This window comes from Hibiscus syriacus, unplaced genomic scaffold, assembly GCF_006381635.1.
Source record: "Hibiscus syriacus cultivar Baekdansim isolate YM2019G1 unplaced genomic scaffold, ASM638163v2 tig00110328_pilon, whole genome shotgun sequence".
In the NCBI taxonomy this organism is placed as follows: Eukaryota; Viridiplantae; Streptophyta; class Magnoliopsida; order Malvales; family Malvaceae; genus Hibiscus; species Hibiscus syriacus.
The window spans coordinates 4003102-4075190 of record NW_024062685.1 but is presented as its reverse complement, the minus strand read 5'-3'; the positions used below and the strand labels follow the sequence as shown (position 1 = coordinate 4075190).

General features: G+C 34.8%; 2 protein-coding genes and 1 pseudogene across 6 annotated transcripts; 1 reads left to right on the top strand and 2 right to left on the bottom strand.

Annotated features, from left to right (window-relative positions):
- The first annotated feature begins 16766 nt into the window (after positions 1 to 16766).
- On the top strand, positions 16767 to 22563 carry LOC120118505 (annotated as a pseudogene).
- A 1882-nt stretch (positions 22564 to 24445) lies between these two features.
- LOC120118502 (putative transcription elongation factor SPT5 homolog 1) lies at positions 24446 to 39206 on the bottom strand. Of its 4 annotated transcripts, none has more exons than XM_039138532.1 (22): positions 39202 to 39206; positions 31153 to 31522; positions 29451 to 29689; positions 29188 to 29334; positions 28946 to 29104; positions 28781 to 28864; positions 28605 to 28675; positions 28133 to 28490; positions 27867 to 28022; positions 27682 to 27779; positions 27552 to 27600; positions 27320 to 27472; positions 27086 to 27229; positions 26906 to 26999; positions 26614 to 26775; positions 26484 to 26532; positions 26289 to 26383; positions 26102 to 26201; positions 25950 to 26004; positions 25515 to 25845; positions 25165 to 25262; positions 24446 to 24689 (listed from the first exon to the last, which is right to left on the bottom strand). In XM_039138532.1, exons 2-22 carry the CDS (start codon positions 31487 to 31489, stop codon positions 24450 to 24452), a joined length of 3219 nt encoding a protein of 1072 aa, XP_038994463.1. In that variant the 5' UTR covers positions 31490 to 31522; positions 39202 to 39206; the 3' UTR covers positions 24446 to 24449. The 4 variants fall into 4 exon arrangements, with proteins under 4 accessions (XP_038994463.1, XP_038994465.1, XP_038994466.1 ...); XM_039138534.1 differs by lacking the exon at positions 39202 to 39206 and having other exon boundaries at positions 25515 to 25655; positions 25728 to 25845; positions 31153 to 31572; XM_039138535.1 differs by lacking the exon at positions 39202 to 39206 and having other exon boundaries at positions 25515 to 25655; positions 25728 to 25845; positions 26102 to 26180; positions 31153 to 31489.
- A 16383-nt stretch (positions 39207 to 55589) lies between these two features.
- LOC120118501 (SWI/SNF complex subunit SWI3C-like) lies at positions 55590 to 65741 on the bottom strand. 2 transcript variants are annotated; one of them, XM_039138531.1, is made up of 9 exons: positions 65575 to 65741; positions 64957 to 65472; positions 63015 to 63547; positions 61289 to 61649; positions 61118 to 61191; positions 60344 to 60456; positions 57081 to 57142; positions 56792 to 56964; positions 55590 to 56065 (listed from the first exon to the last, which is right to left on the bottom strand). In XM_039138531.1, exons 1-9 carry the CDS (start codon positions 65594 to 65596, stop codon positions 55601 to 55603), a joined length of 2319 nt encoding a protein of 772 aa, XP_038994462.1. In that variant the 5' UTR covers positions 65597 to 65741; the 3' UTR covers positions 55590 to 55600. The 2 variants fall into 2 exon arrangements, with proteins under 2 accessions (XP_038994462.1, XP_038994461.1); XM_039138530.1 differs by having other exon boundaries at positions 56792 to 56973; positions 65575 to 65740.
- Between the last annotated feature and the right edge of the window lie 6348 nt (positions 65742 to 72089).

The window sequence follows — 72089 nt, the reverse complement described above, 5'->3', positions numbered from 1 at the left end:
TTATTTAAAATTGGCCTAATCATTACTCGATTTACAATATAACAAGCGGTATTTGTGGCTTCCGCCCAAAAATATTTTGGCAAATTATTTTCACAAAATATGGTTCTAGCCATTTCTCCTAAAGTTTGATTTTTCCTCTCAACAACTCCATTTTGTTGAGGGGTTCTAGGTGCTGAAAAATTATGGCTAATACCATTAGAATTACAAAATTCAATAAATCCAAGATTTTCAAATTCAGTGCCATGATCACTCCTAACACTAGTTATAGAGTAACCTTTTTCATTTTGGATTATTTTTGAAAATGTGATGAAATGTTCTAATGCTTCATCTTTAGTGCTTAAAAATAGAACCCAAGTATATCTAGAATAGTCATCTACCAAGACAAATGCATATTGTTTTCCACCCAAGCTAGTGTCCTAGTGGCCCAAAAAGATCTATATGGATCAATTGTAATACTCTACTAGTTGATACATCATTAATGGATTTAAAAGAAACTCGCTTTTGTTTTCCTTTAGCACAAGCATCACAGATTTTATCACTATCAAATTTTAGTTTAGGCAGCCCTCGAACCAATTCTCCTTGAACTAATTGCTGCAAAACACTCATGCTAGAATATCCTAGTCTCCTATGCCATAACCAACTATCATGCTCATCCTTTGCAACTAGGCATAAATTAGTCATTTCTATAGAGTTTAAATGCATCATGTATATGTTTCCTATTCTATGACCAACAAACATAATCCTATTAGATGCAATGTCAATGACTTTACAACCATTAGTTTCAAATATGACATTAAATCCCTTATCACATAATTGACTAATACTCAAGAGATTATATTTAATCCATTCACATATAAAACATTCTTAATTTGTATGGAAGAGGTATTACCAATAGTACCAATACCTTCAATGTGACCTTTTGAATCATCACCAAAAGTCACTTCTCCTCCATTTTTGGCGTTAAGCTCAATGAACCGGCTTTTGTCTCCGGTCATATGTCTTGAGCATCCACTATCAAGGTACCATGAATTTGGATTTGTTTCTCGTGCCTTGTAGCAATGCTCCTTTTCCTACAAACATAGATTAATTTCTAATTTTTGGTACCCAGATTCTTTTGGGTCCATATCCATATCCAGACTTTCACAACCAAAGTCTACATCCACTACCTTAGCTATCCACACTAAGGATTTTCCAAAAATTCACTAATTTGTCTTTCTTTTGAGGAAAAAGAGTAACCTTACAAACCCTCAAGAATTATAACCCAAATTCTTGAGAACACTCTCTCCCAAAGAGAACAATACAAATTTACAAACTTACAAGGAAATCCTCACAAGGTAGATTGTTAGCACAATTCTAGAACAAAGAAAAAAACACTCAAGAATGAATACAATTGATCACAATAAGTTTTTTTGAAAGCAAAATGAATATTGAATGAAAAATAGGCTTGAAATGCTCAAACTTGAGGTTTGATGCTTTCTCTTTGATTCTCTCTTGATTCTAGTTGCTTGATGTTTCTTGTTGTTCATCAATGGCTTCTAAGCTTGCTTAAATACACCTTGAATCACTTCTGAACGTTGGGGATCATTAATGAAGTTTTTGGAGTCGTTTAAGTGTGAAAACAATTAATATTTCTGCTTGGAGCGTGGGGGGAATCGGTACCCCTAATGGCGAATCGGTTCCCTAGGTGTAAAATTCAAATATTTTGACCGTTGAACAGTGGGGGGAATCGGTTCCCTCCGAGCATACTGGAATTCTCGGAGCCAAACCATTCAGGGGGGAATCGGTACCCCCTTGGGGGGAATCGGTTCCCTCTGAGCAATCTGGAATTTTTGGCTTTGAAATGATTCAAAATATTTTGTAAAATCGTTTTGAAATTATTTTAAGATTAAAACTTAATTTTACACTTGAGTAAGGATTAAAATGAACTTTGAAATACTTTGAGTAATATTTTGATATTCGATTTAATATATCGAATATGCTTAGAAAAATTATTTTCAAAATTAAAATTCTTTTAATTTAATTTGTTATATCGAAACATCAAAATGTTTTTAACAATTTCCTATAGCTTATACTTTCTTTTCTTATATTCACCTAAATCATGTAACCTATGTTATACTTATAAACACATATCACTTATGTTATTCCTCTTATATATTAATATAATCTCTTTACTTAGTTCAGTTCTACATAGCTCCTATAATTTTTCTCATATGCCTTCATAAATATTTACCATCTACCTCATACCTTAGTTTCATTTAGCCCATGAAATTTTTACCATATAACTTATTTTACTTATTCATATAATCACTTATGTCTATGCATCCTAACTTAATTATTATTCTCATAGAGTTTTATAACCTTTCTCATGTACTCACTTATACCATATAGTATAATTTATACTTGGTCCTCTTATGCTCACATATTCATTTCCTTCCTTATGTCTTTCTCGCATAACATATCATATATGCAAGTCTTCTAATAAATTATCATCAAAAGTTCCTAATATATATTATTCTCGTATTGTTCTATAGGTAAATGTTATTTAAATTATCCCACTTTTCCTTTCATCCCTTAAGTTGATTATACCAATTCTCTTATATCTAAATCAAGTAATGTATATCTTGTTTCATGTCTTATGCCACATTCTCTTGTTATCACATAAGGAATTTGTATTTTACATAGTTCATGATCCTATAACTTATATCCATGTTTCATATAGCTCATATAACGTTTTTCCTATAATACCTAAATCATTGCCATATAACACAGATCATATAAATTCATACCACATAACATGTAATACAAACAAAACATATTCACGAAATATCAAGCATAATTATACTTCTAATCATACAGTCATATATTCAACATATTGGAAACAGACTTATCGCAAGTCCAATTTCCATATACAATACGCATATTCTAATAATACTCACTCACCTTGGCCTCACTAAGTTTCAATCCAGTTTTATAATTTCCTCTCTTGCGATCGAATCATAACTTGATAATCGTTCCTGGACTTGTTCGTGCTCAATATCTATACAATCATTCATTGATACATATTAGTATCCAATTGATATACACTAATCTATAATTTCTTAGACCAAAAGAAATGTCTATTTCAATTTCCCCTTGAAGTGCATCGATGCATTCTACAGTGCATCGATGTATTCTTTAACATGTGCATCGATGCATTACCCATACATCGATACACAACTTACCTTCGATGTTTTCATTTTAAAGGGATGCATCGATGCACTCCTTATGCATCGATGCACCAATTTCATTTTAAGCCCGAAAATCCATTTAATTCAACTCAAATGTCTCATATTTCATCCTCTTTCAAATTCCTAACTTATATATACATGTTTAAACTCATTTATATTCATTTACCTCTTCTTGAACCTTAATATCCTCTCCTCTTTATTAACTTCAAGAATCATACCAGATTTTCAACATGTTTTAAAACTCATTTTATCACTTCATATCTCTCAATTTAACCCTTGACAAGTCAAATTCAAATTTAACTTCAAAATCTATTAACTCCTTCTATTTCACTAATTCACTTAAAAACTCTTCATATTTGATCCTTTATAACTCATCCATTTTGATGTTTCAACATACTTTAATCTCTAAATAATCCTTCTTAGAACCCCAAGAATCAAAACTAAGCTTAAAACTTAAGAATTAACCAACTAAAATTAAGCTTACCTTTGCTTGAGCTCTCACGTGGAGGAAGAAGAAGAAGGGAGAAGAGTTTTTCAGATAACTCTCCCCACAAGTTTATCTCTTTATTAAGAGATAAGATAATTATCTTTAGATAACAAAGACCATTTTTCCCTTAATCTCCTTTAATAATTACTAATAACTTTTAGGAAATATCTCCACATAAATCATTGAACTATTCAACTTTTCTACTTTTATCCCCAAATTCCTAAATTTTACAATTTAGTCACTAACCCGATATTGAGGATGTTACAAATCTCCCATCCTTTTAAGAAAATTCGTCCTCGAATTTTCATTGTACATACCAATAAGAACATATCTTTTAATGTTCTTATGTTGCTTTCACAACTTTATTCCTTACGCATTGCAACTAATGATTTGCCCTCAATTTCCAAATAACTCAATCCATTTTGATCTTTTCTCTTATTTGGTTATAAACTTACTTTTGACCGTTGAAAATCAATTTCCAACCAATGACTTACTTTTGCCTCCATTCTCATCACTTTATATCATAAATCAATCTATTTCTTCATTAATCTTTAATTATCTTATAATAATAACTCAAACTCTTATTCCATCATCATTTGAACAAAGCACAACCTTAACTCTTCTTCCAATTTGATTAAACATACATTTTACAGAATCAAACAATCTTTTCATATTACCTTGCACACTTTTCTTACTTCTATAACAAACTTATCGTCTAATCCTCCATATAACCTTTATCATATCTGATCCTTTAAACTCAATTCTTTTCATTCTTTATTCCATTATTTCTTTATTCATTCTAAATCAAAATCTCCTTATACACAAATCGTATATTTCCTTTCATTTTCACACATTCTTGCCCTATCACCTATACTCATCTCTGTGTATCAATCTTCATTGCATCCTCGTAAATTTGATAACTCAATTTACGTATACAAAACTTCATTCTTTACCATCTCTTATTCATGTATTTCCTTGTCTACATCATATCTATATGATCAAAACCATATCTAAATCCACATCATAATTGATTAACTCAACTTTATCTTTTCTTGTAATCTTATAACTCTATCACCTTTACTCTTATAGCTAGTCAACAACATCTGTTCAATCTAGAGCACAAGCCCTAATTAACCAATCATATACCTCCAACCTTTCATCATTTCTAAATTCTTATATGTACTTTAAGGCACATGATCTTTTCATATTACTTTATACTTCTCTTTCAATTATTACTTTCCCTCAAACATAAGAATAGTTATTTCCTTCACTATATTACATTCATATGATCAACACATTTTTCATCGTGTAATCTTGTTAGTCAACGCTAACTCTTTCTTCTAGAGTACAAACCCTTATTACTTCCGCACTCTTGCTTATATACAGTACTACCCCTTGGTTTCCTATCCATAACTCTAATTTTATTCATCTTATAAACGTATCACTGATGCACTTATTCTTGAATCCTTTTTCAAATTCTAACCACATCACTTGATCTTTTAACGTTCTTATGGTGACATTTGTTCACCATATTCTATATTATCCACGTAATAACGAACTTCTCAATTTAATTTCTCCACTTTGAAGAAATGAACACCTTCTAGCATTATCTTAATATCATTTATTTAAAGGTCTATAACAACATAACCTTCCTCAAATTCACCCTTGAGCTTGGGTGCTCATAACTCTTTTAACTATTTCGATACATTCATTCTATGAATTAACGAAGTATATAATTGAAAACACATTGGAACATCTTTCAGCATCATGATTCATTCTCTAATCATATGCAGGCATTCCCTGAGGTTTTCTCTCTTCTCCCTACCTGGCCAGGGTAAGTGAATGCTATTACATTCAGGTATATCGCCTTGTGCTTCACTTTGGAAGCTCTCATAGATTCATGTGCTCATATTATTTTTTCTATCATATATCACGTGTGTATATGATCATACAATTCATATCATATAACATATGTCATTTGCATATGTTCATATATTTTCTATCATATCATATAAACACATATATCTCATAAATCATTATTAAGTATTCACTTATCTTATATAACATAACAATTTAACTTATTAACAAAACAACACACTCTTTACCCTATCAGATCAGAAAATTTTCCACTTTGTGTTGGCATGTGTATTTTTTTAAACACTTTTTGACTTCGTTTTTAGCCTAGAATCAGCTAAACCTTAGCTCTGATACCATTAAATATAACACCCCCAACCTGAATCCGACCTTGATCCAAGTCTGAGGTATCACATTGACTTTTTAAAACATTTACTTGTATAAAATAATGAGTAATTTAAAAACTTTTATAACATATAACTTATTCAAAACGTTTACAGAACTATTCAGAGCTTATACAATTCAAATCTTTTAAATACATGCAAACTAGACTTTTATACCATAAAATACATTTAAATCATCTATTTTCTGATCTGAAACATTGTAAGGAAAAATGCTGACCTGACTTGCACCTCAACAATCAATAAGCTTGTAAGAATCTGTGTGTGAAACACTCATACGCTAAGTCTATGACTTAGTGAGGCGAATAAATATATAATGTAAACTCTAACTTGTAATCATGCAAGAACAACTATTATGATCATATCATACACATCATATCAAATCATCTCACTCATATGCTTTTCATATAACAATTATATACATATCATCATTTATATTTTTATTCTTCTCCTATACTATTATACTTCATATCTCTTATTTCTTATTCATATGATCTCTTACATTCATATTCTCTAACTTATAACAAATTCTTATATCATCATATATAAGTCATTTATACTCACTCACATATACATCAACATCTATTCCTGTAACAGATACAATAACCCATATCACACATATATCATATCATGCAATTCATATACATATATCGCATACATTGATTTCACAATGATCTCTTTATTAGCTCATGTACACATGTGAGAACTATAGATATGTGAGTCTATAGAGGTTGTGCACTAATGCTGTCACCACAGCTCATATAAATGCACCGAAGTGCCACGTAGAATTGCACCGTAGTGCCGCGTAGAAATTAACCGAAGTGCCATATAAGGTTGTCCCTAAGGACCTCGTAGAAAATTCCTTAAGAATCATATACATATGCCAAGGATCAAGTATGTGTCTCAAAAGACCTTAAACATGTTCCAAAAAATACATATATGTCCCGAAGGACTGCGTAGACCCTCGACTCTTGGCATGCCAACTATACCCCTAGCTCTCATGACACATAACATGGGCATTATTATCATGTCATTTCATATTCACACATTCATAACACTTATCTCTTATTGTATATCTGATCTCTTATAATCATGTAATCACATAGCTCGTGTCATTTCTTGTGAAATCATACATATCATGTAAGACATATCAGACATGTACACACAAATCACTTCCATATAATTCACATGATTTATTATCTCGTAGATCATATCACATTTTCATAATTTCTATCAACTTTTCATGTTATTTCACATTTCTTGTATCCTATTCTTATGACTTCTCATAGATATATATATTATTTATAAACTTGCATTCCCATGATTTATAATATTCTCTTAATCAAATATCTCATATTTAGTAACATATATCATATAGGTATATACTAACTTGTATCATTTCCTATAGCTTATGCTTTCTTTTCTTATATTCACCTAAATCATGTAACCTATGTTATACTTATAAACACATATAACTTCTATTATTCCTCTTATATATTAATATAATCTCTTTACTTAGTTCAGTTCCATATAACTCCTATAATTTTTCTCATATGCCTTCATAAATATTTACCATCTACCTCATACCTTAGTTTCATTTAGCCCATGAAATTTTTACCATATAACTTATTTTACTTATTCATATAATCACTTATGTCTATACATCTAACTTAATTATTATTCTCATAGAGTTTTATAACCTTTCTCATGTACTCACTTATACCATATAGTATAATTTATACTTGGTCCTCTTATGCTCACATATTCATTTCCTTCCTTATGTCTTTCTCGCATAACTTATCACATATGCAAGTCTTCTAATAAATTATCATAAAAAGTTCCTAATATATATATTATTCTCGTATTGTTCTATAGGTTAATGCTATTTAAATTATCCCACTTTTCCTTTCATCCCTTAAGTTGATTATACCAATTCTCTTATATCTAAATCAAGTAATTTATATCTTGTTTCATGTCTTATGCCACATTCTCTTGTTATCACATAAGTAATTTGTATTTTACGTAGTTCATGATCCTATAACTTATATCCCTGTTTCATATAGCTCGTATAACGTTTTTCCTATAATACCTAAATCATTGCCATATAACACATATCATATAAATTCATACCACATAACATGTAATACAAACAAAACATATTCACGAAATATCAAGCATAATTATACTTCTAATCATACAGTCATATATTCAACATATTAGAAATAGACTTGTCGCAAATCCAATTTCCATATACAATACGCATATTCTAATAATATGCACTCACTTTGGCCTTACTAAGTTTCAATCCAGTTTTATAATTTCCTCTCTTGCGATCGAATCATAACTTGATAATCATTCTGGGACTTGTTCGTGCTCAATATCTATACAATCATTCATTGTTACATATTAGTATCCAATTGATATACACTAATCTATCATTTCTTAGACCAAAGAAATGTCTATTTCAATTTCCCCTTGAAGTGCATCGATGCATTCTACAATGCATCGATGCATTCTTTAACATGTGCATCGATGCACTACCCATGCATCGATACACAACTTACCTTCGATGTTTTCATTTTAAAGGGATGTATCGATGCACCAATTGCATTCGATGTTTCTTTTTTAAAGAGTGTATCGATGCACATTGAATGTGCATAGATACACTTTGCCTAAAATTTGCATTTTAAGCCCGAAAATCCATTTAATTCAACTCAAATGATTCATATTTCATCCCCTTTCAAATTCCTAACTTATATATACATGTTTAAACTCATTTATATTCATTTACCTCTTCTTGAACCTTAATATCCTCTCCTCTTTATTAACTTCAAGAATCATACCAGATTTTCAACATGTTTTAAAACTCATTTTATCACTTCATATCTCTCAATTTAACCCTTGACAAGTCAAATTCAACTTTAAAATCTATTAACTCCTTCTATTTCTCTAATTCACTTAAAAACTCTTCATATTTGATCATTCATAACTCATCTATTTTGAAGTTTCAACATACTTTAATCTCTAAATAATCCTTCTTAGCACCCCAAGAATCAAAACTAAGCTTAAAACTTAAGAATTCACCAACTGAAATTAAGCTTACCTTTGCTTGAGCTCTCACGTGGAGGAGGAAGAAGAAGGGAGAAGAGTTTTCCAGATAACTCTCCTCACAAGGTTATCTCTTTATTAAGAGATAAGATAATTATCTTTAGATAACAAAGACCATTTTTCCCTTAATCTCCTTTAATAATTACTAATAACTTTCAGGAAATATCTCCACATAAATCATTGAACTATTCAACTTTTTTACTTTTATCCCCAAATTCCTAAATTTTACAATTTAGTCACTAACCTGGTATTGAGGATGTTACATAAATTCACAACACGAAAATAAAATTCGCAACGCGAAAATGAAAATCGCAACGCGAAAACGAAAATCGCAACGCGAAAATGAAAAATCGTAACGCGAAAATAAAATCGCGTTGCGATTTTCGTGTTGCGAATTTAAGTTAAAAAATTATTCTTCTGCAAATTAAACTTGAATGAATTGCATTACTTCAACCAAAAGACAAATACTAACTTCACAGGGTTAAAGACTAAACAATTTAGCAGTATTGGCAGCAACCGAATGAATTTATTAAGCAATCTAAGTGAAATGGTTAATCTATATTGAAATTACCAGTAAATTTATCATCAATTTAAATATGAAAAATCTAATAATAATACAAAAATTTCAAAATAAAAATAATTAAAAAAAACTAACCCTCGGTGGTTGATTTTCCATTTATGGCCGTGAATGGTTGTGAGGGTGGCTCTGAGAGATGGAGATAGAGGGGGGTCGCCGGATATGGGGACGGATGTCGTCGTAGAGAGTGAGAGATAGAGATGGGACCGAGTTGTGATTTAGGGTTTTAGGTTATGAGTTGTGATTATATTGTTCACATTTGTGTTGCGAAATTAATATTGTGTTTCGAATTCGAAAATAAAATTCGCGTTGCGAAAATAAACGCGCTTTGCGAATTTGACTTTTGTGTTGTGAATTTGACTTCTGTGTTGCCAATTACAAGTTCGCGTTGCGAATTTGTTGGTCATTTTCGTAAATCCAAAAAAAGTTGGTTAAAATCGTATATTATAAGGCATTTTCAGTCACTGAAGTTATTTTCTCTTATTGAAATCAATAATCAATCAATAAAATAAAAATTTTAATATTTTTTAAATTTTTATAATATATTGTTACATGTAAGTTATAAAACAAACTAAAATTAAGCAAAAAAAACAAGAAGGGTAATTATGTCATTTTACATTACTAAAATCAAATTCATCTGACATGTCTGCGAACCAAACAGAATATGGAATTGGATTTCAATTCAATTTCCTGCCAACCAAACATGTTTCAGATTCAGATTCCAATTCCTTCACATATTCCAAATCCTTAGAAACATTCCAGCGAACCAAACGCCACCTTAATATCCATTTATTGTGTCGGAGATATAATGTATATTAGGAATTTACAGGCCCCAGTGAATTTCTTAAAAAAACACGTTTTTACCCAAAAATCATCTTGACAGAAAATAATTATATGTCAGGTACCGTTTTGTCAAATTTTATTGTTCTAGCACCCTTTCTGACAAGGCATGGATCGTCATTTGTACTTTTGTAGGGTTTCGTCTAAACTGGCGCCACATCATCTGCGCCTTACCCGAGCCAGCGCCACGTAAGGAAAGGTGCGGATGACAAATTTCTTACTTCAACCATCACACCTCCCACATTAATTACCCCATCCGGCCAAACCTCTCCCCTCTCCCTATAAATACCCCATCCGTTCTTCATTCAAACACACACCAAATTCTCAAATTCTTTCACTCTCTCACATAGCCCAAACCCTCTTAAAGCTCAAACCCGATCAAATTATATTTATAAGGTAAAATATTTATTATATTATAATAAATTAATAAATTAATATTTTATTAAATTGTATTATATTAACTTTTTATTATTTTGTTCAGTTATAAAATAGAAGGCGATCTGCTTCGTTTAAATGTACATCATATATTGAAGCATTTTTCTGATACAATAACACTTTTAAATTCTATTTTAATTTTAATTTTAATTATTGTTAATATTTTATTTATTTAAATTTTTTAGTATTAGTTTATATTTTAATTTCTATATTATTTATTAAATTAGGAGATATACCGTATATTAGATCCCTTCATCTGTAATCTTAAGTTAGAGATCTCAACATGTGTATGGTCGTACTTAGTTGAAGTTGTATTCGGTTATGTAGCAAGGTACGAAGGACACTGTAACCTAGAATCCAACCTGATTTCTGCATTGGTCGATGGTGGAGACCGGAGACACACACATTCCATCCTCCGTATGGAGAGTGCACAATTACGCTGGAGGATGTTTTCATTCATTTGGGGCTTTCGATAGATAGATATGTGCTTTCTGGGGTGGCGCACGGTGACTAGCATTCATTGTGCCAAGAGTATCTTGGAGGTGTCCCGCATAATTTCAACGGTGGTCAAATTCCGTTAAATTGGTTTGATGCAACTTTCAAGCGTTTGAATAGCGACGCCTAGCAGGTTAAAATGTATGGATGAGCTTGCATACTACAGTTGATAGGAGGACTCCTAATGTTAGACAAATCGCGCAACCAAGTTCACTATATGTGGTTGCGTCACCTCACCGATTTTCATCAGGCTGGCACACGGAGTTGGGGCTCGACAGTTTTGACATTTCTCTATAGGGAAATGTGTCGAGCTACTGACTATAGAAAAAATCCTATTGGTGAATGTCTTCTTCTGCTGCAGTCTTAGGCGTGGTATCGCATGCCCTTTTTATGTCAGGTGGTGAAAAACTCGTTGGTCTTCCCGCTATTATTGAGGTAATTACAATATTGATTTCGTATATTAATAATTTTATTTAGTATATAATAAAATTTATTTAATTAAATAGGTGATCAACTACAAGGAAAGATCATCAGGATTTACTGATGAATTAGAAGAAATTATGATACTCATGGATCAGAAGGCTTGTACAAATGTATGTATTTAAATAACAAAATCTACTTTTAATTATCGTTATATAATTAGATTATTATTTTGATAAGAATTTTATTTATTTGTTTTAGTTTGAATGGGCTCCTTATTGTACTTAAGAGATGATGATTTTTATCCCACACGACTTAAGGGGTCCATTAGATGTCTGGATGGCGGTGGTCCCTCTGATATGTTATGCGATTGTCGAGTGGCTTCCCACTGATCGCGTGATGTGCCAATTTGGTTTTGTATAATCAATTCCGGAAGCACCTAAAAATCTCGACGATTTGCATAACATTGATCGACGCGACAAAAAAGAAGTGGACTAGCTGCTGAAGCACTATAAGTGGGTAATGATATGAGAGGATCGACATGGGCACATTCCCGATACAAAACCCATTTATGTTAACCATTTGACAGTTGCAGATGGTTATTGCGAGTGGTTCAACAGGAACGAGAAATCGTTCATTCTTTTCGAGGAAGCACGAAGTGGAAGCATTAATCGACGTCGACAAAGACGTCCACCGTCATAATATCATCGTCCCCCGTCATAACATCATCGTCCCCCAACACAACATCATCGTCCCCTGACTCATGGATGGAGAGCAGGCGCTTTCGATTCATCCTCAGCTGCAGCACCAGAACCTTCACAACAGCCACTGTCTATGTCGTTGTACATTCCACAGCCGTTTCAGATGGCTCCACAACCATTTCAGATGGTACCGCAGCCATATCATATGCCATCACTGCCATTTCCATACCAGATGTCGCCACCGCCGCAGAGTTATATGACCTCTCCTGGCAGATATTATAGTTTCATGTTTGTAGATCCAAATTAGGGTTCATATGATGGTTATTTGGCGGGTCCAATTTCACCACTGATGATTGCCGCATAGACACCTCCCGTATAGTTTTCTCACTCATCGATGTCTGTCTTTTCGCAGTTTTCCCAATTTTCTATGAGCGGTGGAATAGTCAATCATATACCTCCAGGGTCCTTATTCTATGGAGGTGCTACATCGTCATTCGTCCCTCATCAACAAAATGTATTTGCTCCTGATGATGATGATGAGTGAGGATTCAGAACAAGTTATATGAATAAATTCTCCTCGATACAGACAATCACCGCCTTGCGGAACACATTCAAGATGCAAGCATAGACATATTCATACATTTCATTATTTTTGTATTTAATTTTTTTATTTACCAGCAATTGTAATTTTTTTAATTATTTACATTTTATTACTTAATTTATTTTGTTTATTTTTTTATTACTTAATTCAAGCGAATGATTTTATTATTTAGTGTTTTTAATCCATTTTCTTGTATCATTTTCTTATTTAATTAATCAGTGATGCTTAAATGATATTAACTTAAAGTAAATGAAATTTAAATATACTAAAAAAATTACCTTACAACAAAAGATCGAAGGAACTGGTGAAGTAAATATAGGAGGAAATAATGTGATGATGTTTACGGTTAAAGGGTGTTATTTATATGCGAGATGAGAGTTTAAATGTCGAGAAATTCGAAATCAATAATGAAAGACGTTGATAGTTATTCGCGTCTTACTGGCGCGTGTCAGATATCCTAAAAAGGTGCGGATGGACGTGACGTCAACTCAGACGAAACCCCGTAAAGGTACAAATAACGATCCGCACTTTGTCAAAAAGAGTTATAGATCGATAAAATTGGACGAAACGATATCTGACAGGTAATTAATTCTTGTCACTGTACTTTTTGAGTAAAAACACCTCTATAAACCCAAAATGTTGTGAGCAAAGCACACATTTTCCCCATGCACATGTTAAAAATGTTTTAAATAAACTTATCACGTGCGACATCCTTAATATACGATTAAAGAAAGACGTTACCGTTTTTGTTATTATTTATTTAAAAAATCGGTAAAAAATATCAAAAACATTATTATTTCTATCAATTTTTTTTATTATTGAGCGCTTTACCGATTTTGTTAACACATACGGTAAAATGTTACTGATTTTATTATTTTTCTACCGGTTTTGTTATAATTGGACACTTTACCGGAAATATTAAAAATATTAATATTTTAGGTAAAATAATAATATTTTAAGTAATTTTTACCGATTTTATTAAAAAAATAATAACAAAATAATAGCGATTTTCCTTAATCGTATATTAAGACTTCCGCAATGTAGTACTTCCCAAATTTCACCATTCTACTCTTGCCCATGGGACGCTGTCGTATTTTCTTTGACCAAAAGTAGACCCCGTCTCTCCCAAATTAGTTGAGTCAAGGATACATGACCTTGAGCCTTGCACCGAACCTGCTGCAGGAGATCTCTTTGCTCCACATCTTTACTCCCTCCGCTTTCTTGGTTCCCAGTTTGGTAAAACCCCATATATCTTTTATCTGACATCGTCCCAAACCTTTGAGGGATGAGTTGATTTGTTCCACCAACCTACAATTGTAACTCGTCTCTTCCGATCAGCTACCACCCACCATCTGTCCGCCAGCTTTGGTGAAAACATTCCACTTACTATTTGCATAACTTTTGTGTAGTCTAAAATAACTCCATCTCTCCAGTTGCTTCCCCAACTCTCTAAGGCAGCTTTTAACTTAGATGCTCTTTTCTTCTTTCTCCTCCTTCCCCGGTTCCTACTTAGCCACTGAGTCAGCTCACCTCGCTTTCCTCCTTTTGTAAATTTGTAACCACCTGTCTCATCCTGCAAAGCCACTAAAAGATGCTGTAAGAATGAAGGAAACACTTACCTATTGGAAGAAACCCGTGGGGAGTTCGATGATGATAACTGCTTTTACGCGAGGATTGATCCCTAAACGAAGACAACTTGACATGAACTAAGAAAAACGACCCTTTTTCCACTTCCTGGCAATCAAACTCATGATGGAAAACCTTTGAGAAGGAGACTGAAACGAAGACCGAAGACCTGATACAAGTTCCCCTGTTCCTATGCTCATCACGCTCTTTGAAACTCCAATATCGACTTAAGGACCTAAGAAAATAACCCTTATCGTGCTTTAGAAGCCCTCTAAAGAACGGAGAACCAGTTAACTTCTGAAAACCATGAGCAAAACCACTATCAAAGACTAGAGAGGTGGAGAAAAAGTCTCTACAACAACAACAACACAAAACCCAATTCTCATATGCAATGGGGTAAGGGGAGGTAGGATAGTAGGCTGCCCCCAACGCCAGGTTGAGAGTAGCTTCCGTGGAAGACCTCCGGCAATCAGAAAATTAAAAATATAGATAAAATGCAATGCATGTATAAATAAATACATAAATACATAGTTGTATAGTATTCATATGCAGTCATTAATATCATTAATATCATATGTGCGTCTGTAATGGGTAGTAATCTATAACCCATTAACCCTTTCAATACAGGTAATTTTATAGTGCGACAGTCTTAATATACGATAAAAAAAGTGTTATAAGTTTTATTATTATTTTTTAGTACGATAGTCTTAATATACGTTAAAAAATGTACTACAGGTTTTATTATTATTTTTTTAACATTTTTGATAAAAAATTATCTAAAACATTATTATTTCTACCTCAAACATTAATGTTTTTTAACATTTCCGATAAAGTGGTCAATAATAACAAAACCGGTAAAAAAATAATGTTTTATGTAGCGTTTTACCATATATGTTAACAAAATCAATAAAGTACACAATAATAATAAAATCGATAGAAATAATAATGTTTTAGATAATTTTTATTAAAAATATTAAAAAAAATAATAAAACCGATAATACCTATCCTTAATCGTACATTAAAATTATATCACGTGAAACCTCCCCTTCAACATAATGCTAAATACATATGTGTTGTTATTGTCTATTTTATACTTATATAATTATTTTATTCTGTTTTAACCCAATTCATATAATATTCTTTTATATTTTTTACTATATTTTTTTACTTTCATTTTAGTTTAGCATGTGTCTGTGTTTGGCAGAAGATACTTCCAACAAAATGATTACAAACGATAATTTTAATATACGAATAAAAAAGATGTTATTGATTTTGTTATTATTTAAATATTAAAATTGATAAAAAAAATTGAAGACATTATTATTTCTGTTAGTTTTATTATTATTAGGCGTTTTACCTACCAATAAATGTTATCGATTTTATTATTTTTTCTACGATTTTATTATTGTTAGTCACTTTACCGGAAATATTAAAAAATATTGATGTTTTAGGTAAAAATAATAATATTTTTAACAATTTTTTTATTAATTTTTTTATTTAAATAATAACAAAATCGATAACAATTTTTTAATTGTATATTAAGATTATCCTACTATAGAACTTCCCACAAGATACGCTTGCAAAATCGTACATAATAAATAAGATGTTATTTTTATATTAATTTTATCTTGATGATATAATAATAAAAAAAAATCTTAAAACTCATTTCTGAATAATTAGGAATAATGTAAGATGAAAACACTTCCGATGAATAATTTACTAAACAAGAATATATTAATTAATCTTATACACTTGTTTAGACATTAATGATTCTTTTCGAATAATTTTATCTTAAAATAACCAATCCAAAAAGCCAGCCACTATTACCAGAAAAATAAATAAATAATAAAAAATAATTATTTTTTTGGATCCTTCTAATAAGTGCGTTGGCTCTCTCATTTCCATTTATCACAGCTTTGGATCATGCAACAAAGAGAAAAACGTGCTCAGTCAAGGGCTATATAAATCTCGGAGTATAAGCAAATGATTATTGTTGCTATTATTTCAGTTTTAGATTATCTCTGAAGATGAGAGGCCCTTCACTGAGCCCCAAAGAGCCCCGCCACCGCGTTGCCGCTTCCCTCGCGTCGGTTACTCTCTTCTCTCATTTCTTCATCAAAGCTTTTAGTTACTGCTATCATCTAAAAAACTCGATTTCTTTTAGTAAGTCTTTGCTTCGATGTGCCGTTTGCTGAGCTCTTAAGAGCTGCTGTTTGTTTGACGGAAAAAAAACTGCAGTAAGTTCTGTTAAATTGAGCTGCCGTTTGTATTTTTTATTTATTTTTTCTTTTGACTTGCACAATTGCCTCCGATTACTGTTATAATTTAAAATACTTGAATTCTTATAGTAAATTATTGCTTTGATTTAATTGTTTACTGAGCTTTTAAGCACTGATGTTTGTTTGACTAGAAAAAAACTGCAGTAAGATCTGTTTGAATTTGGTTGTGATTTGTATTTTTTTCTTAGTTAAAGTGTTCCTTTGATTTGCAGCATAAATATTGTAGTTGTAGATAGCGTAAGTTTCCTAGTACGGTAGGTATTTATGCACTTTATTTTAGCATTTTAGCTGTTGAAAATAAGATCAAATATGAAGTAGATAGAGCTAGGTTTGGGCGGTACTCTTCGACTTTTAACCACTTAAGCTTTCAACTCTTTACATTAATTCTTCGTATTTCAATAATTTTTTTTCTCGTTGTTTATGTGAATTGTTTTTTATAGTCTTTGCAGGAGAGTGAAATTTTCGGCGAAATAAATGTTTTAACAAAAATAAATCTACTATGATCTTTTGGCTTCTCAGCTGAAGAAAGCTTAGGTCCTTATGACTGTTCATCATCTTTTAACTGCTTTTTGAATTAACTAAGATGCTCTAAGATTTGGAATTTTTTTGTTTCGCGTAGCGGATTCTAGAAATTCTAGAGCTATGGGATGTAAATCTCTCTGGTATTAGAATTTGAAATGCATTCTCAATTTGCAATATTTTCTGAGATTGTAGAAGCCAGAGAAAGCATCATGATTAGTATGCTTGTATTATGCAATACTAGCTTTCTGAGCTATGAAATGTTTGGAGTTTGCTTTCACATATTTATAGTTACTTTGCTTCTGCAAATTGGCTTACTGATACTTTTGACTTTATCTCTATCCTGACATTAGATTTGGCTTATATTAGTACACATTAGTGACTTTTTCTGTACTCTGGCGAGTTCCAAATACGGATATGCACTCAAACATGAAAATGTTGAATTATCTTAAAACTTTTCCATTTATTTAGAGGATCATATCCTGTACCCCGTTATTCTATTAAAAAAAAACCCTGTACTCATTTATGAAAAGTTCTAATAACACGGCAAATAAGACTTTTGGCTTTCTAAAACATCACCTCTCTTTTATTTGCTTTATGGGCATGGACTGATGTGATTCATACCGCCTTCTCGCAGTGAAGAAACAAACAGAAGAGGGTTCCAAAGAAACAAGGTTTTTAGAGATGTTGAGAAGGCTTTCCATGTTCCTATTTGGTACAGGAACTGGAATTGCAAGATGTCTACTTTGAAAGTCGTGCTGGTCATACTTTTCGTTGGATCTCTCATCACTCTCCTTCGCTCTCCTGCAGTTTGCATTTCAGATCTTCCATCCAATCTTGCATCTCGGTATATTTCTACCATCAAAATATCTTTCTGTTGATTGTTATAACTAGCCTATAGTTTGCTCTCCCGTACTTTAATTATTTTCTGCTTGAAAACAAACCCTGTGTATGATTGAGCATGTGTGTATGTATGAGAGTATGCATTTGAGTACGTCACGGACTCACTGTATCTAACTAGCAATCCCACTAGCATGGGTAACAACCGCAATATCTTGGATTTTAGAATGACCACCTTAAATTTCCAGTACCGGAAGGCCAGGGAAGTGAATTCAATAGAATATATGTTGGAGATTACTCTTCTTCTCCCAGATATTTCAAGTAGAATTTGTCACATGCAGGCATGGTTTTGTAGACAGATCAATAAAAGACTGTGCTGCCACAGATCTACGTTATGTGTCAACATTGGATGTCAACTGGGATCAAATCTCAAATGTCATTGAGAAACTGACTGACAGGGATGAATATCAGGGAATTGGATTATTGAACTTCAATAATACTGAAACTGATCAATGGAAGCAGCTGTTACCAGATGCTGAGCATGTTGTTCTGCAATTGGACCATGTGGCAGGCAATGTAACTTGGGAGTCCCTCTATCCTGAATGGATAGATGAAGAAGACGAATTTGAGGTTCCTAAATGTCCTTCACTACCCAGTCTTCAGTTTCCTGGAAAACCACGGATTGATCTTATTGCTGTCAACTTCCTTGCAACAAGGCAAGAAAGTGGTCAAGAGACGTTGCACGTCTACACTTCCAGCTAGCAGCTGCTAGGCTTGCTGCATCTGCTAAGGGGTTACACCCAGTGCATGTGCTTTTGTTGACTGACTGCTTCCCGCTTCCAAATCTTTTTACCTGCAAGGACCTTGTTGCGTGTGAAGGGAATGGTTGGCTGTATTTACCCAACCTACGTAGGTTAAGAGAAAAGGCTCCACTGCCAGTCGGATCATGTGAACTTTCGGTTCCTCTTCAGGCTAAAGGTTAGTTTCAAACTAGTTTCTTCAATATATTTGTTCATACATATTCTTCTACTCTTCATTACAACTGGAGCTGGGTGGTGGTAAATTTTATATCACTGTCAACTTTTAGACATTTAGAATCTTTTCACTAAGATAAGAAGCACTGCTAATTTAACTTGAATTTATAGTTGTGGCAATGACGCTTGATTAAATTTTTTTTTAAATTTTACTCTATGCCTTACTTTCTGATCTGGAAATTTTCCATCTCAGTATGATGAATTAAAGTCCGAAGCATCTTAATGGATTACTAAGGCTTGAACTATCTGAAATTTCTTGTTTTACCAAGTCTGAACTGAATATATTTTGACAGTCTTTCCATTCGGATAGAGCACACCGTGAAGCGTATGCAACAATCCTGCACTCTGCTCATGTATATGTTTGTGGGGCCATTACAGCTGCTCAAAGTATCCGCATGTCAGGTTCAACTAGGGACCTTGTGATACTTGTTGATGATTCAATCAGTGATTATCATAGAGGTGGCTTGGAGGCTGCTGGGTGGAAAATTTATAAAATCCAAAGAATCAGGAATCCGAAAGCTGAACCAGAAGCATATAACGAATGGAATTACAGCAAGTTCCGTCTTTGGCAGTTGACGGATTATGACAAGATTATATTCATCGATGCCGACCTTCTTATACTTAGGAATATTGATTTCTTATTTGAGATGCCAGAAATTTCTGCTATTGGAAATAATGTGACACTCTTCAACTCGGGTGTGATGATTGTTGAGCCATCAAATTGTACATTCCAGCTATTAATGGATCACATCAATGAGATTGAATCCTACAATGGCGGTGACTAGGGATATCTAAATGAAATCTCTACTTGGTGGCACCGGATTCCGAAACACGTGAACTTCTTGAAGCATTTCTGGGAAGGCTATGTTGCACTGATACGGATACGGGACGGATACATGGACGAGGACAGGAAATGACAATTTCTAAAATTACAGGATACGGGGATGCAAGGGTACGGTATATAAAATAATTTTAAAATTATAACTAGATGTGCAAAATTATAAATAAAGTCAAATATCAAGACTCAAATTATAATATTAAGTTTAGAACAATAAAATTCATAAATTAATAACAATATTAAAATGTCAAATCTCAAAATTCAAATCACAATATTAACTCTAGAATAATAAAATTCATAATCAAAATATAATATTAAAGTGTCAAATCTTAAGACTTAAATCATAATATCAAAGTCTAGATGGATATAAAGGTAATTTTCATTATCAAACAATAATATGGTTTCGGTGCTCATCTACTCTGCTGCTTCCGGTTTCATTAAAATTAATATATTAATATAACTAGAATTTATTTAATGATTTCAATAGTATAGGAAGAATGTTGATTTTCTTTGAAGATTTAAATTCAAACAAGTATATCTATGCCATATTTATGTATTATCTATGCCATATTTATGTATTATCAATGACTAATGATATTATTTTATAATACCACAAACTATTAAAAAATATACATCTATATCAACCATTATAAACCACAAGGGAAACGAAGTATTATCTCGACTAAAACTTTAAAACTTAAATTTATATTTTTCATTATGTTGCGGTATATTAGATTATTTTCTAGCATAATTAAATTGTTAAATTAATTAAATATTGTTATAATAAACATATGTTTCGGAGATTTCAAAGAAGTGATGATCATCAGAAACAGAGAAGCAAAGTGATGGTCATCCCATTTTGGACTCTATACGCGTAAGACCAAACCCAAACGACTATGGATCGTCCAAGCATATTCTGGTGGAACCACCCCACATGAAACAGACCTTTCTCTTCTATTTATTACAAAACAAACGCCAGATGGCTTAAACCCCATAAAGCAACATTCTTCTTTTGCCAAAAACTGGAAGCGGCGTTTTCAGCTGGCGTTAACAGCTTCCTATTTTCATTAAATACCGTAATTGTTCGAAGTTGACGGTGATGATTGACAGAGAAAGCGGTAACCGGAAGCAGCAGAAAGAGAAAGAAGAGAGAGAACTTAATCATGATCAAAAAAAGGGTTTGAGGTACGTTTTCATGGAGTTTGGTTTTAGTTGTCAAAGACACTACTGGAATCGGATCGTTATGTTTGCGAGATCTACAACCAAGGGTTCCAGAGGGACCAAAACCTACAGATGCAACGGCGGCAACACAAGGTTCCCTGGAAGTTGCTGAAGAGAGAGACGCAGGTGGTGAGAAAAAGGGTGTTTGTTTGCTATGTTGCACGGGGACGGCAGAGGAAGGTCGTCCCCGAAACGTCTCCCGTATCGTTCGGTCATACCCTGCCACCGCGGCACGTCACCGATACGTATCCCGGCCGTCCCCGTACCATCCTTGTGCCAGGGACGTTTCGGTCACTTCAAACGCCCCTCCTCTGCCGTCCCGTGCAACATAGTGAGAAGGTGACGAGGAGGATAAGAAACAGATGAAAACTCGCCTCTTTGGAGCCGATCCTCCAATCCTTTATGTCATCCATTATCTGGGAAACAAACCGTGGCTATGCTTCCGGGACTACGATTGCAACTGGAATGTTGATATTCTACAGGAGTTTGCTAGCCATGTTGCTCACAAAACATGGTGGAAGGTACACGATGCGATGCCACAAAATTTACACAAGTACTGTCTCCTTCGATCGAAGCAGAAGGCGCAGCTGGAGTGGGATCGGAGGCAGGCCGAGAAAGGTAATTACACCGATGGTCATTGGAAAATTAAGATAAAAGACAAGCGTTTAAAAGCATGTTTTGAAGAATTCTGCTTCTGGGAAAGTATGCTGTGGCATTGGGGTGAAAAAAATTGGACAGATAATTCAACTGCTACCCCACCCCCCCTGCCATCAAGAAGGTATCTCTCTTAACCATGATTTTTTCCCCTTACATCTTCTTCCAACATATTTTATGTGCAGATCATATAATTAACAGTTTAAAATGGAAATTATAGTCCAATGGTTATTTGGATATATGCGTGCGTGCGTGTGTGAGTTTTCAGCTTCTTTGAAATTTCAGCAACTTTTGTTAAATGATCGGCTATTTTCATTAGTATTATAGGGATTTTTTATTGGATGTTTGAACCACACCTATTTCATTATTGCAAAAAGGCAATTGGCATTGCAATCATCTTTGATGAAACTCTGATCCTTAGATACTTCTATTTTTGAATCTGAAACTTAGCTTTAGATACCCAAAAAAAGTGATATTCAGTCTGGGATATTGATTACGGCCCCCCAAAAGTGGCCGTCAGAATCGTTAGGAAAAATTACTATAAAATAAAATGAAAATATTAGCAGAGTGTCGTGTAAGTTATTATCTTACAAATAAATTTATTCTGTTTGATATAATTGTAAAAGTAAATATTGAATTTCAAGGTTAATATAATCTTACGAATGGGTACTATGTTTTTTTCCTGAATAATTTAGAACGATTATAAGGTAGTACTTGTTTAAAATTTTCTTAATCTATTGACAATACAAGAACATTATGCGTATGTATCTATTCGAATATTTTAAGGAGAATAACATACCTTTTACCATTAAATGATAAAATATAAATAAAGAATCCATCGAAGAGATCTGGGTTGTTATTCCCTTTAAAAGATCTGAACGATTGTTTGGTATGTATATATTTATTATTAATTAAATACATTTTTTTAAACATATATTATTGTCACCCATACTAATCAATATATACATATATGCTATTTAATTATAAACATATTAGTAAATTTGTTTCAATAGTTTTCAGTATTTTCACTCCATACGACAATTAACTCTATTTAATATATATATATATATAGGGAAAATCTGGTTTAGTGGTAAAGTGTCCCATCTTACTCTTCAAGCTTTCATTGTTATTTAACATTTAATTGGAGAAAAAAAATGGTTTACTCCCCTGTTTGTTTTGCACTACACATAACAACTAACATTTTTATTTTGAATTTCCCGGGCTATATAGAACGGTCTTCCAGATTGAACCAAAATCATAGAACGGTTTTCCGGTCTAGCCAGCATCATTATTTATTTACTGGTTTATTGACTTTCAAATAAATATTAAAAATGTACAAATCTGATATGTTGATGACCTATCTATGCTATTAGATAACCACCCTATTGAAAAACTTTAGATTCAAAATCGTATAGTTTTCTCGCAAACACTCTTCTGCTGCTCGGTTCAATTTTTTACCAGCTTCAACCGCTAATGGGTTTGCTTTTTCCAAGCACCTTCTAATTTTACCACCGTTTGAATCGCTGGACGAGGCATGGTAACACACATCCATGACGGTTTAGTGAGATTCAAAGCCACATTCAATGATCTTTCCCAAATCCCTGTCGTTCCAAAACCCTAGGTTGATGACAACTTCAAAACCTTACTAGTTTGGACCGACCTTGGTTCCGTTAGCCCTTTTGTAGCAATTTTGTGCATATTGATTTTGGGTCAAATATTTTTGTTTTGAAGAAATTAGGCATTAGAGTTTAGATTATATGATCCCCACTTGCGTTCAATAGTTAAGGAACAAAGAAAAGGGCCCCAAGGACCACTATTGCTATTGGAAAAAAGATGGAGACATGAGAACTAACAACAACATAAACAGTCCCATCTTTATAAAAAAGATCATTGCTTAGATGCAGTTGTACAAATTCCATTCCCAATGGCTCCTTTTGGATGTACCAAACTACCTCTAGTTGCATAAAGGAGTGACCTTGTTTGGCATTTTGGGTCAATTGGACATCTCACTATAACCATTCTGGACCGTTAACTGAGCCGAAAAAAAGAAAAAAGAAAAAGGAAACGGAGACTAAACTGCAGGTGACGCAACTCCATTTCCAAGGTTAGCAGTTGCCAAGGGATGCATGATCTATTCAGTAGATTCAATGTTCAAATTTTTGAGTGCATCATCTTTGTTTGGTGGGACCAATGGAACATCAGACATGAAAGCTTTCCTATATGCACGTAGAAAGATGGAGAAAAGCTACTACAACATGAATTCCAAACAAAATTTACTCAAAACCCACTTAATCAAAGTAATTTAGCTAGTGTAACTAAATCCAATATCTTGACATCAAGACTGTCATCTATCCTTACGATGCCATCTGTGCCATCTACACCGATTAACTTGCCAGTAAGACCGCGTAGTGACCCACCCATGATTTTGATCTTGTCCGATTTCTTTGGTGGTACAATTTCCATCTCACTAGGCAAGGCAATTATTGCATCACCGCTGCCACTTGACCCGAGGGCCACCTTACAAGAACCATCCTGTATCATGGATCATCAAGTGTCATACAAACTGATATTTTTACTGCTAAAAATGCTTCAACAAAAGTAAATTCCATCCAACAGTTCAGCCTAAACATGATTGCTAATATTTTCAGGTCATACCGATGTAAAATGTTAAGAACACCGGGCGTGGTCTGAAATGCAATATCTCATGAAACCTACGGATAAGTGTGCACCTTTGCACCATATATCAACTTGACATAATAATCATTAAGACAATTATCGATCAAGGCTATTTCAATTCTCAGCAACAAAGTGATGTTTGACTATACTATATCAACACGTATATGTATTCACCCCAAGCATATTCGATTTCCCCCCCTAAGTTTTCCATGGACTTGGAGAATCTTTGAAGGGTCATATCCCAATACCCATGTTTGGATATGCATCAGACATGAATGCTTAAAAGAAGAAAAAAGAGAAAATAACAATAAAATCTTGATAGAAGACATACAGGAAGAATCTCCTGTATAACTCCATGAGTCTCATCTCCAGATTTGTGCACATTGACCAAAATATCTGGCATGAACCATGGTCCTTCACTCTCAGGACCTGCAAAAGTCCGCATGTTATATTGAAAACATATTTAAGGTTTGCTTTGCTTTTATTTTCTATAACATTTAGAACTGTGACAGAGGAAATAAATTCAGATAAACTTCAGACTTGGCTAGCTCACCATTTTTCTATAGAATTAATGTTAATAATACGAGAAACTTCTTGAATCCCGTAAAAATCCACTAGCCAATGAAGCAATTAAAGATTGTATTGTTTTCTTAAAAAAGGGTGAAGGGACAGAAATAGCACCTATTACGGGAGACATAGCATCAAGACCAGTTCCTGGTGTCATTGGCTGCCCTCCAGGTGTACCCGGAATATAGGGTCCCAAGCTTGGTGTCATAGGCTGACCACTTGGAGTTGACGGCATATAAGGACTTGGAGCATTGGCTGCAACAAACATATAATATGAGTAACACAAAATGCAAATATTAAAATAGCAAAAGTAGGATAAAAAACAACCATAAGCTGAACTGCTATCTCTTGGTGTTCCAGCCTCGCTGTAACAACCGCCAGGAGTGCTAGCCCAACCTGAACCGGGAGTAGGTGCTTCATATGCCCTTGAAGAAGGACTTCCTGGCTGAAAAGAACAGCATTTACAGTTATTCTATGAAAAACTGAACAAATACAGTATGAAAAAATAGCTACATTGGTAATAGCACCCAATTGTGCAAGAATCCTGACCTGATACTGTGGACTAGTTCCCCAAGAGGCAGGGTTTCCTTCTTCCCAATTATCCCTATTTAGCAGTCAAGATAACAAAACAATCAGTCAAATCGAGACATGAAATAGAAATTGATGCGGGATACACCAGATTAATGGAATCTACTATTAACCTGGGTGGACTCATTGGTGCATAAGGATTCCAGGCCCTGTCACGCATAGGTGTTCTCATGCCATCATGTATAGGTGTTGCTGCAGAGGACATAAAACTAGCTAAATAATTATTATAATAAATAAAGTTATCAGCCATAAAGGAAGTCTCCACATCTAAAGCGCATGACACAAAAATAAAAAAAGTACCTCCAGGATCTCTCATAGGAGTCATGTATGGATGCAATGGAGTCCGTGAAGAGCGCATAGGTGTTTCACTTCCCATGCCATACCGGGATGTATCACTAATGAAACAAAAATTAACACACGACACCAGAGAGATATAGGAAGAGGGTTTTCATGGTCAAAAACAATAGGAGGAATTTCAAAGAAAATCAAACTTACCGGTGGGGTGTTGAAACAACAACATTATCAGATACAAAATTGCGATCAACTGCAGAAAGGAAGAAGTTGTATAAGCCAGAAAGATACTAAAATGAAGTATAAAACATTTAAAAATAAAACTTGAACTTGCCTGTAACAACCTTCATTTGAGACTCCAACTCAACTCGAACTGATGGTCCTTTAATATCTACAACACGTCCACGGTAACCCTTGTAAGGGCCCTGTCGAATCTTCACAGTAGTACCAACCAAAGCATCATGCCCTCCTCTTCCACCCCTGTGCCTTCCTCCAGCTGTTTCAAAAAGGGGCAGATGTTAATAACATCAGCCTTCTAATTAAAATTTTATGACTTGACAAAATATAACTCAATGAAACTCGATAACCATTAAATTTTTACAACCAAGGTACCATTAGAAACATACAATCAAATGGAGGACCTCCCCTAGAAAATCTCCTTGGTGAAGGTGGTAAGCGGGGTGGAGTCTTGAAGCTGCCAAATCTTGAGAAAGAATCACCCTAAGGGATTGAATCAAGAATGCTTGAGGATGATGTAAATCATAATGAATTAACCACAAAAAACAAAAAGGTAAAAAAAGACTTACATTTCTGTCCGCATTGGAACGTGATCCTCCCACAACACAACACGAACCAGCTTTAGCACATATAAAGCCAGCATGCTCGAGGTGGTGACGATCATACACAAACAAGATTCCTTTGTATATATGCTCTACAGGGCCTTGTTTCCCCTAATATGATGGGATGGGATATGACAGTTCGTAAACTATAAACCCAGAGAGTAATTTATGGGACAGTCCAAATTGGAATGAGAATCTTACTTTACAAGAACCCTCGAGGACCCTAACCACATCTTTCACAGAAACTGTGTTCCTATATTTGTCTTGCACATCAAATTTCTTCTCAAGCTTGCATTTGATTTCCCTTAATTTGACTAGAGATACCTCTGGTCTCTCTGGAACCCCCTTGAGAACCTGAAGGAAAATACAAGACTGAGATTATAATCAAAAGATGTGTACCAAAATCATCCCATATAGTAGGAGATTAGTTAACCTGAAATGCTTCCCTTTCTACACGTATAATTACACCAAAGCTATTGTTACTGCACCAACGGAACACATATGTCAGACACACATGTTAACTGAAGATGGTAAATCAAGTTCTTCAGCAAGAAACTACTTACTCTAGTAGCACAAGATCACGGAGCTCATACTCCCCAATTTGTGTAACTCCAGTAGTTACTTCAGAGCTCTCAACAACGTCATCAGCAAAAACACGAATCTGATAAAACAAATGCCAATTTTCTTTTCCATTAAGGTAACCCTAAGATTAGGACCAGAACCAGACTCAAAAAGTTGCATGACTCACATGTTCTTTGGTTGTATCAGATAAAATGATGAGCACATGCTGCTCAACCTTGATAACCATACCAGTTGCACCTTCCTTTGTCCCAGCCACAACCTTCACATGATTCCCAGGCTCAAAGTACTTACAAAGCTCTTTTTCATTAACAGCGAGAGTTTTCTGCAAAACATCACCAAAGGTTAAGTATGTCCTGGGGTTAAGGGAACTTACATGTAAACCAGTGACCAAAGACTTGATTCAGAGAACACCAATATCAACTGAATTCTTACAGGAAGGCCTTTCATTTCTGGTCTGATGTGGACATTCTCTTCCTCAACCTTTTCAACCCATCCTTTTAAACTTTTCAGATCTCCCTTGACAACAATAACAGCATCACCCTTCATGAAATGGCCTTTCTTCCTATTGGCAAACAAAGTTGACAAACCAGCCATTTCACCACCTTCTTTCACACTAGGTGACCGAAATTTTTCCAGTTCATCAAAAGTTGGTTTTATGTTCTGAGCACTAATTGACTTCATTGACACTGTTTTGTACAAGAACCCATGTTTGAACATCATGGCACCAATATAGTCAAAGTAATCACCAGTCAGTGGATCTCGCCTGTGCTCCACACGAATATGAAGTTCCCTAAGGGAAAAATAACAAACAAAAAAGAATATTGAGGATCATGAATTAAATTATTATGAAACAATAAAAAAGGTGGTAGATTTCCCACCAGAGATTGACATCATTTAAGACTACCTAGCTTCATCAACATTCATTAAACGAGGAGGAGGGACAAAAGCCTTCTTCTTTGGAACTTCTCTTCCTTCCTGTATAAAATAGTAGAAGGGTAAATCAAGCACAACAGAACCCGAAAAGAGAGATAAACAGTTAGTACTAAATCTGTTTTTTCATAAATGAAATCCACTTCATACCAATTTATTTGCAAGGGCTTGTAAGTCAATCCTAGGGATCAGTTTCACAGTGACTCTTTGACGTATGTCATCCACATCAACAACCTGCAAAATGGAAAATGATAAGATCAGAGATAAATTCTGTAAGAGAATAATTCATTGAACTAGCAAGAACAAAAAACATACTTGAGCAAGATCACCCTTATATGTCCCAATCTTCATTCTAACCCAGGTATCTCTTGAAAGATCTATTCCTTTGCTTTCAACTGATAAAACATCAGTCATTTCCCTTATTGGAACAAGCATAATCTTCGCTCCGAAAATATTGCGTTGACCTTTGATAGCCTGAGGCAGATCAGAATTGATCAACAGATATCTAAAGCTAAGCCACTCATAAAAATAAGACAAAAGCAGTAATTATCACATACCTCCCTCACATGAGCTTCCTTGTCTGCTTCGATATAAATATAATTTTTCAGGTGATCAAGGGCAATAACAGACCTGATTTGCAAATCAGATCCTCTATCAATGTATTTCTGCATGAGGCAAACTGCTGTCTCTCGTTCACGACCAATCTATCATTAATAAACATGACCCTAGTCAACTTGCGTGCAAAATGTCCAAATAATCATAAACCGTTTCTATCCAAAAATGATATTCCAAAAAGGGTGATGAAGAAATCGATACATACTGCACATTTCACCATCCATAACTTTGGATCTCTTACTGATGGCAAAAGTGCTTGCTGTTCCACATCAGTAGTCTCCTCATCATATTCTGCATGACTTGATCTTGCATACCTAGCTTGAATGCTTCTCTCAAGAGCTTCAACGTCTTCTTGTTCATCCTCCCGAAGAGGTAATGGGCGACGATGCATCCTTCTACCAATGTCTTCATCAGGTATATCAGCTCCATTTTCAACTATGAAGCCTGCATGAATAGAAGATTGAACAAAGATCGCCATACTCAGATATCCATCAAAACATTCCACACTAGTTATAAGTGAAATAGCTTGCTAGGGGAATACCATAAAGGTTAGCAACTATGAAGCTTGCTAAAAGATTGAAAAAAGATCATCATACTTGGATATCCTTAGTCTTTTAGGATACCAACAGTGAGATTCACATTCAATATATCATTTTTATCCAATTATAGCTATTACATGAACTAAAAAACAATAGATTTAGGAAAATTTGATAAATATGGAAATCAAAAGATGCACAAAAATCTAAGGAGCTTAAAAAAGGACTAAGATAAACTTTGAAATAGAGGGGATGCACCTAATACTTCAGATCAAGTAATTTAATTTAAAACGATAATTTCATAGTTGTCTAGAGTGTCATTTGTCATCTGCAAAGTATACCAAAACAGGTATAAATGCTAGTATGCTACATAACTGTAACACAAAAGTGAATCAAGAACTATGCAGAATGAACTTTTACTGACATGTCTAGCATACAAGTAATTGTTAGTTCAATGTCACGGAGGAGGAATTTTTCACAGAAAATTTTGGAACGGAAAACAATAGGAAAACTAGAAGCTAGTTGAGATTTTAATAAATTTGAAGATAGAAAATTTTCATTAGTCATATAGTTAACCATAGTTCAATGTAATGGAGGGGAGTTTCTAGTGGGAAAATTTCAATAAAAAATTCAAAATTGGAACTTTAAGAATCAAATAATTATAACAGTAGAAAGCACGGATGTTACTCCTGTTGTTTGAAAACGCAATGGCTCCAACTAAATGAAATCCCTTTATTTAAACAAAATTTGCAGGTACATAAACATTTCAAGAAATTTCAAAAGTGAGCCAAAATTCCTTTCTGATATAAAACTCAGAGAAAGAAAATCAAACACATCAAAACAAAATGCAAACATTTATTGACATTCAAAACCATTACAATATCAGAAACTAATGCTGCATCATTATATGTCATCAATAACAATTTTCACTTTGATATATTTAATACTTAGCAACATTCAATCAACATTTCCTAAAAACGATCACAAATTTGCCAGCAGTTACTGCATATATGCCAATTACATAACTGGAATGCAAACTATGATATGTTTGAGGGGAAGAAACAGAAAAAAGCTACCTCGATCTTCATTTTCAAAAGATTAAGCGATGCTAGCATCAGGATCAAGTTAAAAGAGATTTTCATTAAACGGTATATAATTGCAACCACCAAAAAATACTATATTGAACCAGCGTCGGCTTTGAAGTGAAACTAATTTTCAAATAGAAACCGATTTTGATTTATCCCAACATATCATCTATTAAAGAACATGAATAATCAGTTTTTTCCCTAGTCCATGCCATTAACAATTTCACTCCCGACTATTAGAACTGCTCAGCCATAACTAAAACAGAAGTAACGCAGAGGAAATTACCATCTTCCCCTTCATCCTCTTCCTCTTCGTCGTCGCTATCAACTTGTGCTTCGAGGTCAAAAAACTGAGACCCATCACGAGGAGTCTTGTGTCGTTTCCCGCGGCCACCACCACCGCCATAAACCTCATCGTCATCGTCTTCATATTCCTCGTCGTCCTCCTCCGGCAAATCGTCGATGAAATCAGATCTCCCGCGCTTCTTACTCGAACCTTCACGGCCTCTCCCTACGTCTTCATCGACGTCGTAATCCTCATCGTCCAATAACTGTTCTTCCTCATCTTCATATTCTTCCTCTTCAACGTCATCGTCTTCTTCATCGTCGAATCGTCTCGCCATCGTAGCAACTATATCGAGGGCTCTGAGTTTTTTCTATGTAATGGATATATTCTTGGACTTCTATTTCTTTTTCTTTTTCCTTCTACCCTTTTAATAGAAAATTAAACCCTATATATGGAAAGGAAAGATTACATTTTTTTATTTATTAAATAAATAGTCAGATTTTTTTCTACCGAATTCATTTACTATGGGCCGAGTGGACTTCACTTGTGCCGACTCTAATCTTTGCTAATTCCACTATAACGAGTTTTTATGTTAGAGTTCGATTTGATCTATTATTAGGCAGCGATAATATCCATCCCAGCATGCATTTCTTGAAAAAGGTCAATAACTCACTATAAATTGTAGGGTAAACTATAAACTATACCAAACACCACCTAATTATAGCTCATTTTCATTTTGATTATTATTTTTTAATTCTTCTCAATCAGACCATTCAACTATTTAAATACATTCAATCAGGTCACATGTTAAAATTTAACAAAAGTGCTCACGTAGCATTTGCAAGGCATTAAATTGGGAGAGTGTGAGATTCAAACATGGGAGCTAAAGGTCTCACTCAATCACTAGACCAAGCAAACTTTTATGTCTAAAGTAGACTACATATGATATATATCTTATATACTAGTCTAAACTTAAATTCTTAGTATTTTATATTACATCTTAACTTAAATTCACATATTATATTAAATTAAATTAAATTAAATTAAATTAACATCTTAACATTAAAAATATATATTTTATTTTTATCTTAATTTTAAAATGTTATAAGAATAAAATATATTTTATTTTTATCTTAAATTTTAAAATATATTTTATTTTTATCTCAATTTCAAAATATTATAAGATTAAAAAATAAATATTTAAGTTAAAGTAAGAATAAATTATATTTTTAAGTTAAATTAAATTTAAGATAAAAATAAAATATATTTTATTTAAGTTAAATCAAAATTAAGATAAAAATAGTCACTCGCTTCTTTCTCATCTCTTTTCTTTGTTTTTCTTCTTTACAACTTGTGTCAATTTTATTGATCAGTCTAACTTTTTCTTCTTTAATTTTGTTTAACTAGCGACGGTACTGGTTTTAATGTTGGTTGTCGTCCGTCGGTTATCTTTTTTTCTTTTCTTTTTTAAATTTTTTTAATAAGAATAATTATGTCTTTGTGGCATGTTCTCTGCCTTTATGACACATTTATCTCTATTTTTGTGGCATATTTTTCTTTGCCATTTGGTAGCTTATAGTTTGTTGCAGTTGTTTTTGTTTATCTTTTTTCTCAGGGTTAGATTTGATATTGCCATGACTAATCAATATGACACTTATTTGTTATCATGATTATCTTCCCTGCTTTGGACCCTCGATAGATTTGGATACGTGTTTTGGATTTGTGGATAGTTTTCTCATGTCACTTGACTCTGATTTGCAATCTGGCAGTGGTCTTTCAGTAGCTTCATCCTCTTTTGTGATTCGTTTACCGATGCAGTCAGATTTGTTTGTATCTTTATTTTATTCAAGTTTTTTTGTTATGTTTTTAAACATTTTCCTTCTTTGGTCCTTATGTGATCTAGGTGACTAGTTTTTGTCTAAATAGTAAATCTTTATTCTTATTTTCGATATTTTCTATTTTAAATGAAACTAGTGCATTTCTATTAAAAAAATTAAGATAAAAAATATATTTTATTTAAGTTAAATCAAAATTAAGATAAAAATAAAATATATTTTAAAATTTAAGATAAAAATAAAATATATTTTATTCTTATAATATTTTAAAATTAAGATGAAAATAAAATATGTATTTTTAATATTAAGATGTTAATTTAATTTAATATAATATGTGAATTTAAGTTAAGATGTATTATAAAATACTAAGAATTTAATTTTAGACTAGTATACAAGATATATACCATATGTAATCTACTTTAGACATAAAAGTTTGCTTGGCCCAATGGTTGAGAGAGAGCTTTAGCTCCCATGTTTCGATCGAATCCCACACTCTCCCAATTTAAAGCCTTAAATTTTCTTTCCATTATGTCACCATCTGATTGATGGAAAATAAATATAATAAATTAAAATAGATTAAATCCTCTAATTAGGTGACCACACATATCGTGATATTTGGTATTAGTGATATGTGGCATGATCTGATTCAAAGATTAAATTTATTTGAATTTATTAAAATTATGATTAAATTAAGAGAATATATAAGTAACAGTAACCAAATGTGTAATTATATCAATTTTACTAACTACCACGTCATCACTTCCGTTAAATGTTAACGACAAATAGCCTGATTGAATGCATTTAAATAGTTGAGTGATCTGATTGAGAAGAATTAAAAAATTATGGTTAAAATGGAAATGAGTTATAGTTGGGTGGTGTTTGGTATAGTTTACCCTATATTTTATTCTACGGTCATTGATGGACTTAGGAGTGATACAATACTGAAAATTTTAAATCTTCATATAATTTAAATGATTTTTTATTTTTATTTATTTATGATCTAATTTTATATTTTTAAAATTCTATAATTCTTACATAAAATATTATGTTTTGTATATTATCATGGGATGAAGGTAAGCAGTCGTCATATAAAAAATGGTCAAATAAATTAAATTAAAAAACTTTTAAACTGAATTAATAGATGATTTGGTAAGTTTTAGAAAGTGTGGTAAAAAATATTAATGAAAATCGTCTCTGAAAAGGAAACGTATCTTGAAATAAGAAAGCAGTTTGGCGCCTATGCAGGTCGAGACCTCACCTGTCACCATGGTGACAGAGACGGCAAAAAGAATGTGGGGGAAAAGGGAAAAACCAATAAACGTAAGAGACCTGTAATACTCTGAAATCTAGGTTAGTAGTTTGGGTTAATCCGAAACCTTTAAGTTAAGCCAATTAGATCTCCTGAGATAGTTGAACCAAGTTATATAAGTGTTGGGCCTAAGGTAGGCCCAAGAGTTAAAGCTAAGAGATAGTTTTAAAGTGAGTTAATAGGTGAAGGATCTAAAGTGTAGTTTACCCATTTTGTTGAAGCTAAAAACTTTCCCCCCTCTTTTGATATCATTTTAGGTAACCAAACTCCTCATAATATCTTACCCACTCTTATTCTTCTTCATTCCATTAGTTTTCATTTCTTCTTCCTTTCAAGAGTTAAGTTTCAAGCATTCCAATCTTAGATTATTTAGACAAGGTAAGAATGTTTCTCTCCGTCCTTCAAGCTTTGTTTCAAGCTCCATTTTGTGAGTTTTAGAATTTGTTTTCAAAATGAGATTTTGGGAGTTTGAAAGGAACCTAGAGATTTAAGCTTGTTTTGAGTAATATTAAGTAGTATATAGTGTTTTAACTTAGTTTTCAAGTCAAAGACAAGTTAGTAACCCCTAATTTTGTTTTGATTAGTCAATGAGGTGGGGTGAAGTTCTAAAGAAAATGATAAAGGTAAGGTGACTCTTAGTTTATGGAGATTTTAGCAACCAAGGAGGCCAGGTAACACACTATCAACTCTTTCATACTCCTAGTGATAATTAGAAATGGGTTCTAGCTTGAGAGTAAGTTATGAAGCTTAATGTTATATGTTAATGGTATATTACATGATTTATGTTATAAACATGATATAAAAGCCTTATTTATGCTTCTTGTAATCACATAAAACTTTAAAGAATGTTTGGGGACCTCACTAGGGTCTTTGGGATTGAAATATAACATTTTTGTATGTGTTTTATGACTTATGTAGGTAGAGTATCGAGACTATAGGGATAATATCGATACTTGTTATTTGTGTTGGGCAAATTCGTGAGTCTCTAGGCAAGAGTATCGAAACTTTGGGTTATAGTTTTGAAACTTTGTCCACGAATTGTGACTACTAAATATGATCGCAAAAATATGTGCAAGTATACACAATCGAACAAGTAATACAGTGATGAGTGAGTATCGTATCCACAGGGATTGGAGGAAATTTATAAGCTCAATCACAACAATTTACTATTTCACCTAAGTATAGTTAGTGATGTTATATACAATTGAGAATGTTATGGCAAAATGAAATAGATATTGGTGGGGATGGAATGATGGTGCAATGGAATATGGAAATAAATGGAAATGTCGTGGCAAATTAACTTGTGTTTAGTGCAATCAAATGAAAATGTAAAGGCAAAACTAAATGTAAACACTGGATTTGTTTATAAGTACTTTAGACTCTTCACACAACAAGCTAATACGGGAATGAATGATAGGAGTCACTTAGGAAACTTAAGTTTACTTCTCAGGATGATCTTACTTCTATACCTTACTTGTCCGACAGAGTTTACTAAGGGTGACTTACGCTATCTCTAGTCAATGGACTCGACAGGTTCAAGATACCATGGCAAAACCTATTGGTGTTAGCAAGTGCAGGGATTCTATTGGTTTAGATAATAGAATATGTCACAACAATACCACTTAGCGGCAACACTAGCCTTTAACCTCTCGATTGAGCACTACTCTTTTTAGTCGATTGAAATCCTAGCCTTATGTCTAATGTTGGATTAGGCCGAGTTACTATCTAGAACCCCTTGTTTATGTGGATCTTCCCTAGTTTCTCTCGACACTAAACAGTCTCCTAAGGAATGGCTACTCTCATAGCTCCTACAACCTTAAGGCATTAAACATCATAAACAAAAACAAATAACAACATACAAAAATAACCATCAATTAAAATAAAACTTAAATATCCATAAGGAACTCCCACCAAATAAGACTAGTTCATGGTAGGGTTCGAATATTCCAAGCAACAAGGCATGAAATAAATCCATTCCATACAACACAAATGAGATAAAAGAGAGCAAACATCAAAGAGAATGAGGAAAAGCCTTCGACGTGCACTACCGGAGCTCCCATCGGCCACCACAAACTGCCCCAACTTGCTAGCTTCTCTCGGACGCATAGCTTGCCACTCCCTCTAGCTTGATAATGGAGGAATGCCACGATAAAGATGATTGACGGAAAAATGAGAGACCTTTTTCTCTCTGAATTTAAAATCTAGCCGGCGTATGTAAAGTCTCTTTCTTTTAGTGGCTTCATCTCTATTTATAGGGGGAATAAACCTAGGAATTTATGTTATCTTAGGATACCCCGATCAGGTTCCTTTCACAATAAGGGGTGAGTAACTGTGATAGTGGTCCCCTCCAAGGTAGCTGGGCGTGGTCCCCTCCTGGGCAGCTTGCAGCTGGGCGTGGTCGTGACAGAATCAGACGACCTAGGAGGCAGATGTCTCCTCTTGGGTGACTGGCGATTTAGGGCACGTTAAGATAAGGACAATTGGCTTATAAAAATATCATCTTTCATATTTTTCACTTCCAAAATACCGTCCAATTTGGCATTTACATTCTGCTCAGCAGTCTCATCATGTCACGACAATTCCCTTTTGCTTATCCTTGCTCTCAAATCCTGCACATCATCAAACAAAACACCTTCCTCATAACGCAACACCGTTACAAAATAAAATGTCTTGACAAAATATATTTCCACCACATGCAACTATATGCTCCTAAATGCATCTATATGATCATATATGTGCTCTTAGACAATCAATAACTTAAGTGAAAAGGCCCTAAATATGGCCTTTTCGCGGAGTTATCACACCCCCAAACTTAAGCCATTATTTTTCCTCAAGCAATGGATAATATTAAGCAAAATAAAAATACTATGGCAAGTTCAGGTTTAAGCTAGTTATATGGGATATAATTTCAGCCCTCAGTACAGTTGGCTTCAACACACTAGACTAGTTTGAGAAATCAAGTATTGTCCCCTAGGGCAAGATCATTTGTGTGTGTGTGTGTGTGATTATATCAAGTCCATGCTTAACACATCTAGAAAATTTATAAGCAAGCTCTGTAACATCCTCCATACTGGGTTAGTGATTAAATTATCAGATTTAAAAATTCAGTGACCAAATTGGATAAATTGAAAAGTTCAAAGAATTAATTGAAATGTTTTGTGTAGAATCAATTAACAAAGACGGAGGAACTTAAGGGGTAAATGAGTCTTTTAATAAGGGAAATAATTAAATATTAGTTGAGGATATTTTATATCCACGTGGAAGCTATTGGAGAGAATTAAAGTTTCCAAACTTCTCTTCTTCTTCATTCTTCTTCTCCATCGTGAAGCCAATCAAAAGGTGAGTTTTCTTGTTAATCAAATTCTTGATGAATTTAAGGTTGCTTATTGATCATTAGATGATAACTAAGCTTAAGGAAAGCTTAGGTTATCTTAAAATCAAAAGATGATGGAGTTAGGAAGGATTAAAGAAAGGAAGTAGAAAAGTGAAATCTTGGAATAGAGTTCATAATAAGAATTAGAAGTGAGATTTGACTTTTCATCAAGCTAATTAAGGAATGTGAAGTGTTAGAATTAAAATTAGAACATGTTGGAAATTGAGTGAGATTCTTAAATTCCATATGGAGGATTAGATTTCTAAGTTTTATAAGTATTGAATAGATAATAATTAGTTTAAGTAAGTGTATGCAAGTTAGGGATATAAAAGGAGGTGAATTATGAAGTGTTGAGAGGATTATAAAGAGATTTTCGTGCTCAAAATAACATTTCTGGGCTATGTGCATCAATGCACATTCAATGTGTACCGATGCATCAAGGATAAATCCCAGAAATTGTTCAAGGTGTATCGATGCACATGAAGTGCATCGATGCACTAATTTAAAATAAAAACATCGAATGCCATGTATCGATGCACAAGTAGTGCAACGATGCACCCCCTTAAATACAAACATCGAATAGGATTTATGTATCGATGCATAGATAGTGCATCGATGCACCCGTCAAGGGATGCATAGATACATGGTGTAGTGCATAGATGCATACCTTCATTAAAAGATGAAAATGAAATTTCTTTTAGCCCAAAAAATGATAGTTTAGAATATATTAATTAGTATATTGATAAGTATCAATGAATTACTATGTAGATACAGAGCCTAAACAAGTTCTAGAACAATTGCCTAGTAAGATCGATCGAGGAAAAAATAAGAAAATATAGGTGAGTGCATATACATAACATGATTATAATGATATAATTAGTTCTAGGCTTGTGAGAAGTCTAGATTCAATACATTGATGCATGATTCATTTCATATTGTGAAGCATTATATGAATTCATATTATGTGCATTGTGCAGCATGTTTTAAATGAATATATATGCAAAGTTATATGAGCAATGTGATGAAGGTAAGGAAATGATATGTCTATGTGATATATATTATGTAATTTGGGAAAAGCTCATGTTATGTAGATGAGAACTATACGTATAATTGGCATGCCAAGAGTAGAGGGTCTACGTAGTCCTTCGGGATATATATGTATTCTTTGGAACATGTGTGAGGTCTTTTGAGACACATACTTGATCCTTGGCATATGTATATGATTCTTAAGGAATTATCTACTTAGGGACAATCTTATATGGCACTACGGTGCAATTCTACGCGGCACTTCGGTGTAATTCTACGTGGCACTTTGGTGCATTTGTACGAGCTGTAGTGACAGCATAGTGCACAACCTCACAGTACTCACATATCTTAGGTTCTCAGTATGGTATCATGGGCCAATAATCTTATTAATACGAATTCATGAATGTTAATATATTATGCTTACAGGTACGGATCATGGTGATATAAACTGCATGGTTAAGTATTTGATTTCATCTCATTCCATTTTATTATGGCATTTCCACTACATTTCTTTGTTGTCATTATTATTATATTGCCTCACTAAATCGATGACTTAACGTGTGAGTGTTTCACACGTAGGATCGGAGAAAGTAAACGAGACAGGTTAAGCAGCTGGACAACACTACTCTTGCAACCATCAGATCAGAGGCAACTTAATCAGTAGGTCCTTTTGTTATGTAAATTAATGTTGGCATGTAATCAAAGGGTCAAGTTGTGTATGCTCTGAGTATTTTGATAAACTTTATTAACATATGTATATTATTATATGTTAATAATATAAGTTCAAATGTTTTATCATTTTTTTAAGAGTATTGTTTTGTTTAGTCAATGTGACATCTTGGACTCATATCCGGGTCGGGTATGGGTTGAGGGTGTTACATTTAATGGTATCAAAGCTATAGTTTAGCCGATTCTAGGCATAAACCAGAGTCTTTAAATGGAATACATGCCAACAAATAGTGAGAACTTCTAATCTGGTATAGTATGAGTATGATGTCTTGCTAATAGAACAATATGTTTATTTTATCAGATGTCCAGACATAATAGCTCCCGAAGTGAAGCGAGAGAAGATAGGCCTGCTGAAAGTAGTAATTCACCTGCCCTGGCCAGGCAAGGTGAAGGACATGCATATCAGGGAGTGCCTGTATAAGACCAAGACACTTTCTTCAGGACATTGGACGCTATTCTGACGCGTCTTCAACCTCCTGTCCCATCAATTCAAAGAATGAATCTAGCAAAAGTGTTGAGAAGTTTGGGAGCTCCCGAATTTAAGGGAGAATCTGATGAAGGTCCGGTTGCGGCGGATCTTTGGTTAAATGATTTGAAAATCATGTTAGATGGTCTCCACTACTCTAAAGTGGAGAAGTTAGATGGAGTTATCTCGTTACTGAGGGGTCAGGTGAGAATATGGTGGACGAACGTCATCATGACGATGTACAGTGATCAGTTGACTTGGTCTTTATTCTTAAATGAATTTAAAAACAAGTACATTGGAGATCAATTTATTCGACAGATGAAGCAGGAGTTTATGAACTTGAAACAGATGAATCGTTTCATATATGAGTATGAATACGAGTTTAACAAGATGAGTCAGTTTGCATCTGAGTTTGTGCCTACTGGAAAAGATACGTGTGAATGGTTTGTGGAGGGTTTACGCCCTAGATTGAAAGAGATGCTGATAGTATTGAATTTGTCCTCGTTCCAAGAGGTGATTAATCGTGCAAAGGCTCTTGAAAGGGCTCAGAATGAGAGATTCGGGGACTAAAGAGTTCAGACATCAAAGAGGACAGTTGCTTCTTCTAGCTCAACACCACCAAAAAGAGGAAGAGACTCAGGATTTCGATCACAAGTTAGATCAGAATCAGTTGCATCATCTGTTAGGGGAACAAGTCAGGCAAGGCCTAGACAGACACAGTCAGTTGGATCTGGTGCTGGGAGATCCAACCAGGGTCAAGAAAGACAGTGTCAGCATTATGGGAAAAACCATTTTGGGGCGTGTCAGATGGCTGCTGGGACTTGTTTCCGATACGGAAATGCTGGACATTTTATCCAGGATTGTTTATTGATGGTTGGTAAACCTGCACCATCGGAGAGAGTTGGTTCTGCCTCACAGAGAGGACGAGGAAGAGGTAGAGGAAGGAACCAATCTGAATCCTCTGCTCAACCTGAAGTTCGGTCAACCGCACGGGTATACAATTTAAAGACAAGTGAAGACCGTGATAACACTGATATTATAACAGCTACTTTTCAGCTGTATGATAAATTAGTATTGGTACTGATTGATCCGGTTCTAATTATTCTTACATTACAAGTAAGTTAGTAGAGAAATTGAGGATTCCCTTAGATGCTACGAGTAATGAGATTATAATAACTAATCCTTTAGGCCATAGTACTCGGGTGAACAAAGTCTGTAAGGGGTGTCCCATAAAGATTCAGGGAATTGAATTCCCTGCTAATCTGATGGAATTACCCTTTGACGAGTTTGAAGTGATTCTGGGAATGGATTGGTTGTTTCATTACTATGGGGATATTAATTGTAGATAAAAAAGGTAACCCTAAAAAGTCCATGAGGAACAGAAATAAGTGTGATCAGTGAAAGGTTTAATCCTCTAGCAAATGTAATATAATTAATGTCTGCTAAGAAGTTATTGCTACAAGGATGTCAAGGTTTTCTTGCAAATGTGATAGATACAAGAGCTAAAGAGAAAAGATTAGATGAGATTTCAATAGTTCGGGAATTCCCTGATGCTTTCCCTGCTGAGTTGCCAGGATTACCTCCAGATAGAGAGGTAGAATTTCAAATTGAAGTAATACCGGGAACAACTCCGATTGAAATGGCACCTTATCGGATGGCTCCGAAAGAATTTCAAGAGTTAAAGAATCAATTACAAGAGTTGTTAGAGAAGGGATTTATTCGACCAAGTGTGTCGCCTTGGGGAGCTCCGGTGTTATTTGTTAAGAAGAATGATAGGTCAATGCGTCTTTACATTGATTATCGACAGCTTAATAAGGTGACCATCAAGAATAAGTATCCCCTCTCGCTCATTGATGACTTGTTTGATCAGCTAAAAGGAGCTTCTGTATTTTCGAAGATCGATCTACGTTCGGGTTATCACCAATTAAAGATTCAAGAGAAAGATATTCCAAAGACGGCTTTCAGAACGAGATACGGTCACTATGAATTCATTGTAATGCCATTCGGAGTAACGAATGCACCTGCTGCTTTCATGGATCTCATGAATAGGATTTCCAGCCCTATTTGGACCAGTTTGTTGTTGTCTTTATTGATGACATATTGGTTTACTCGAAGTCCATTGCAGAGCATAGCGCACATTTGCGAATAGTTTTGCAAACTCTCAGAGATAAGAAGCTTTATGCCAAATTGTCCAAATGTGAATTTTGGTCAAATGAAGTAATTTTCTTGGGCATGTGATCTTTGCAGATGGGATTAAGGTGGACCCTCAGAAGGTAAAAGCTATAATGGACTGGGAAATTCCAAATAATGCATCCGAAGTTCGGAGTTTCCTTGGACTTACCGGTTATTATCGAAGATTCGTTAAGAATTTTTCAATGATAGTGCTGCCTTTAACGAAGCTGATGAGAAAGAATGTACCGTTTTTTTGGACTTCTGAATGTCAAGAAAGTTTTGAAGCTTTAAAGAGAATTCTGATAGAAACTCCTGTATTGGTTCAACTGGAATCTGACAAGAATTTTGTAGTATACAGTGACGCGTCCCACAATGGGTTGGGGTGTGTATTAATACAAGAAGGGAAGGTAGTAGCTTATGCATCAAGACAGTTGAAACCACATGAAAAGAATTACCCCACCCATGATTTAGAAATTGTTGCAGTGGTGTTCGCTCTCAAGATTTGGCGTCATTATCTGTATGGAGAACGATGTTACTTGTATACAGATTATAAGAGCTTGAAATACCTGATGACTCAAAAAGAGCTTAATTTGAGACAAAGGAGATGGGTTGAGTTTTTTAGAGATTATGATATAATAATTTATTATCATCCTGGAAAGGCTAACGTGGTAGCAGATGCTTTGAGTAGAAAAACGTTTGCAGCTTTACGAGCTATAGATGCAAGGTTATCTTTGACTGGAGACGGTGGTCTATGTGCAGAGTTAAAACTTAAACCATCATGGTTGCACCGAATAGGAGAATTACAAAGTCAAGATGAAATATGTTTGAAAAGAATAGAGCAAGTAAAGAATAAGGAAAGTAAGGATTTTGAGGTAAAGTCTAATGGGAAATTGTATTATAAAGAAAGAATTGTGATACCAGACGATGAAGAGTTGAAGAAAGATTTATTGACAGAGGCTCATTGCAGTCCATTGACAATGCACCCGGGTGGAACCAAGATGTATACGGATTTAAAAGATCGGTATTGGTGGCCAGGGATGAAACGAAGCATTACTGAATTTGTGTTCAAGTGCTTAACATGTCAGCAAGTCAAAGCCGAACATCAAGTTCCATCTGGATTATTACAAACATTTTCCATTCCACAATGGAAGTGGGAAAATGTAATGATGGATTTTGTTTCGGGGTTACCCCTGACTCCAAACAAAAGAGATTCAATCTGGGTAATTGTTGATCGATTGACCAAGTCAGCACATTTACTTCCTATCAGAACATATTTCGCCATGGAAAAGTATTCGGAACTGTATATTAGAGAAATTATTGGATTGCATAGAGTGTCTATTTCTATAATTTCTAATCGAGATCCTCGATTCACCTCGAGATTCTAGAAATCCTTGCATGGAGCGTTGGGGACTCACTTAAACTTTAGTACCGCCTTTCACCCTCAGACAGACGGACAATCAGAAAGAACAATTCAAATATTGGAAGATATGTTGCGAGCATGTGTCATTGAGTTTAAAGGGTCGTGGGAGAAATACTTACCACTGGCGGAGTTCGCTTACAACAATAGTTATCAATCCAGTATTAAAATTTCACCCTATGAGGCGTTATATGGGAGGAATTGTCGTACGCCATTAAACTGGTATGAGCTCAAAGATCGAAGTGTACTTGGTCCAGATTTGATTCAAGATATGGAAGAGAAAGTTCGGGAAATTCAACATAACCTAAAAGTGGCATTTGATCGGCAAAAATCCTATTCTGACCTTAAAAGAAAGGAGATTGAATTTGAAGTTTGGGATAAAGTGTTTCTGAAGGTATCACCATGGAAAAAAGTATTACGATTTGGTCGGAAAGGAAAGTAAGTCCTAGATTCATCGGGCCATATGAAGTTGTTAAAAGAATAGGACCAGTGGCATACTAGTTATCTTTGCCACCAGAAATGGAGAAAATCCATAATGTTTTCCATGTGTCCATGTTACGAAGATATAGGTCCAATCCCTCTCACATCGTTGCACCAGAACAAGTAGAAGTTCAACCTGATTTGACCTATAAAGAAGAACTAATAAAAATATTGGCTCACAAAGTTAAGCAATTGAGAAATAAAACGGTTCCGTTGGTCAAAGTTCTTTGGAGAAATCACAAGGTAGAAGAAGCCACGTGGGAACGTAAAGAAGATATGTGATTTCAATATCCTCATATGTTCATACAATGAAAATCCGGGGACGAATTTTCTTTAGAGAGGGAGATTTGTAACATCCTCCATACCGGGTTAGTGATTAAATTATGAGATTTAAAAATTCAGTGACCAAATTGGATAAATTAAAAAGTTCAAAGAATTAATTGAAATGTTTTGTGTAGGATCAATTAACAAAGAATGAGGAACTTAAGGGGTAAATGAGTCTTTTAATAAGGGAATAATTAAATATTAGTTGAGGATATTTTATATCCTCGTGGAAGCTATTAGAGAGAATCAAAGTTTCCAGACTTTTCTTCTTCTTCATTCTTCTTCTCCATCATGAAGCCAAGCAAAAGGTGAGTTTTCTTGTTAATCAAATTCTTGATGAATTTAAGGTTGCTTATTGATCTTTAGATGATAATTAAGCTTAAAGAAAGCTTAGGTTATCTTAAAATCAAAAGATGATGGAGTTAGGAAGGATTAAAGAAAGGAAGTAGAAAAGTGAAATCTTGGAATAAAGTTCATAATAAGAATTATAAATGGGATTTGACTTGTCATCAAGCTAATTAAGGAATAGGAAGTGTTAGAATTAAAATTAGAACATGTTGCAAATTGAGTGAGATTCTTAAATTCTATATGGAGGATTGGATTTCTAAGTTTTAGAAGTATTGAATGGATAATAATTAGTTTAAGTAAGTGTATGCAAGTTAGGGATATAAAATGAGATGAATTATGAAGTGTTAAGAAGATTATAAAGAGATTTTCGTGCTCAAAATAACATTTCTGGGCTATGTGCATCGATGCACATTCAATGTGTACCGATGCATCAAGGATAAATCCCAGAAATTATTCAAGGTGTATTGATGCACATGAAGTGCATCGATGCACTAATTTAAAATAAAAAAACATCGAATGTCATCAGTGTATCGATGCACAAGTAGTGCATCGATGCACCCCTTTAAATACAAACATCGAATAGGATTTATGTATCGATGCATAGATAGTGCATCGATGCACCCGTCAAGGGATGCATTGATACATAGTGTAGTGCATCGATGCATACCTTCATTAAAAGATGAAAATGGCTTTTCTTTTAGCCCAAGAAATGATAGTTTATAATATATTAATTAGTATATTGATAAGTATCAATGAATTACTATATAGATACAGAGCCTAAACAAGTTCCAGAACAATTGCCTAGTAAGATCGATCGAGGAAAAAGCAAGGAAATCTAGGTGAATGCATATACATAACATGATTATAATGATATAATTAGTTCTAGACTTGTGAGAAGTCTAGATTCAATACATTGATTCATGATTCATTTCATATTGTGAAGCATAATATGAATTCATACTATGTGCATTGTGTAGCATGTTTTAAATGAAAATGTATGCAAAGTTATATGAGCAATGTTATGAAGGTAAGGAAATGATATGTCTATGTGATATATATAATGTAATTTGGGAAAAGCCCATGTTATGTAGATGAGAACTATAGGTATAGTTGGCATGCCAAGAGTAGAGGGTCTACGCGGTCCTTCGGGACATATATGTATTCTTTGGAACACGTGTGAGGTCTTTTGAGACACATACTTAATCTTTGGCATATGTATATGATTCTTAAGGAATTATCTACGTGGTCCTTAGGGACAATCTTATATGGCACTACGGTGCAATTATACGCGACACTTCGGTGCAATTCTACGTGGCACTTCGATGCATTTATACGAGCTGTGGTGACAGCATAGTGCACAACCTCATAGTACTCACATACCTTAGGTTCCCAATATGGTATCATGGGCTAATAATCTTATTAATACTAATTCATGAATATTAATATATTATGCTTACAGGTAAGGATCATGGTGATATAAACTGCATGGTTGAGTATTTGATTTCATCTCATTCCATTTTATTATGGCATTTCCATTACATTTCTTTGTTGTCGTTATTATTATATTGCCTCACTAAGTCGATGACTTAGCGTGTGAGTGTTTCACACATAGGATCGGAGAAAGTAAACGAGACAGGTTAAGCAGCTGGACAACACTACTCCTGCAACTATCATATCAGAGGCAACTTAATCAGTAGGTCCTTGTGTTATGTAAATTAATGTTGGCATGTAATCAAAGGGTCAAGTTGTGTATGCTCTGAGTATTTTGATAAACTTGTATTAGCATATGTATATTATTATATGTTACTAATATAAGTTCAAATGTTTTATCGTTTTTTTAAGAGTATTGTTTTGTTTAGTCAATGTGACATCCTAGACTCGTATCCGGGTCGGGTATGGGTTGAGGGTGTTACAAGCTCTCTTGTTTTTCCATGACATTTACAAGTTTACTCCCACATTGTTTTTTCTTTTTTTTAACACTGCTACGATAGGAGTCAGCCCATCACACCTACCATTCTACACTCTAGGTGAGAGGGAGCATACCTTCCACCCCCGAGCTAGTCAGATAGAGTTATCCCTTGACTACTTTCATTCACTCATATGTCATGGTTTCCATTTATTTAAATGTAGTTTCCAAGCAATGCCAAGGTATAGTGGAGTGTCCCTCTACAAATATGCTGAAGCATTTATTTGCAATTTCATTCATTTTTTTATGCGGGGTTTTCATCATTCATTATCGAGGTTTTATGCCAAGGCATGCAAGAATTATCTTATAAAAAATTTCTAAGTTCCTTAAACATGGAAAACATACAATCGTGTATCAAAACTTACAAAGAGGCAAGTCCTAGAGTTGGTTCTATCATCCTCAACAGTCATGTACATTCAATTCTAGCCATAAAGAGTTCATCATCATCGGGCATCATTAATTTATTCCAGGAACTAAATGCATCTATATGATCTTATATGAGCTCTTAGATAGTCAATAACTTAAGGAAAAAAAGCCCTAAATATGAATTTTTCGCGGAGTTATCAAACTCTCAGAAAGTTTTGAAACTGGGCAGAACAAAATATTTAAAAGTATCGGTACTTATATAAAGTATCAAAACTTTTGCATGAGTATCGATACTCTTGAGCTAGTATCGATACTTTCAGTCTATTTTGTGGAAAAAGGTCAGTTTTTAAGGGGATTAGACTTAAGGTACCCCAACACTTCAGTATTTCCTCACTTAAGACTTCAAGTGAGAACATTAATGATTTTTAATTCAAATGTAGAAAAGAGAAAAAAAAATAGGGTGAAATAAGATTAGCCTTGTTTGAATGCTCAAGAAAATGACCAGGACACCCGAGTTTCTTTAGAAAAGATGGCAAAGTTGAAAGTATAGATTCAGTCCGGATATCCTTAGGAAGTGCACAAGGCACTTTAAGCTTACTAGTTTGGGCACAAGGTCCGACACTCAAGGAGTGGGCTAGTCGAGAGTGTGGTGTCCGATGCACAGATTTTGGGGGCCACATTCTTGGTAGACTAGAGGGGTGTGTGTGAGCTTCGAGATGCAAAACCCTCAGCCGCACCATGATGTCTACCATTATATCAGATAGCAGTAGACCACATAGCAATAAACTTGATAGCTTGAGCATTTCAGTGACAAACTTTTAGTATGTTTTAGTTGTTAGTGTGACACTGAGCTAGTTAGCTCAGCATTCGGATGTTTCCATTAGTAGGTTAGTAGATCCAACAATTGACAAGCTTTAGAGAGACCGAGATCCAAACCCAATGTAGAGCAGAGTACGTCACAAGTTTCTTAAATGGCATCACTACAGTAAAACAGAGGATTAGCGGTGTTTTTAATCCTATAGCAGCGTTTTTAAGCGCCGCTAAAAACACTTGCGACGATATAAAAAAAAGCCGCAAGAAACACCGACGAAAGCAGCGTCGCTAAAGTTCGCGGCGTTTGAGAACAAAAAACGACGCAAAAGGTTGATATTTATAGTGACATTTTAGAACAAAAGCTGCAAAAGGTCGATATCTATATCGGTGTTTTTGGAACAAATGCCGCAAAAAGTCAAGATATATAGCGGCGTTTTTTTGGACACAAACGCCGGAAAAGGTCAGATCTATAGCGGCGTTTTTAGAATAAACGCCACAAAAGGTTGATATCTATAATGGCATTTTTGGAATAAACGCTGCAAATTATCTAAAACTTTTGTAGTTTTTTTTGTAAAACGTCAGTATTGATTATGTATTTAGCGGTGTTTTTTATACAAACGCCGCTAATTAACACAGAATTTACAACCATTGATTTCCGCTGTTCTGTTACCCAAAATTACATTTTCTACCTGTTCCATTATGCAACAAACAGAAATAAGACATTAACATAATAGGTAATGCAGTTCAACATTGTTAAGTATCATGAATAAAACATATAACAGAAATAAGAGCTAAGATGGTGGACTCTAAGGTTGAGTTTTTCGTATTATCTGTATCATAGCTTCTAGTCAATTTTCAAATTCTTGACATTTCTGCTGATATTTTGGTTCTCTCTTTGCTTCCCTCGCTTCATTTTTGGCTTTCATGTTAACAATTTTTTATTCATTTTTAGCCAACTGTTATTATAAATGACTAACTTCTAATTGGGAAGACTGAGACTATGATGACATGTCAGATGAACTGGATCCAAAATATTTGGTGGGAGTAACGAATGATCCTTGATAGCGAACCTGTCCATATCTTTTAGGACCCAAAACGTCATTAATAACTTGATTTTCGATGTCATCCGCATTAACAAGACCATGACTTGAAGCCGTAGCTTCATACTCTACCCTTTTATCCCTAAAATTTTCCTAATAATAAAGTAAATAAGTATTTCAAATAAGAATGTCATACTAAAGATATAAATAAAACATAATTCAAATCCTCTGTCCAATAAATGTACCATAATTTCTGCAGCTTCAGCAGTCATAAGAGTGTCATCCTTTTTTGTATGTGTCATGTCGAAGAGTTTGATTCGTCCAACTTTAGAACCAGATGTATTTTCCTACAATGTAACATAATATAATTAATTTTAGTTAGTATGTACATGGGAATACAAATCACTATGTGAATAATCTATAATACTTCATCATTAGCTATACGAGCAAAGCTCTTTGATCCGGCCGTGTGAGTAAACTTTTGTTGTTGCCTGAGATCTTTTTTTGTGAACTCCAAAATCTGATTGTATCTTCCCATTGATACCTGAGCATTACAGGTGGGACAGTTTGTAACTTCTCTTCAAGGCTAAGATCATTCTTGAAGTATTTATTTTTTAACAAACTCTTGTGGTCTCTCTAACTCTTCCCTAACATTTGCTTCAAATAATCGTCAGAGACCTCTAAAGAAAATTTCTCCTACACATAAAATAAGTGTTAAAAGTAAGTATAATGTTAGGTATGGCTCATAAATATACCAGTAAAGAGGACAGGAGATGGAGCGGAGTGAGCGAAGCGAACATCAACTGTCCTTACAAAGAAAGTCTTGTTGTGGGGTTACGAATTATGTGGGTTGGGGGTGCGGGGGCGTAGCCCCCGCGGTACGATACAGGGTTAATTTTGTAATTATGTACCAGGGTTTTCTATTATAAATAGAGATGTAACCTAGACCTAAAATATCATTGAATAAAAACTTCTAGCGCCGCCTAGGCACCGAGGACGTAAGCACATTGCCGAACCTCGTAAAATTCTCGTGTTCTTTCGTTTTCTTTACCCGTTTTCGTCAACATATAAATTACTATTATAAATTACTATTGAATTGTTATAGATTATCTATTTATAATAACATTATTACCTTAACAAAATCCAAAGCCTGATTTTTGTTACTATTAGGCATTTCATGCCATGACTCATAATTGATCAGTAAAAGATTAGCATTACGTCCAACTTTGCCTAAGTAACCGGATAGAAGATGTGCTTATGGGCCAGTAGGTTGACCGACATCGTTTCTTGAAACTTTGACACGGTGCCCAGGAGGAAGTTGGTATAATTCCTTCAACGTTGTACGTCCTCTAGTCTTGCGTATTCCAGCATTTTCAACTATATAAGAAATTATTAAATATAAGTTTTCAAAATGAACATACAATTAAATAAAGTGTCCAACATTACCTTGAATTTCTACAGCTTCTTCAACAGTAATAAAAACTACCGTTAAGTCAACAACATTCGATTCCTCATTATTGGATAACAAGCAAAAATTGTTGTTAAGTATATGTTATTAGTTGATGACCCTGTCATTATCTATGTATAGTAAACCCTAATTAGATTTAATCTCATGAATCAATCAAATACTAATTCAATCAATAAAATTATAATAACTTAAACCTTAAGATAATACATGATTATATATATAATATTATTTCAAAAGGTTATGGATCAATCAAATACTAATTGAATTAACATTAGTTATTCGCATCAATAGTCTTCATCTGAGCTATATCAACCCAGCATAAAGAATTAAATTATCAACGAAGAATAAGTGAGAAAGTAAGAATCCATTATAAGCAAGTTAAAAAGGTTTCCAAGCACTGATGCTAACAACATTGATAATATTGTGCCCAAGCTCTATAGCCAATACAAATAAATAAAGAGATAGAAGATGGCCCTATTGACGCATCTTTCTAGTTTAAAAACGATAAAATAAGTATCATTCTATTAAACTTGTATTGTTGCCATCATGCTACGATGCATAATAATAGGAGTCATGCCCGAAGAAAATGAAATCTTGAATAAAATGGAGCCTATCAAAACTCTTTTCCAAATTAACTTTAACTGTCATCCAGCCTAAGAGGGTCCTATAAAATGAAATCTCTCTCGATTAATAATTATGTTTTCAATGATAGATCTATTAGAATGCAAGCTCATTTGAGTCCGTTTAATAAGCAGTGGCCTTGTAATTACCTTTGTGATGAGCTTATTTATAACAAACCATAAGCTAACATGTCTAAAATCAGTGAGATTTTATGACCTCAACTTTAAGAATTAAAATTAGGACATTTTGGTTGATATCTGATTCAATAGCACCACGGCAAATGACATATTCCACCGTATCCTAACCTGATGCCTATGTGTTAAGTAACTCCTAGGTAATATTATTTCTACATTATACCTCAGACCTCCTCCCACCCCACAAACAAAATATATTGAACATTGGAAAAAACAGCATCCACTGGACAAACAGAATTAAATTTTCAAGACTGAAAACAATCGTTTTGTTCTGTTACCAACTTCAACGCAAAGTTCCTGACTTCGTTGGTTCTCAAATTACTTACACCTCTTAGTTGTTTTCTTTTTATGTTTAATGATTCTGTTATTATAATATCGAATGCATATGAAGTAGTTTTGGTTTATCATATTTCCTAAATAACAAATCGAAAGAATGAAATTAGGGTTTAGAAAAAGATAGGAATTTATCGTAAGTAAGAGCACTAACGATGGCAGAGAGTCGAGCGTTGATGGCGTGATGTTGGACGCCTTGACGGCTTCGAGCGGTGACGAGCAGCAACAACTTCTTGGGTATTTGGGTATGTCTGGCGGAGATGGAAATAAGAAAAGGGGATCGTGGGAACAGATGGAAAGGGGAAAGGGTTTCGGACGATATTGATTTTATAAAACATTGCAGCTTTTGTAGACACAAACGCCACCATTTATCAATTTATAGCGGCGTTTCCTAAAAAAGCCAGTAAGTACAAGTATGTTGCGGCGTTTGTCTAAAAACGCCACTATATATGAAACTTATTACGGCGTTTTCTGAAAAACGTCACTAAAGTACAATTCTGTAGCGCCTTTGTGTAAACAAACGCCACTAAAGTACCAATTTGTTGCGGCGATAGTCTAAAACCGCCACGATATATGTACCATATTGCGGCATTTGTCTAAAAACGCCACTAAAGAACTATTTTGTGGTGGCATTTTTAAACAAACGCCACTAAAGTACTTATCTGTAGCGGCGTTTGTCAAGTAAGCGCCACTAAAAACACTATTATTGTTACCATTTAGTGGCGTTTTGGATATAAACGCCGCAATATGTATAAATTTAGTGTCATTTTATTTGAAAACGCCGTTAAAAACGTCGCTATATACATGAAAATAGTTTCTAAAAGTTCATATCCTAATTTTTAATGGAGCACAAAGAATCCTGAGACAGTTGCCAGCAATTTAGAACAATATGAAGAAAACTATATACATGAGATTTGCTCAATCTAAAACAAAACTCATATGATTGAAAATTAATAATAAAATAAAATCACACAAAACTCAGAATAAGTAGGGTAATACAAACCCTAGAACCCAGAATCAAGCTTGGAAAACAAAGCAAGTTTGAAGCTTTTGAAAGCGTAATATTAAGAAGAATAAATAGGCGGCCAAGCTTTGATTCTCTCTATGTTTGAGTCAGCGCGAGTGGAGAAAATTAATTGCTTATAAAATTCAGCACCAAATTTCATTCTTCATTATGATCAAAAGAACCTATAAATGTAAAATCTAGGTTACAAAAAAAAATAACAGAATACCGTAATCACATCATAACAACAAAAGGGGGAAATTACACTTCGATGTCGGAGAAGAAAGGGAAAGCTTGTCGCCGGATACTAACAATTTCGCTACGAAGTTGGACGAAATCAAAAGAAGAAGATGTAAACGATGAGAATATAAAAATAGGTGAAGGGGAAAAAATGAAAAAGGGTTAAAGGGGTGTGGGATATAGAAATTGTAAACTTGCGGCGTTTGTAAATACAAACGCTACTAAAGTACTGATATATTGCGGCGTTTGTATAAAAATGCCACTAAAGTATGAGTCTTTAGTTGTTTGTATAGAAATGCCGCTAAAGTCCTAATATGTTGCGGCGTTTATTGAAAAAATGCCACTATAGGTGAATCCTATTACTGCGTTTGTATAAAAACGCCACTAAAGTTCTAATTTTTTGCGGTGTTTATTGAAAAAAACGTCACTATAGGTGAACCCTACTGCGGCGTTTGTATAAAAACGCCGCTAAAGTACTAATCTGTTGCGGCGCTTATTGAAAAACTGCCACTATAGATGAACCTATTGCGGCGTTTGTAAAGAAATGCTGCTAAAGTTACCATTTGGTGCCGTTTGAAATGTAAACGCCACTATATGTTTAAAGTTAGTGGCGTTTACTCTCAAAATGCCGCTAAAGAACAGTTTTGTTGTAGTACATGTATATTCATGAATTCAGTTTTATTGAGTTGTAAAGTTACTTAAGAGTCAGTATATAGGTATCTATATATTTTGAGGGTTCTCAGATGTAAAGAGTCGTTTTAAAGTACAAGATAGTAAGTTTGAAGTTGGTTAGCCACTTCAGTGGTTACGTGTGGCATCCTACATCGGTCGACTGTGTGTCGTACTGTCTAGGGTGTTACAAGACGCCTGGAAGAAGAGAGTAACCAAGATAAAACAACTAAATCATGGAGGGATACGCTGGAAAATTCCTTTCCCTTCTTTGGCATGTTCCAACGTTCAAGAAGGGTGGAGGAGGATGATGAAGACTCGAGAGAAGAGTGAGGATGAAGAGGATGAGGTCCTAACGGTTAATATCTCTGCGGAGTTGAAGGAGCAAATCAGAATACCATGGAGACAAACCTTCAAGATTATTGGCAAAACAGTGGCGTATAAGATACTTGTATCCGAATTATTGGCATTATGGAAATTGGAAGGAGATTTTTAATGTATTGATCTAGGCAACGAATTTTACGCGACAAAGTTTAATAGCATGGAAGACTGACTCTAGGTCCTAACGGAGGGACATTGAAAAATCATGACTCATTACGTCACAATCCAAAAATGGAGATCAAATTTCTTTGTGGCTTACGCCAACATTACCTTCATCGACACTAATTTTTTTTATGGGAAAAACCATAATATGTTTTCTATAAATCTGGTTAAGCTTTTTCTTTTTTTAATAACAATCTGATAAAGCTATAAATTGGTAAACGAATAGGATCTGTTTTAATAACTATAACTTTGTTTGGACGCATTTTATGGTTCACTCAGTTCTCTGTTACATGTCATTTCTTAAAGAGCTTAACTTGATTTGATCTTATTGTTTTCCTTTTGGTAGTAATATTGGCAGAAGTGGTCGCATTGATTGCTGCTAGTACTGTTCACGTAGTTTGTATCACAACATGGTAACGGTAAGATGTGACTCTTCATTTGATTGCGTTTCCTAACTTACACATGCTTATGCTTATGATTAACTTACAAGTTTAAATTATGTTGAAGGAAGATCATGTTTAAGCGAGTTAGCTTATGATTAAGAAGCAACCCAATGCCAGAAACTGGTTGTCTTATTATACTTTTGTAGTGGAGCCATAGTGATGGACTTGGACCTTGGATTTCCTTTTAGCAACTTGTGGTTGTATAGCTAGCACACCCACACACACAAAATGACGAAAAAGATGATACATAATAAGTTTGCTCCATGGTATTGAAGTAAGGGCCAGTCTGAGCATGGAAATCTGGAATGTTTCTCAATACGAAACTTAATTTTTTTGTTGCAGAGATTACTGCTTGTAATTATTTGGTGCCATTTGTGCTTGCTAACTAAGATCTTAAGAGGTTAATGAAGTATTCTAATCAAGGCATCACATCATCCGGGGCCAATGTGGGTAGGATTGAAGGACTCAAATCTTGATCTGTGTAGGTAGGAATATGTTGTGAATGCTACATTTGTTAAACATGACAAAAGCCCTTCCAGTGTCCCACCCCAAAGATTACTGGGAATATAAGGTGAAAAAAGTATAATTTCGGAGAAAAAATATATATATGTTCTGCAAGAAAAATAAGCTATAAGGTAGCCTCTTAAAATTTTCTTTTGGATAACTTTCGTTTTTTCAGGTGGAAATTAAGGCATACATATTGTCAATTTTCGCTGGTCTCAAATTCTTGCTATCAAGCCCTGTTTTACAACTTTAACTTATTATTATTTTGTTTAAAAAAAAAGCTTCTTATTGTTTAAAATTTTTTGTCAATAAAAATATAGAAAAACATATATTTTAAAAAACTTCATTCATATAAATTTTAAATATATTTTTTAAAGTTTAATTATTTAAAAATATTAATAATCAACATTTTAAAAATTTAACCACCAAAATCCCGGTGTATGAAAGACAAACTTTACAGGAAGAGTAGAGTAGCAAGAGAGAAACACACATTATTTTTCATTCACATTAGAAGATTCTAAAATTTTCAAATACTTCATTTCCACAAAATTAATTTTTGGCAATTAGTCTTGAGTTCATAATTAAACCAGAAAACTACATTAATTGTATGATGTTTCAAACCCTAAATCGCTTCAGGTTACTTCGATACTTCCAAGCTGAAGATGATTACACCGTCCAGGCTACTGGCCGTCTTCTAAGTGCAGAAAATAAACAACACAGAGGGAATTGAACCAAAAAAATCCAAAATTTATTTCAGGCTTTTCATTCAACCTAGACCGGACCCAGTCCCTGAAACCGACCTCACTAGTGGATTGTTAAGAGTGGGTTGTGCATTCCCTGGGGAGTTGAACATGACATTTGGAGGAGCTGACGTGGATGCTTGCATGGCTGTAAGGGGCATCCTTGGACCCATCGGAAACATTGGTTGGTGTTGAATGAATGGAATCTGGGGATGCACTGGTTGGTTGTTGGCAAATCCAGCAATGCTCGGTGGGGAAGGTGAGGCTGACATTACCTGTTGCCTGTTGTTGCTGATGTTATTAACCATGGGAGAAGAAATCCCAGGTAGACACATTTGTGAAGTGACTCCAGCAGGTCCAAACCGAGCCGATATAAAGCGAGCCCTCTCCACAGCAAACCTTTGCCTCGTTTTCTCCACTTGTTCACATTCTTTCATGAGTAACGTTTCGACTTCCGCAAACTGCTTCAGCTTCAGCTCTAATCTCTTCAACTGAGATACAGATTGAAAACAATTTTATCTACAATCTATAATACAGATGAAAGGGAAGACAAAATAGAACAAAGCGGAATTTCTGAGTACGAAAATTTGAAGGAAGCATAAACGAAAACACGCATTTCACAAGATTTATAAAAGTCCCAGCTAGGTACTCAGAGCTCCAGTATCCAATGCTTCCCGGATCAGGGGTATGTGTTCGACATGGATATGCTAAATTTTATATTCCAAGTTTTTCTCTATGTTTGGAGGATCATTCGACATACTCCCATATCCATGTTTGAATATGCATCAGATATAGGTGTTGGACACAAGTCGTTTAAGGAAAATGAATTCACAATAAGCCAGTAACATAAGCAATATCCATGGGTGTAACAGATACGTGAATCAAGTCAAGAACCAAACAATAAAACTTCAACTTAGAAGCTGCGTCCATAGAAGATTGAAGGTAAAGAACAATATAAAACACGTAGCCTAGAAACAGATCTCGACAGGTATAGAACATCTCAATGAATCCTTAGAATTTAAGACACCTCTAAGAAAGAGTTTACAGTTTCAAAAGCAAATGCGAGCACATTTGGCTTTTTTCTTCTTCCATTTTCTATATTAAATAACAAAGGTATACAAGTTAATGCAACAGTATAAGTCCAATACTTGCTGAGTTATTACCAGGAATATATGGCTGAAAAAGCAGATACATGGGAAAAAAGTAACGAAAAATACCTGATGATTTATGATATTAGCTGATAACCTTTGAATTTCTCGTTCCTCGTGATCTGCAAAAAGTTTTGCCTTCATAGCTGCAGCTGCTAAGCCAGCTTTGGCAGCACCTTTAACTTTTTCAGCAGATAGTGGATGAACCTCAGCCTCATTTTGACCAAATGAACCTTGTGTTGCTGAGTTCTCTCAATTTTTTTACAGAAAAATAATTTAAAATGCATAACACTAATATGGTAGAATAAAAGGAACTAAAACTATAGTGAAATTAGTATACGTTAAATTTATGGCCTACCTTTTTGATGAATGGACCTATGAAAACCACCTTCTCCACCATGAACACTCTTCGTTTTAATCCTTCACAGTTCAAAATGGATAATAATTAGCAAATTAACATGCAAAGTTTTGATAAAAGAACATTACGTTAGTCCAATCCCATCAAAGCAATGAAATGCTCAAATATAGGTGTTTGGAGGTTCTTCAGTGACTTCTGTGTGTGGGGGGGGGGAATGGGACAAAGGGGTGAATCACTCCTTCATTACCCTTATGCCGAAAAAGACGAATTCGGAAAGTGTTGAGGATTATAGACCGATAAGCCTAGTGGGAGGGCTTTATAAGATCTTGTCAAAGGTGTTATCTAGGAGATTACGACAATGTATGGATGTGGTTGTTGGCCCTTCCCAATTTGCTTTCATTCCGGGAAGGCACATTTTGAATTGCTTGTTTATTGCAAACGAGGGGATTGATTGTTGAAGGAAAGGTCTAGAAGGAATAGTGTTTAAGGTGGACTTCAAAAGAGCGTACGATTCAATTGATTGGAATTTATTGTTGAAGGGTTTGGACAAAGGTGGAGATCTTGGATGAAAGTGTGCCTGTCTATGACTTCAATCTCAGTCTTAGTTAATGGTTCTCCTTCGGAAGATTTCATGATTGCGAGGGGTCTGTGTCAGGGATACTCTCTTTCTCCTCTCCTTTTCAACTTGGTCGGTGAATTATGAGGTTAGGCTTGTTTAGACGATTTGAGATTAGAAGTCAGGGTAATTCCTTTGAGCTCTCTCACCTCCAATTTGCAAATGACTTATTAATTTTTTGTAATTCTTCATTCGGGGAGTTGAAGAATGAGAGAATGGTGCTTCTGATCTTTGAGATGATGCCTGGTTTACAAATTAATTTATCCAAGAGCAGGTTATTTGGAATCAATGTAAACGAAGAGGTCATTAGCGAGTGGGCTGATATTATAGGGTGCACAATGGGCTCTTTACCAGCAGAGTATTTGGGGTTACCTCTTGGGGGGAAGAAGAATTCAGTATCATTATAGGACCCAATTATTCAGAAGTTCTACAAGAAATTGGTTGGGTGGAAGGCAACTTTTCTGTCTATTGTTGGCAGAGTTGTGATGATAAAGTTTGTTCTTTGCTCTCTACCGATTTATTTCATGTCAAATTTTAGAATGTCGAGCTCAGTATTGAGGAGGCTTAATTCAATTATGGCAAATTTTCTATGGGGGGAGTCGGTTGCAAAAAGCATAATTCATTGGGTAAACTGGTCTACCGTTTGCAAGCCTAAGGCTTTGGGAGGGCTAGGGGTTCCAAATTTAGAGATTATAAACAGAGCGTTACTAGGGAAGTGGACGTGAAAATTTGCCAACGAGAAAAACTCCTAGTGAAAAAGGATCATTTGTTGCAACAACAAAATAGATCCGAACTCTATGGGGATAGGAAACGCGACGTCATACAAAGCATCTTGGATATGAAAAGGAGTTGTTAAGAATTGTTGTTCGGATTATGATTTTGGGATCCATTTTCGGAGTAACTTCAGAATGAAGGTGGGAAATGGGGATTCCATTATGTTCTGGCATGATGCCTGGCAGGATGGAGTTCCATTAAAAGAAAGGTTTCCTAGATTGTTCACTCTATCGAATAATAAGGAGGGGAAGGTTGCCGATTTCAGGAAATCAAATTCGTCAGGCTGATTTTGGGATATTTCTATGAGAATAAATCTTGTCGACTGGGAGATGATGCAATGGAATGAACTCATATCACTGTTGTATAATTTCAATCCTTCTCTGTTGATTGACGATAGTCTTGTTTGGTCAGGAGAAGGTGATGGTCGCTTTTCCATGAAATCTTGCCTTAAAATCCTTCTTCATAACTCGGACGAGAGTTTTTTGTGGGAAAGACGGGTGGTCCGGTGTGGCTCCTCCTCGAGTCGAATCCTTTGTCTGGCAGGTGTTGCATAAGAAGGTGGCAGTCAAAGTGGAGTTAATGAAACGTGGGGTGCAAGGGATTGAAGACACATCGTGTCGGCTTTGCGGGATGGTTTAGGAAACAATGTCTCATCTATTTGTCTGGTGTAAAGTATCATAGGGATTATGGGTAAGTTTTTTGTGACTTTTGGAGGTATCTTTTGCAATTCAAGACTGTCTTGCAGATTTGATTTCCGTTTGGTTTGATTTGTGCCTCGATCAAGCATATGGGGGTTCATCTTAGGAACCGTTTTGTGGTCGATTTGGAAAATGAGGAACAAGATCGTTTTTAACAAAGGGAAAATGGACGTTGCTATGCTATCTTTTCTCACGAGGTATAGAGTAGCAATATGGTTTACCTCAAAATTTCCAAAAGTGTTGGTTTCTTTCGATAGCCTAGTGGGAGATCTTACAATAGTTTATCGTGTTTCGAGTTCTGTAAAGAATCCTTCAAAGGTAGTGAGTTGGTCTCTGCCTCCCCTAGGCTTTGATAAACTAATGTGGATGGCGCTATGAACATATTGTGGTTGAAGGGTGGCATCGGCAGGTTAGAGATGAGAAAGGGGTGGTGTTGGGTTCGTTTTCAGAAAGTGTTGGTTCTGGCCCTCCTATTATGGCGGAATTGATGACAATGAAGAGAGGGTTGACGTTGTTTTTGGAGTCAGGCTTGTCGGAGAACCGAAGGCTTATTTTGGAATCTGATAGTGTTGTGGCAGTGGATTGGATAAAGAATCCTGCTGCCTCCAACCTGTTATTCATGTTCATAGTTAAAGATGTTGTCTCGTTTGTGGTTGATAAAGGTGTTGTTGTTCGGCATGTGTTGAGAGCAGTTAATTGGGAAGTAAATGAGTTTGCTAAACGGGGATAGGCTAATTGGAGGGGTTTTATTTGTTGCATTGAATTTATTGTATTGGGTTTGTTCACATTTTTGGTAATTCTGTACGTTTTGTTTTGGTCGTGTGTTTTTTAGGAGGTAGTTTTTGAGTAGGGTATGGTCATTGATGTGTTTATGTAGTTAATTCAACCCGTTGCTGAGGTAGTTGTCAACGGATCTGGTTGTACTGTACTCTTCTTGTATTTGGTGGTTAAGAAATAAAATCTTAAGGCACTCTTTTCCTCCTTCCAATGTCTGTTGAGCCACTCTTGGTGGTTGATGGATATGAAGGGGTTTTTTTAATGAGGCCTCCTATTTATCAAAAATAAACTTCATGAGTTAGATAGAAGCCACGGTGTGTGCAAAAAAGTGAAATTAAACAGGGACCGCATAATAATAACATTGATTTTTTTTTGGAATCACAAGTTTATGCACTAACCTATTACCATGTCCAGAACCTTCATTATGTTCATCTTCAGCCAATGCTGCCAAGGATGCATGGGCACAAGCAGCAGCAACTCTTGGTCCAGCAGAAGACGCCAAAAATGCAACCTAGAATGTTTTCCACTAGTTAGACTCATGTATGAAAAAAGGTTAGCTATACTACGAGATCAATTTTTGAGTAAAATTTCATCACAAATATCTGGGGGAAAGTTTTGCTCTAGCATTTTTAAGAAGCCATTTTCAAAAAAAAAATGCCCAATTTGGATCCATCTTTGCAGTACCGGGAGATCCATCTTGCATTTTCATCACAATCTCATTATTGTTGAAATTAAATTTTCAAAAACAAAGGTGCCTAATTGGTTACAATTTTAAGAAGCAATCCAACCGTCAAAAACTAAAGTTTTTTTTGGATCCATTTACATTTTTCCGATCCCTACTGCCTCTTGCAGTAAAGAAATAATATTTAAGTGTGTCTTTGACATGAGACCAAAGAAATTCCACAATTTGTCTGACCAAAATAATAAAAGGCAATTCCAATATTAGAAGAGTTTCCAACTTCACTATTTTTTTGTGCCAAATATGGTTACTACAATACCAGAAATTACATGAAAAGGTCATGATTTAATGAACATAAAATTGAGAGCATTGCAAGATAATAAACAATAATTGCTTCTCACACTCCACAGTGATATATTCACAATTACAAATCTTAAATGAATAATAAAAGCATTAAAGAGTGATGAGGTGTCTGAATAAAGTAGTAATGTACCATAGCCATAACTGGATTCCCAGAATTAGCAAAAGGAAACTTGCTTTCGGAATCTGCATCTTGAAGGCTGGGCCCTGAAAAGAAGGAAAAACGTAGATTAAAGGTTTACATGCCTAACATCTTAGTTTATTAATTTCCATGGCAGGTGGAGACACTAAGTAAACAAAAAACCTGGTAGACTCCCATTCATGTTTGAGTGCAATCTTTGGCTGTCTCCATTTGAAACAATGGTTGACTTGGGCATGCTTGAAACTTCCAAATTTTCCAACAGGCCATCCTCCATTGGTAGACGTAGAAAATGAAGTATGCATTGTGCTTTTGACTTAGTGCCAACATGCTCTGCTATTTCATTCCAGTTCTCATTGTAAATTTCCATTGCCTCAAGCAACAGTAATGTTTCCTGGTCCGTCCAACTATCTCCATCTAGGTCCCCGTAATCTTTTGTTGAATCTACCCTAACAAAATGTATACTTGAATGGCCAGAAACAAATCTCCCATCATGGAAGCAATTAGAGCACAGCAGTGCATCAACCTGTAAATGAGACAAAATAGAAACAAATGATTATCATTAACACCAAGATTTAGAAACATTTACAAATTCTTCCATCAGTCTGTTCATGTACAAACGCGACATTTCAGAGTGGCTCGGCTCCACTACAAGTGCTTATCCAATTTAATCCCTATTGCACTGGAAACAAAAGCAATGTTCACCTCATGATTCCACCTTCTGAATATTTTTAAACAAGTATTTATTAAGATATCATCTGACTGGTTTTCATAATTTGGATGTCTTACAGTATCCCTTATCACCATTATCAGTTATTAGATCCAAAATACACCCCAAAGAAACCTAAACCACTCAGTTGAAACAGTTAATTGATGCTCAGGAAACAAACCAAACCAAACTGAATTGAATAGAATCAAATCAAGCCAAGCCTCCAAGTCTGCTTTCTATAATAGTTCATAGTTGCTAAAAGTGCAAGCTTTAGCAAGAAAACTTCTTTCTACAAATGAGGATAGAAATTGACTTTTGTTCCTTTCTTGACAACCAATATCAAATAAAAAAGCACCAAATACCCTCTCACCATATAAGAAATATACTCTCAGCAACTTTGATTCCGTATAGATAGATTAAAGTACATACTTCCTTTCTGTTAATGAATACAATCAGATAGGAAAGATTTGGAAAATCCAAGTATAGATCCCAGTTCTTCTAACTTTATGGAACTGCCACTAGAGATGCCATCACTAAGTTATTTACAAAACAGTAGCTATAGCAACCTACAATAAAAATATTCCCAAAATATTCGCACGTGCAACTGATTTTTAATAAGTATATATTGCTAGATGAAAACACAAAATGACAACAATTGAGCCTGATCTCAGAGAGTCATGTGAGCTAGGCAGTCGACATGCAGATATATTGAAGCCTTAAGGGGTTTTCTCCGTGAACATCTAGAAGTGATTTTTAATAACTATTTTTTTTTAATCATATTGAAGAAAGTCTAATGGAAATTAGACATAAAAAGGCTGGGACTCAAGTTTGTTCCTATCAAGATGCGGCAGCACTTCATTAGGGGGGTCGCGTAAGACTGTCATTGTAAAAAATGGCTGTCCCTTTTTCCCATATGTATGGGGTAAGGAGAGGTAAGATAGTAGGCTACCCCCAACACTAGGTTGAGAGCAGCTTCCGTAAGAGACCTCCGAATTATGAAATGCCCTCCGTGGGACTCGATCCCACGACCTCAAGGTTAAGAACCTTGTGCTCTACCAACTAAATTTTTAAGGTAAAATTTAGACACGCAGAAAGAAATTTTGGACGAACAATGGGAAGAAGGGGGATCATTAAGACTCAACATAAAAATAAGAAAGATTAACGGCGAAAAAAATCACATACATCCTTCTGCGACTGATAATATGATGTGGGAACAGGCTGAGAACATGAAGTGCAATTGTTTTCGTATATGCACTCTCGTATTCTGCTGTCCAAGTCATAGAAATCATCACAACGTGGCAATGATGAATAAACATCAGCTGCCTTGAGCCTACATTTTGGTTTGTCAAATTTGATCAAGCTATCAATAGACTTTAACGCAGCTGATGGCACATGAACCTCACCATTTGGTTCCTCCCTTAAGTAGGACCCAGCATTCCATGGCTCATGACATGGTGCAGCTGCACAATAATTAATAATTCCCCAATGATCAAGAAACCGGACAATTCGAGTTAAATCCTCATCACTGATTCCATATATCAACCCCTGGCAATCAGAAACTGTAATTCTCTTCTCTGAATTGTCCATATACTTGGCAACAATGCGGTTTCTACAGTTCATGTATTTTTCTGGCATGTCTTCAGGTGATTTTCCAGAGAAAAAATGTGGCACAACTTGTCTTTCTAGTCGATGCACTGTGGCTGGTGAAAACCACTCTGCTCACAAGGGAATCCCCAAACATAACCAAATATTAATACACAAATAAGAAAAATGAGCGCAGATATAAACAGAGGGTGCAAGATAAGGTCAATGCTGAACAAAAATGAAATTGAGGTGTAATATCTTGTTCATACTCTTTAAGCAAGAAATAACATGAAACTCATGTCAAGTAAATAGAATGAAGCCAAGCGCAATTTGCTTAACTTCTGCTTTAGTTTAGATTGCATTTTTCATCTAAATTCAACCAAAAGATCTTATAGAGTCCAATTAAAATCAAGTAAAATAAAAATTAATATAAAGTTCCCCTAATAAATACAGAAAGGTACATAAGAATACACGTTCCCAATCCCAATCCCAACAGATCACCAGTGCATCTTACCATATAAGCTAGCAAATAAAACATATAATATCACGAAAATAAAAGGGGTAAGTTCACTAAGAGCATTTGACAAACAGTCAAAACTTTCAGACTCTTAAATCCTACTAATAGCAACAGTGTTTGAAGAGAGTATTCCCATGACACTCAGGGTGCATTTGGTTCACGGAATATAAGATTATCAGTAGGAATAAAAGATTACCAGGGAATAGGATTACTGGGAATGATATATTTTGTGTTTGATTAGTTTAGCAGGAATATAAGATTACAGTGTCTGGTTAAAGGAATGTAAGATTATTGGAATGTATATTTTACCAAATTGTCTTTATTATATATTTGTTTTTTAACAATTTGAATTCTACTATAATTAATTTATATATTTTCTTTAAAAAATTTAAATTCATAAAATTTATATAATTTTTTTTATAAAATTAAAAAGATAAATAGATTTAATGAAAGGGACTGAACTTCATATAAAATTTTAATTATAGATTTTTTTGTAAATCTAAAATAGTTTATAGATAAATTTGTTGGATAACCTTCGTAAAATTTTTATTATTCAACGACAGAAGAATGATATTTTTGGTTAAAAAAATTTAAGGACATTTTAATCCAAAACGCCGGTAATCACATTCTCGGTAATATACAAAAAAATCAACTGTTGATATTAAAAGATTATCAAGAATAGAATTATTGGCCAACCAATCGGGGAACGAGGATTCCATTCCCCGGTAATATCTTATGCCGTGAACCAAACGGCCCAAGCACTATGGGGGAAAGTTCAAATTTTAAGAAAACATCATAGAAACATCTAAATATAACTTACGCAATAGACATAAACAATCGCAATCTAGCTATATCTTTCATCAAAACCTCAAGAAAATTAAACCAGGAGTTGTCCTTGGAAACCCGAGAATCATCTACAGATTATTGTTATTCTTTTTGCCCTTTCAACCCTAATTAGACTTGGAATCGAAACCAAGCAAAAATTCAAAGCATATAGATACAAAAGAAAGCGAGGAACTGAACCTGAATGCATTGGCATGACATGAACCCTACTCCCAAACCTCTTAACAACGCCACGCCCTTCCATTATTGGAGGTGGTGTAATCACATACTTATCCGGTTCAACAATGGGAGCTTCAGTTGAAACCGCCTGTAACTGCCCATAAGAAACATTCTCCAACACCGCTAAAGTCACCTGCTGGTGGGCTTTGTTATCCCCAACCATACCCGCTCGTTCAGCCGCCACGATCGCCATTACGGAAACGTGAGGACGGTTCACAGTCCGCTTCACCACGGCGGGGAACTCCGAGATGCGAACTCCAACATCAGCCAAAACCTCAGTGTCTCCGGACCTCGCCGAAGACGGATCCGCAAATCCTCCAGCGGCATCTTCGCCGGAGTTGTTATCACGGTGATTGTCGATATCATCGTTATTGTTATCTTCTTCTTCTACATCATCCTCATGAACGACATCGTTTTCTTCTTGGAGATGTTTGGGCCTTCGGTCTCGCTTCCGTCGCTTGTTTCGTCCTCGACCATCTGTTGAAATGAAAATTAAAGAATCGATTAAATTTCAATTGCAGAAAAAAGAGGATTTTTTGGGGGTGAAATTGAATTGAAGAGTTAAAGGAGACAGATTACCTGAAGGAGAGGAAGCTGGCATTGGATTTGAATTATCGAAAGGGGGAATTTAGAGAGAGAGAGAGAAACGCGGAGAAAATGTGGGGTCGAATTGTCGGAAAGGAAGAGAAAATGCAATTTCAGGAAGAGGGAAGGTAAAACAATGAGTGACTCACTGAGCCAAGCCAACCAATAATAATATAATAACACGAGAATAAGGATTTGTGCTTTTTTTGGTAATTATATAATAACACGAGAATAAGGATAGGTACAGTTATTAGATTATAGGAGTGATTTTATTAAGTATATTTTTATATTTAGTTTATACTATTTATACATTATTAATTTATTTTAATTTTAGTTTAATTGAGAAATTAAAATTAACACCGTAAATAATCAAAGTAAAAACATATAATGATTTTTCCTGTAATGTTATCATACCTTCTTTACAAATAAAAAATAAAAAATAGAAACGTGTGAAATTTAAAAACATCAATAGTTGAGTTAAGTTCAACATTTGATTAAAGATTGATAATATATTTCATTAAAATTTATCTTATTTATGAAAATTAAAGAAAAAAAATAAATAGAGGTTTGTTATTCAATAGTTGGAAATGTTATGCATATTTCTTAGGTTTTCAGGGAACCACAAAATGGTATATTCATATTGATTGCATTAAAAAGAAAAGATAAAATAATTTCAGTGACCGAAAATGTCTTATAATATATGATTTTAACTAACTTTTTTTTGGATTTGCAAAACTAACCAACAAATTCGCAACTTGAATTCGGATTCGCAACTCGAAATCCAATTTCGCAACACATAAGTAGAATTCGCAACTCGAACATGAAAATTTTTACAAATCGTATTTCGTTTTCGCAACTCGAAATCGCCAATTTCGCAACAAGAATTCGCCAATTTCGTAACTAAATTACCGATATAGGTAAACACGGTAAAAAAATTAGGTAAAATATCCGAATTCACCAATTTGAAAACTGAGTTGCGAATTTGCCAAATTCGTGTTGTGAAATGTAAAATCTCGCCTCTTAAAGAAAAATCTCAGTTGTTAAGTCCACGTATGAATCACTCAACTAAACATATGCCTGTAAATGAATTGAACAAACACAAACGAGGGTATGTTCATGTTCGTTCGTTCGTTTAACTTTAACCAAACAAACGAACAGTCGAAACGATTTTTTCTTTAAGATGCGAGATTTTACATTTCGCAACACGAACTTGCCAAATTCACAAATCAATTTTCAAATTGGCGAATTCGGATTTTTTATCAGATTTTTCTACCGTGTTTACCTATATCGGTAATTGAGTTACGAAATTGGAGAATTCGAGTTGCGAAAACGAAATTCGCGTTGCGAAAATTTCCATGTTAGAGTTGCGAATTCAGAAATTGTGTTGCGAAATTAGATTTCGAGTTGCGAATCCGAATTCAAGTTGCGTATTCGTTGGTTATTTTTGTAAATCCAAAAAAAGTTGGTTAAAATCATATATTATAAGACATTTTTGGTCACTGAAATTATTTTCTCAAAAGAAAATTGTAAGAAATTTGAAGGTTGATGGCTCTTTAAAATGGAATTGCTATCAAATTTTGATTCAAACCACCACAATGTTTTATAGATAGATGTTAACTTCTCTTGTCCGATTAATAATAATTTCCAAATTAGAGGACCGGTGCAGCTACCATTGCTTACTGAAAGAGAAAATAACCTCAGTGACCAAAAATGCCTTGTAATATACGATTTTAACCAACTTTTTTTTATTTGCCAAAATGACCAACTAAATCGCAATGCGATCGATAATTCGCAACGCGATCTCCGGTATCGCAAATCAGTTTCCAGATTCGCAACGCGAACTTCAACTATCGCATTGCGATTTACATATTCGCATTGCGATAGTCCAAGTTCGCGTTGCGATAGTCGAAGTTCGCGTTGCGAATCTGGAAACTGATTTGCGATAGTTGAAGTTCGCGTTGCGATTTATTTCAAATTCGTTGTGATAGTCGAAGTTCGCGTTGCGATTTATTCCAAATTCGTTGCGATAGTCGAAGTTCATTGCGATTTATTTCAAATTCGTTGAGATAGTCGAAGTTCGCGTTGCGATTTATTCCAAGTTCGTTGCGATTTATTCCAAATTCGTTGCGATAGTCCAAAATCGCAACGACTGGTGGTATTGCATTTGTTTCTTAAGAATTTTCTCTAAAAAGATAATATTCGCGCGGACGTGTCGAAGACACGTATTACCACGACCACGACCACGACACGACCTGAGATGATACGGACGGCGGCGGCGGCGGCAGCGACACGCGAGAGTCCCCCTTGTTCTCTATCACTCAATAAGAAAGTGGGAAAGCCAAGCCTTAAATATCATTTCCAATAGTGTTTCCAATACTATGTGAGATTGAGCATTACCAACACTTGTTTCCAATACTATGTGATTATTCAGGAAACAATTAACAATCATGCACCTTAAAACAACTGAATCAGCAACCAATTGCATTAGTATTATACGATTAAATATGTCATAATTAAAAGTCAATCTACAATCAATCGCGATTATTGAAATTTTAAACAAAACAATCAAAAAAAATTGCATCACTCGCGAGAATAAAAAAAATTGTTATCGTGCAATTACAATCAATTGAAAATAAATTAGAATTGCATGAAAACTAAACGAACCACAAATACTTTTCATACAAATACTAAAGTCATTAACTATAATTCACAAATAATATCACTATTTAAGGCTCAATCCCACATAGTATTGGGAACAAGTGTTGGTAATGCTCAATCCCACATAGTATTGGAAACACTATTGGGAATGGTATTTAAGGCTTGGCTTTCCCACTTCCTTGTTGAGTGATAGAGAACAAGGGGGACTCTCGCGTACCGCCGCCGCCGCCGCCGTCCGTCTCTTCTCGGGTAGTGGTCGTGGTAGTGGTCGTGGTCGTGGTAATACGTGTCTTCGACACGTCCGCGCGAATACTATCTTTTTAGAGAAAATTCTTAAGAAACAAATGCAATACCACCAGTCGTTGCGATTTTGGACTATCGCAACGAATTTGGAATAAATCGCAACGCGAACTTCGACTATCGCAACGAACTTTGAATAAATCGCAACGCGAACTTCGACTATCGAAACGAACTTGGACTATCGCAACACGAATTTGAAATAAATCGCAACGCGAACTTGGACTATCGCAACGAATTTGGAAAATCGCATTGCGATAGTCGAAGTTCGCGTTGCGATAATCGATGTTCGCGTTGCGAATCTGGAAACTGATTTGCGATACCGGAGATCGCGTTGCGAATTATCGATCGTATTGCGATTTAGTTGGTCATTTTGGCAAATCCAAAAAAATTGGTTAAAATCGTATATTATAAGGCATTTTTGGTCACTGAGGTTATTTTCTCTTACTGAAATTGCATGACCTTACCAATTTGAAGAAATACCCAACTTATCTTGTAGTGATTTAAGTTTAGGGTAATAGGTCGGTTCAATTTTTATTTTGGAGAATACGACAAATGCTACAGTGTATATGAAACTCGTCACCCCTCGGATATTATTTTTAAATGGTCCCCGAGCAGTGGGCCTCACGTGGGCCATTATTTTATTGTCATTAATATGAGTCGTCAAATTATTTTTTTAAAGTATGAAATAAAATTATTTTTATATTTTAAAAATATAGGAACTCGTCACACCAAGGTGACGAGTTTATTCAAATTCAAAAGAACTAGTCGTTGGTCAACGGGCAGATAGGCAACGGTCACTTGGAATCCGTCACCTCGAGGTGGTGAGTTCCGTCAGATTTTTGAATCCCCTAGCCGTTTATAGTCGTTAGGATTATGGCTATAAATATGAGTTTAGGGTTTTGGTTTTTCACCAAACCTTAAATCCAAAAAAATTGCAAAAAAATCCTATGTTCTATGAAAATCTCAAAAAATGGCTACCTGAGAAAAAATGTTGCGCCTGGATAACGTTCATATTTTGTCGATCCAATTATGGTCGGAAGAAGAAGAACGAAATATTAGTAAGTGTGGGATAACATACGGAGAGCAACATTAGCGAATGTTGATATATCTGCAGTAATTCGATCTATTTCTAGCCATATATGTATGTGCCTTCAAGTTGTACCCGACATTGATTGAGGCTCTGATCGAACTTTAGCGGCCTGAAACGCATACGTTTCATTTTCCGAGTGGTGAAACAATGATTACTTTGGAAGACATCATTTACCAACTCGGTGTTACTGTGAATGGAGCCCCATGGTGAGGCAGAACAATTATGACCCCGCGACGTTGGTCTACCAAGTTTTGGGAAAGATGTCACCATCCGACGTCAAAGAGGTCTATCGGGTACGGATCACGTGGTTGGAGTTTGAATTCTAGGTGATGGTCGACTCTACAGAAGACGGGGTTATTTTTATGTCCCGAGCATATCTTCTCCAACTGATCGGATAGGTATTATTATCGGATAAATCCGATAATTTGGCACACACTCAGTATCTGCGAATTTTGGAAGACTTTGTTGTGTTTCGTAATACCAGTTGGGGCTCAGGGATTTTAGTCTTTCTGTACCGAGAGCTTTGCAAGGTTACAATTATCCAGCCAAGTCAAAAAGCTGATACAACAGGTTGTCTTATACTGCTACAGTCCTGGGCTTAGTATTGATTTCCGTTTCTGACGCCAATTACACCAGCCCTGGTCTAGTTTTCTCTGGCTGCAAGGTAATTTTTTAACTTCATATATTTAACTTTTTTTAATTTGATTAATTTAATTACTTTTTCTATTTTTAAATATTTTAGATGGTGTCATAAAATAACTAAGACGAAGTTGACAAGTGCCACTGTACGAGATATATGGATGAGGATCGACATTGTTTGTCGATATACGATATGCATTTGTTCTTTTATTATTTTTTTGAATTTTTTTAACATTATATATATTAACTTTGATATTTAATATTTACAGTTTTCTTGGCTTCCATATGTTGACGACGAGATCAACCAGTTATTGCCAGCGCGATTTTATGATGGTCTAAGTTATGATGTGTCATGACGTTGTGATTACATTTTGCGATTGTTTAGTGGCACACCACTAATAGAGTAATACAACAGTTTGTGTCTCATCAGTCGATTCCTACGCAAATCATTGATATGGACGCGCTCTATAGAATTGATATGCGTGGAAAACATACCAGAAATTGGCCGGTGAAGCAAGCTTGCTACCTTGAGCTATGAAATCAGCGTCAACTATTGATCCCCTGAGTTACGACATTATACCGCTAACCTAGATTTCAACCATTCTCCCTATCTCTGAAATTACAAGGCAAATGGGAAACCATATCTCATGACACTACAACAGATGGGAGAATGGGAACATCATCAGGCCATACGCACCAAGTTAAGTTTAAGAAGAAAGCAAATATCGTCGTCGTCGTCTTCTTTCGCTTCAGCATCTGCACCTGAAGATTACTACTATGCATCTCAGGCTAGTTTCGGTTTCTATCCTCTATATCATACTTCAACCGAGACTCAACTAATTTGGGTTGGAGGTTAATGTGATGCATCGCAATACACTCAAGCATCTTCGATAGAACATACGGTTGCGAGGGAATGAGATCATATCCTATATGGTCAATAAAGTATCAGCCAAGTTCAATCAGTTACGACAATGATGGCGTCAAATACCATAAGTCCATCACCGTATTTCGAAAGTGGATCTCAGAGTGTGTTAAGTACACCTCCTCTGCAATATGAAGACGACGACAACGATTAAGGCCTACGACATCGGCATACTCAACGAGCCTTGCGCCAGTATCATTCGACAACTCCTCGACAACATAAAGAACTTATAAAATATAGATAAATTTTCTTTGTATTTTTTTGTAAACAATTTATTATTTGATTATTTATTTACTTTGTATTTTTTAAAATATAAATAAATTTATTTTTCTTTTAATTTTATTTTTTAAAATTTTATCTGATCGAACTTGTCACCTCGATGTGACGAGTTCCAAGTGATTGTAGTCAATATTTCCGTTGACTAACGATTATAAGGCGACTGGTTTTTTTGAATTTGAAGAAACTCGTCGAGCTCCTCTATTTTTTTAAAAAATTAAAAATTAATTTTTGTATTTTTTTAAAAAAAAATTAGTGAGGATTCATATTAAATACATTAAAATAATAGCCCACTTGAAACACACTCCTCAAGGATCGTTAAAAACAATATCCAAAAAAACTCATCATAATGACGAGTTCTATGTTCACAGTAACTTTTGTTGTATTTTTCAAAATAAAATTTAGGTTGTCTTAAAACTAATTGAAGCTTCCATTTCCCCATAAATTTTCCAAACAACCCCAAGCTACCCTTTGGGCAATTCTAACGAATTTCAAACATTTGAAGATTAAATATACTCATTTCTATGGTATGACTAAATTGTAATTTTAACTGTGTTGTATGTGATACAAAGACTATCTAGATATTTTAACGCTATATTTGTTTTTTTTAATGTTGATATATTG

What these genes read in the sequence shown, in the direction of transcription:
- LOC120118502 (XM_039138532.1), bottom strand. Translation starts at nt 31,489, where the DNA reads ATGGCGAGACGATTCGACGATGAAGAAGACGATGACGTTGAAGAGGAA. An exon ending in GTTCCAATGCGGACAGAAAT is followed by an intron (nt 27,000 to 27,085) that starts GTAAGTCTTTTT and finishes TCAATCCCTTAG; the next exon opens with GGTGATTCTTTCTCAAGATT. An exon ending in TGCTATGTCTCCCGTAATAG is followed by an intron (nt 25,263 to 25,514) that starts GTGCTATTTCTG and finishes GGACTTTTGCAG; the next exon opens with GTCCTGAGAGTGAAGGACCA.
- LOC120118501 (XM_039138530.1), bottom strand. Translation starts at nt 65,596, where the DNA reads ATGCCAGCTTCCTCTCCTTCAG. An exon ending in TGTCATGCCAATGCATTCAG is followed by an intron (nt 63,548 to 64,956) that starts GTTCAGTTCCTC and finishes CCTTGTGAGCAG; the next exon opens with AGTGGTTTTCACCAGCCACA. An exon ending in ATTATCAGTCGCAGAAGGAT is followed by an intron (nt 61,650 to 63,014) that starts GTATGTGATTTT and finishes TCTCATTTACAG; the next exon opens with GTTGATGCACTGCTGTGCTC.